Genomic DNA, 71,776 nt, shown 5'->3' with positions numbered 1-71,776 from the left:
ATATATGACCTGGCACAGGAAAGGGTTCACCCTGGCATGTCTTTTTGCCCAAATAACCTCTAGAAAGACCCCTAAGCACTGCAGTGCAGGGGAGAGCATTGGGGGGCTGCAGCAATCCCACCAGCCTGACAAGGGGAGCGGAGCAGAAGCACAGAGATAAGAGAGGACCAGTTTGCACTCCCTGCCCTCAGGTACTTCTCCCTGGCTAACCTCCAGCATCACTAGCAGATGATGAGCAGATGATGAAACAATCTGTTTCGATAAATACATCTGTACATTCCTGCCTACCTACATCTGAGCTCTCCTGTGTCCCCTGCACAAAATCAAGCAGGCTCCTTGTGAGGAAGCAGGACTCGGATTGCTGCCTGCTTCAGATGGACCCTAGCAGCTCCATTTTCAGACCAGCTCCACTCCCGCTTGGTCAGCATACTTCCAGCAGTTGTGTTGAAATCCTGCATGAAGATGGGCACTGCCAGATATTTGGCATTCCTATAAACCAGTTTTCCAAATGAGGGGGAAATATTTGCAGACTGGGAAGCTGGATGCAGTCAGTGCTCTCAGCCCACCAGCCAAAACCAGGTATGATTATTCTTAGGGATTAAGCAGCAGCAGCAACGACAAGTTTACATGCTCTTCGTGAAGACACCACATCCAACTAGCCATCTGATAAAGCCTGTTGAGGTGAAGGGAGCTATGGATTATGGGCAAAGGTTGCTTCTTCCTGCACTGCCCCAGGATCCTAGCAGATTTGCGGACCTAATATTGGAGGCGGCACACCTAACCTGTCCCCAGGGATGTCCCCAAAGGACCCATGGCTTTGCACAGCCAGTTCCTTCCCTTATTTTCCTTACTGCCACCACAAGCACAGCCACATTTCAGCAAGGGAAGAGCAGACGGAGCAGGCAGGGATCTCTGCCTGTGCAGCCAGGTCTCTGGGAATGAGCCAGGCCAGGCTGAGACCTGCTCTCTTCCCAGGAGACCGGCACAGGGAGCTGTTTTCCCCTGGATGCAGCATGGAAGGCAGAAGGGTGTGTTTGCAGACAAGAAACACCTCTTTCTGCCTTTGCTGGGCTTCGTTCTGCCCGGCACTGAGCTCCCCCCTGCAAAGACAAGCGCCAGGGCCAGCTCCCATTGGAGACCCCCGGGCTCAAAGTTAAAGTGATCCAGGGAGTGAGGTCAGCCCTGCGGTGATCCCCTAATCCCCTTTACACGCTCCGTGTCCCATCCAATTACCCGCCTTGACGGCTGCCCGAGCAGTGCTCACCCTGTGCTCAGCCCTGCCTTCTCCCCGTGCTGAGCTGCACTTTGTTATTTAACACTGTTTAAGGCGAGCCGGTTGCAGACAGAAAGCCTCAGGAAGGCTGCGTTACTGTGAGGATGCTTATTTATGCTTTTTCTTTCTGCAGTGTCCCTGCTATGTTTTGCAAACACCTAATGGCTGCGGAGCTATCGCAAGCCCGGAGCCTGGGAGAAGCCGGATCCCTCCCATTCTGCTTGATTTCTGTGTTGAACAGATCCCCCCATGAAGAGGTACCACTGCAATAGGTTCTCAAAAGCAGGGGAGAACTGAGATGCAAATAACAGTGACAGCCCCGCTGTGCTGAAATTATGGCTGGAGAAAACCCACAGCAGCCAAAACAGGCTTGTTCCCACAGGAAAGTGGGGAGTGCATACGATACGGGGATAAATAGACAAAGCCAAAGGAATCAGCTGGACACAGCTCCTCACTGGAAACAAGGCACTTGGTTTTCAACCATTTTAACCCCCCTCTACTGAGGTCCCTGTTGTAGAAAAGCTCTGGAAGGCAGGGCAATACTGACTAACACAGGGAGCATCACAGGGAAATAGGGAGGGATCTCCTTGGCCCTGTGTGGGTCTCTGATATGGGAAAGGAGTCAGTGTGCACAGGCTGGGGCGGCTGCAGGATGCATGATGTGGGTGCAGCGGTGTGTATCGCACTGGGGCGTGCTGCTTGGGGCTGCACAAATGCTTGTGCTGGAAGGGTATTGTTTTAGCAAGTAGCCGCAGGCTGTCATAAAGGGCTCTGAAGAAGTTCTGGGTGGTTTGATCCCCCCCCCACCAAGCTCAGTGTTAACGTGAGCTGCAAGGGCCAGACCCGAGCAGGTGGAAACCTGCTCTGCTCAGCACACAGTGCCTGCTTCAAAATCCAAAGGTAGCTACGCCCTGTGAGGCCACCATGCTCCATCCCATTATGTCTGCACTGCACGAGCCAGCAAACCTTAACAGGGCTCTCAGGCAAGGGGCAGAGGGTGCAACAGGTGATTGTCCCGAAACCCGGCCAGGCTCTTCCCTGTTACACTTCATCCACTGCAGGAAAATCCCCGTGAAGGCGGTGGATACCCCTGCACTGCTCCTGGCTGGGAGCAAAATATGAAAGCCTCATCGTAAAGCAGGACTCTGCCCTGATTTCCAGCCAGTCCCAGTTAACGGGAGCCACCATGCTGGCCATCTCCAGGGAATTTGGCAAGGCAGGAGGTTGTGATTGCGGGGGGAGCCTGCAAGCCCCCAGCCCATCCATGCCGCAGCCAGCACTCCAGACCCCGGTGGTGAACTTCACGGTGCATGGGATCCCATCACCCCCGCCCCGTTGCTCCCCAGGGACCCGGTCCGTGCTGCTACCCCTTTCCACGGGGCTAAAAAAGCCAGGGCTCCCCTCTAGCACCGGGAATCCCCCAGACAGCTCCGGTCCTGGGCGCAGCTGGGTGTCCCCAGGGTGGCCGTGCTCCCCTCCAGCCGCAGCACAGCCAAGCTAACGCGAGCAGCAAACTTACCGGGGACGGAGTCAGAGGGAAGATGGCACGGACATCTTGGCTCCCTCCTTGAGCCGCGGGTCTCCGAGTTGGTGTTCGCAGAGCGGTGCCACCAGTGCCTCCAGGAGACTGCCTCATCCTCCCTGCCTCGCTTCAGAAATCTGTGTGTGCCTCTCTTCCCTCATTTAAGGGACTCTTATTTCCCCCCCAGCGGTTGCGTCAGGCCTGTTGCCTGGAGACAGGCGAGCTATTCCAGTTTGAGCTTTTCAGTCCAGAGCTCCTCTCTCTCTTTCATTCATACCACCAAGCCCTCAACCTACCTCCCACCAAGCAATAACCCTGCAGAGACCTGAAAGGGAGGAGCTGCGCAGCCTGGGTCCTAAACATCCTCCGACACCAGCACCCAAACAAGGGAGGAGGGGGGAGCGATGCTCTCGGCGCGGGTAACAGGGATGAAGGGGTGCTGTGGAGGCTTGCAGGAGATGCTGTTATACTCCCAAAGGAGCCTGTGGTTCTTCCCGACACAGACCGGGCTGGTGTCCCTTCTGCGGCTGTTCCCGTTGCATGCCACGGAGAGCTATGAGCCCTTCTGGGGTCCGCTGGCACTCGGGAGAGCTTTGGGATAACGTTTTCCAGATGCCACGGCTTGCCCAGGGGTCAGGGTGTGTGTGGAGGGGAGTTTTGCAAGGCTGCATCAGCATCTCCGGGAAGCCCTGGGGTGGGTATCCTGGGGCACTGTGGCTAGTACCCGCCTGCTGGCACCATCCATCCCCAGACAGAAACCAGCTCAGAAACCAGCCTTTGCCTGTCTTTTGGCCGGGGAAAGTGCCTGTTGCTCCCACGGCCCTCCTGGTGGGGCTGGAAACCATTTTCACTGCTTCCAGGAAGGGACTGATAGAGGCACATGCCCCAGCTGCTGTCTGAGCTGGGGCCAGAAGCAAAGGTAGGGGCAGGGGGGGGTTCTTTCCTTCACCAGAAGATGAAGGTTAACCCCTTTATGTCTGGGAACAGCTCTCGAAAGCATCCCCACATGCAGCTGTTGCCCATCTGGTGTCTCAGAACCACTGGCCATGTTTGTGAACCTGGGGGTGTGAAGGGTTAAGTGTTGCCAGTTGACACCTAACCATCCAGGCCCCTTCCCACATTCAGCTTTTGTTAAAGAAACCCCCTTGAAGCCTCCATTTGTGTTTTTTTACCTTTCCCTTCTCCTGCCTAAACCATCCCTCCTCTCCCCCCTGGCAACAGGGAGAGATTTACAGCCCTTTCCGGACTCTGGCATCCCAACAGGGGCCTTACAAACCACAGCACAGGGTTGGGATTTCCCTTTGAATGCCAGACAGACAGTGGGGTCCTCCTGATCCCCCCACTAATTTGGAGGCTGTGCCTGTAAAGCACTGAGCACAGTGGGAGCGGACACCTGTGAGATGCGGCAATGCAGATTCAAAGAGTGAAGAACAGCACTTTCTGATGCAGAAGTAGTTTAAATGTTTTCATTTATGTTTTTTGCTTTGCCAGCACCCTTTTTTGTCAGATTTTAGATATGCATATGCAAGCTCAAGTCTGGTGATCAGCTCTCGCTGTGCTGCAAGCAGGCACCCGACGGCTTGCACCCGCCCTTCGTGGGGATGCTGGCAATGGAAAGGGACCAGGGAGATGGAAGAGCTGTTGCCTTCATGCTAAAACCATCTGACGTCGATCTACAGCTGCATTTAAGCTCTTAGCAGCAAATGGGTGGTTCAGCATTTCCTGCAACACCTCATCAAAGCAAAATCTGCGTCTGTGCTGATGAACCAAACAGTGCCAGGGAATGGGCACGGGCACAGGACACAAAACCCTGGTCTGGTTTTGATGTGGGATGAGCAATCCCAGGACATGGCTGGGATTGTGACATGGCTGGATTCATGGCAGGAATGAGCAAGACCAGGACCCCTTCCGGAGAGGCAAGTTGAATTCAGCCACCCAGATTTGATAGCCAAGAGCATTTGACTGCATGGATGTAGCCAGACAGGGTCAGTTGGCTTCATGGCCAGGGACCAGGTCTAGCATGGGTTAGTTTACTAGCAGAGGTGTCGCTTCCGAGGCTGGACATCTATCTCTTTGCAGTAACAGACCACACACTGTCACCCACTCCCTCTTCTGTAAATGTTTATTTTTAATTTAGTTGTGTAATGGATTTCAAACGAGCTGCCATGAGACACCAGTGAAAGGCTGGAGCCAGGTCCTTCTGAGGTCTCTTCATGGGTTTTGAGTGTTTTTTGGCCTGAATTTATCTTGTTTAGTTGTCTTCACCTAAAAAAAACTGCAGTGAGGAGCTGCTGAAGAGCCACACCGCTCCCAGTGATGAGGCTTTAACCCCAGCGAGTGGGCACCTGAGATTAGGTGTGACAAGTCAAAATAAACCTATGCAACACCAACACTGTTATAGCTCAGACTTTTTTGTCTTGCTCAGATATAGTGAGGCCTTTCTGTTGCACTCAGAGCTCTAGTTCCCAGGGCTACATCCCACAGCATCTTTGAACACAGGAACTTTTCCAGCAGACTCCTGAATACTTGGGAACTCATGGATGCAAGCCTGGGTTCTTGCTAGGATGTGGTTTTGCAAAGCCCAAGCTGGGAACTGCTTGTTGTAGGGGCAATTCCCTACAGATTTTCTTCGAAACCCAAATCTCCCGTGACAATCCGAGCACCACAAATGCTATAATTGTAGATGTGCCCTATAGCCAGCTAAATCTCATCTGGACCTTCTGAGCTGTTTATGTGTCACTGAAATGGACAGAAATGGCCATTCCTCTGCCATAATGGCAGCAGTTCACACAGCTTGTGTTTGAACCATCTGATTCTTGCTCTGGCTCCTGGCTTTGGGTGATTTCTCCTTGCAGGCATCCTGTCAACAGAGTGTGGAAGACCTGGACCTCCCATCAGGGGTGTGTGGCCATTCTGTGAGACCATGAGCTGGGAGCATCTTGCATCCATGCATTCACCCCAAAGCAAGTCCCTAGGTCTCAGCCTGCCCAGGCTGGGATGGGTAGATCTCAACCATCACCATCATATCATAGCCAGTGCAGCCTTCACTCCCTACACAGGGGCTTGTACCTGGAAATTCCTCTAGTATGGCTGGAGGGCCACCTGGGAGCTCGTCATCCTGGAAATGTGGCAGAGGCACCTACAGAGGGCAGCAGCTCTCCAGCTAATACCGTCCCCTGGTCACCCCAAGAGAACTGATGCCAGCACGGAAGACCTGAAGAGGGTTGTGGTTCCCTGGCTGCCCCTGATTACGGATCACTGAGAGACCAGGGGCTGGCCTTTTTCAGTATTGCTCTGTTGTTTAGTCTGGGTCAGCTGTTTAAGGGCTTAAACTGGCTTTTCTCAGCTGGGATGGCATGAGGTTTCTGAGCAACACAGGTGAAAAAACCCACTGCAGCGGCACACCCCTGCACCCATGTGTTCGGTGCTGCTCTGCTTCTGGGTAATGCTGAGCATAAACTGCTCTTCCTGCTAACATGATGTGCATGCTGAGACTGAGGAATTGCTTTTCCTATGGAACGGGTTGTCTGACCCCACCTTCAGACTGAGCCTGGTGTGTACTAGTTGTCAATTACTGGGATGGGGCATGTGGAGGAATAGGGTTCTGGGAACCTAGAATAAAGTGTCAGGGAGTGCTGAGGCTATTTCAGCATAAGACAGGTTCAAGCAAGAGGTAAATTGGCTTTTGGGCCATATATCCTGCAGGTAGGTGGAGGAAAAGCAGTGATGTAGGGATGCAGGGGAAAGACACAGTTATGTGAAGTGCTTCAAGAACAAGGCAAGGAACTGTAAATATTTTACCCCTACTTGGAACAGTTCTTAACCTTGACCCTCCTCATGCAGATACCATCCCTGTGAGCCATTAGGCTTCTTTCTTATATATTTTCATGCATATATTATATATTTTCTTATATATATTTTATATTCTTATATATATTTTGTTTTCGTATGAATTTCCAAACCAATTGTATTGTTGGTCCACCCATCAACCCCTTCCACCAAATAACTTGTAAACTTTCATGTAAATTCTAGCTGAGTTTGGTAGAGAAGGAAACATTTCAAAGATGCAAAGAGGTTGCTGAGCAAAGGTGTGAGAAGACTAAGTCCACTAGAGGAAAAGCTTCATAGTGAGCACAACAGGGTGTTAAACACCAAAGCTCAACAGGAAATCAGATTTCATAAGTTTCACCGTCATGGAACATCGTGATGGTTTTTGAGTTGTTTGTTGTCTTGGGGTATCAGCAATATTTTCTGTATGGGTTTCTCCCAGGTGAGGCAATATCGAAGACAAAAGCAAAGGGCTATTGAGCCTGAAGTCCTATCAAAATTATGGTGGGAATTTTCAGCCCATCTGTTTTTTCATAGGTAAAAAGAAATACGTTTCCTGAATCCAGAACTCATTTTGCAAGTGTGTATTAGCGGATTATTCGTCCCCCCAACACCAAAAAAGTTCCCAAGCCCTGAAGAACTAGAAACCATTTCCAAAGAAAATCAAAACATTTTTGAAGGTTTGAAATGGCTCATTTGTAATGATTGCCCTTTGATAAACCTTCTAATCCAGTTCATTGCAGCAACCCATCAAAGTAAAGGACATTTAAAATCTCATGACTGATATGTAGCTTTTATTGCTTCTCTGCTGGAAAAAGGACTTGAGTTCCACTTTCACCAAAAATATTTGTTGTAAATTATTTTCCATAACTGCTAGTGAATGAAAAATTCCTCTTCCAGTTTTACCCGGGTACCTCGTAAAGGCATCTTCACTGAAAAACGCAAGAGTGGAGGGTACACAGCATCTCCTCAAACTTCAGTTCAAAAATTCTGTGATTACCCTCAATTTATTTCCTTGGCTTCCTGAGCCAAGGAATGGAAAGATAAGGAAAGCCCATTTCAGACACCTGCTTTAAGTTAAGATGAATGAACAATGAAATAGAAAGCTGCAGCATCCCTGTCCTTGTCATCCCCTTTGGTGCCAGAGTCAGTTTCTGCTCACTTTCATGTCAAGAGCTGGGTGAAATTTATGGGATTTGTAACTGATTGTCAGAAAACAGAGTTTCATTTCAACACTTTGTGGCCTGACAAACTTAATCTGGACAACAGCTTCAGCTCAGGGCCAAAAATGAAAGACAAATTATTGGGTTTGACCTTTTTTGTCAGCGCAGCAGTTTGTTTTTTCGTCTTCCTGGATCAAACTAACCTGTTTTGGAGACACTTAAATGAAAACAAGTGAAATGTTGTTGTTTGTTACATTCTTCTGCTTTGCTGCATTTTCAGCCTAGGGAATGACCCATTAAATCAGACTTTTGCAGAGCACTCCCAGTAACCACTGTCCCAGAGAGATCTATGCTTTGGAGGTTGTCTCCATCCCCTAGCCACCCACCAGCAGCAGGCAGCTACCTCAGTCAGTGATGCTACCTGGAACTGCAGAACCAAGACTCAAAATTCAGACTTCTCTTACATGAAGTTGCCATCACCCATCTCAAAAAAGAGTTGATAAGCAGCCTGTTGGTCAAACAGCCTTAGGCAGGATTCCTATTGTCCTCTTTGGCTGGCTTGCCTTTCTGCTTGTCTTGACGTGGTGAGGCTGTATCCAAAATCCAGCAGGATCAGTAGGTGACACACATCAGCTCCCTGGCCTTCAGGTGGGTTGATGGGTCTGAAATCCTGCTGATGAGGGTGGGAATGAGAATGATGGAGTATTGTGTGGTGCTCAAAGACCCGTGGGGATAGCAGGCACCAAAAGGCACCCACACAGTGAAATCTGAGCTGATCTCTGCCCGCAACAGGTCCAGGTGGGCACTGGGAGCTCAGCACAGGCAAAGCTTTTTGCAATACATCAAGTAGCTGATTGCACAAAACAGACAGAAGGCAGATCTTACAAGATATTACATACAAGTGATCAAGAGATATGAGGATGTGCTGTCAGCTTTCTCCCGTAACTCTCTTCCCCCCATGCCCTAAATGGCATCAGCTGTCTTGTACTCATTACCGAAAGGTAGCCAGCTCTGCAGAGTGAGATGAAGTTGCTCTTTACGTGAGATTTTAAGGAGAAATAGAACCTCAAAATGGAAAGTGAGTGAGATTACAGCACCGTAACCTAGTTGACTACAAAAGGGGAAACTGCTCAGACTAGAACCTGACTGGCATGCAATAAGTATCTCCACGCCTTCTATTGGCCCAGGCTGCTCTTAGCTGTGAATGGGCCAATCTAGAAAACTCAAAGACCCATATTTCTCCTCCCATCTGCAGAGCAGTTTTACACCCTGTGGCTCAAGGGGATGACTTTCAGCTCACACCAGCCTGAATGAGAGTGATTCAGGGCATCATTTGCAGCAGGGCAGTACTTTTTATAGCCTACCGAGCCTTTGTGGGTAACGGCTCTTCTAAGGTAGACACCATTCTAACATTAGCACTAAATGAGCAGTGTGGTTATACTACCAGCTCTTAATTGCTATAAGTGTAACAAACCAGTTTGATTTGTCATTCAGCTGTTATCGACAGGAAACCACTAACAGCAGTCAACTGATGTCACCAAGAAAAATTTGGGTTTCTCTTTCTACCTGCTCTAAGGATTAAAACTTATCAAGACACTGCTTATGTTCTTAAGTGTGCACCTTGAGAGGGATTTTTTAGCTCTTGTGGACAGCTAGGATCAAGTGGGATATGATTTAATCGGAACATAGGACTCACCAGGTAAGTGCAAACAGTTTTCCAGCAATTTTTCTTCATTCCTGCTGCGTGTTCATTGCTTGGTGCTCTGTTGGGTGCATCCCCTGAGATCACTTAAAGATTTGGCCCATCTATGAGCCAGTGGTAATGAAGCCCTTAAAAGACTGTGTGAGGGATATTCAATGGGCCACACTGCTGCCGCAGATTGGGGCAGGGTGCGCCTCTTTCTTTCCTTCTGACAGTGTTTCAGTGCTGAAATCAGGGTGCTTGTTGAGGTGGGACTGATGCTCTAAGTCATCCACTGGCCCTGCAGGTCCTCTCTTGGGCACAGATAAATCTCTTTCTCTCAAAAAGAATAAAAGTAGATGAATAAATAGCAAAGTGTGGATGAGTTTCTTCCATCTGAATTCATCGGAATGGTGAGAGAGAGGAGAGAAAGTGAAATCAGAAACCCAATTCTGATTTTAAGGAGAAGTGGAAGTTTGGATGCTCAGGCTCCAATTTGCAGCCTTTGCTGAGCTGGAGGTGTGGGTGCTGCGTATGGTGGAAAGAAGGGCTGAAACTTTAATTCTCTTTCTGGCAAGAGGCACATTTGAGGTGGAGGATCTTTGCTTTCTTTTGCCCGCTGATGGGTTGAACGGTCTCCTTGGAGGTAATATTTTGTTTCCATCAGCTCCTCCATTTCAGGCTGGTGAAACCATTGGGAGGTTAAAGCTCGGTGTGGACAAAGCTTCTGGCAAGTTGGAGATCTTCAATGGAGTCATGGGGAGGATGGACTTTATGCTTTCCCCCTTGGTCAGTTCCCATCCCCACACATGCAGAGTCTAACTAAGTTCATAACTTTCGTTCTTGATTAAAATTTAGGCCAGACTCAAAATTCCACAGTGCTCTAGCATGGAGCCAGGATATCTCAGAAGCCATCTTGCTTGCTGTGCCACTCCTGGGAAGGAAAAGCAGTTGCAGTGTTGCATGGTATTTGCATTTCAGACCTCCTCTGGTATTCATTCAGTGCTTTGTGGCCAGGGGTGCCTGGCAAGGCAATACTCTTCAAGGTGTTTCAGTTATCCCACTAGAGAAATGGGGGCATCTCTTGCCTTCCTTGCAGGAATGCTGTGATATTTAATTGATTTTGAAAGTGCAAAGTCAGGACAAGGTGCGTACACCGTCAGCAGAGAGGGCTCCTGCAGCATGCAGTGCACACACAGGATCCCTGCTCTGGTATGTGCTGGAAGAGAGAAGGCAGATGGAAATGAAGAAGAAAAAAAGGACAGGTGTAGGGCAGCAAAGGCACCCTCAGTAGTAGGCTCCATGAGTCATTCTGTCAAGGTTTGAATAATTTTTATAAGAAGACTTGAGGGCCGCAGAGCTTCTAATTTCTTGTCCACATTTTGGTTTTAATCCCAGACCTCCCTCCTGAAGCATTATTGGAGAGGAACATTTTACAAGAGTCTGTAGTGAAAGGACAAGGAGAAACGGCTTTAACCTGAAAGAGGGGAGATTGAGTTGAGCTCTTAGGCAGAAGTTGTTCCCTGTGATGTTGGTGAGGCCCTGGCACAGATTGCACTGAGAAGCTGTGGCTGCCCCATCCCTGGCAGTGTTCAAGGCCAGGTTGGACACAGGGGCTTGGAGCAACCTGGTCTAGTGGAAGGTGTCCCTGCCCGTGGCAGGGGTTGGAACTGGATGAGCTGTAAGGTCCCTTCCAACCCAAACCGGTCTGGGATTCTGTGTTTCTGTGATTACCATTATAATGATGGACAAAACTCTGTAGAAAGAAAAACTCACAAAACTTTTGGCCCGTTCTTGATTTGTTCTACCAGAGTAGGACTATCACTGTACCTTGAGGGTTACGAATTCAAAGGCTGAACTTTCTGATGGAGGAAAGACTCAAGACATATTTTAGTGAAAATTTCATAAAGGTGATACTGATTTTTCTTTATCTGCTTTTCTAATGACTTCCATGTTCTGCCAGATTCATGGCATGTTCAGGGATACTTTTATACCTTGGGCTTTCAGCTGAAATGGTGTGCTCCCTAGCCTTTGTTAAATAAGCCCAAGATATCCCAGGCTGCGCATCCCACTTCTGCACAGTTTGGGCTCTGTTTCTCTTTCAGACAAGGCTATCGCGCTTTTATTTCTGCTTTGTGACTTTCTTTCTGACTGACCTTTCAACTTTTAATTCTCTGTGGCAGTTTTATGACCACATCAGAATCCTAAAAGGTCTTGAAGCTGTATTTATGTGCAGACAAGGCTTTTTGTCGTTTTTGTCAGGTCACCATGGATTTCATGGGGGTCACAGCACTGTGTTGGGCAGAGTAGGAACACCTGTGCACATTATTACTTCATCATTATTTGTCTTCCTTCTTTCCCCTCATTCTTTCCATTCTCTCTGTGTTAAAAAAGGAGTTTCCTTGCTGCTCTTCCACGGTTGACAAGACTCTGGAGGCAACCAAGCGTTGACTCCATGTGGGTGAGCTCCTCTGTAGTCAATTATTTCCTGCAGACCCAAAGGGTTTAATCATGGGCAAGAATTTAGCAAGATACCTGGGGCTAAACCCCACTGGAGCCTTTGGCAGCCCCAAAGTTTCCATTCACGTCTTCATTTTATGTGGTGCAAGTCAGCTTTCTCATTGGGTCGACACCACATTGCAAGATTAGAAGTAGCTGAGGGGATAAAAAAGGATGCAAGGGTACTGCTGCTCATTGCAAAAGGAATGGTTGCACCGCTGGACATCGCTGTGAAACTCAAAATAAAGTACACCATTGTATGAAACAGGATACGGAGTGTCATGGTTATTGCTTAAAAATAAATGCTAAGGGGCAACATATGCAATACAAACGTAAACCAGTCCTCCAGTATTTCATTCTGGATAAGCCATTTACTTCTAATGGGTCATCCTGTCTTCTACATCAGAGGTTAAATCTATGTGAATTCATTTCACTGGCCAGCCAAAAAAATCTACCTCTCCCCCAAACAAAACTCAAACCACAGCAGACCCTTGTGTTGAAATAAAAAATAGGTCTCTAATTATAATTGTTTCCAAGAAAAAGTTGCAGCTGAACAGGAGAACAATGTTTCTGCGGTTTTACAGAGCAATTTTGACTTTGCTAATGTTGGTTAGTTTTAATTAGGAAAACATTGTGGGCTTGCCTAGTCTAACTTCCAAACCCAGTTATAAATGCCTGAAGGAGGGGGACACAGTTGAGCAAAGGTGTGGAAATGAAAAGAGGAATTTTTGCAAGAAGTCTTGTTGCTGAAGGCACTGCAAAGGAGAGAATAAATATTGTCAGCCATGGGCAAGACAAGCAGTTGTAGGTCTTTCAGTGATGGAAATTAATGCTGATCTTTAGGAAGTCATAAAATGACTTAAAAAGGCTACAGGATTTGGAGAGCTGGGATACACTGATGGGGAACAGTGGAAATCTCCACTACTGAAAGCTTTGAAGCACGAGTTAGGTAGTCTCTCTGATGCAACGTAGATCAGCCAGATTGACCTTCAAGTGGCCAGTCATCCATTTCTGCCATCCTGCATAACTTATGTGGCTTCTGAAGTGAAATGTGCCTCTCAAAATCTCTCTCCTGCATTTCCCCCTCTTTTTTTATTTATGTATTTACGAAATTATTCTCCAGATTTGACCCAATCTCACTGATTTCTGCTCCTCTGGAAGCCGTGAAAAGAGTTACTGATCAAAAAGCAGCATGCAGGACTCCTCCGGTCCTGTGTCTCAGGCATGTAGGAGACTGAGCACAAATAGAAAACACATGCTTTGCAAATTAATCCTTTGCTACTTAATGAGGGGAGAAGTGTCAAAATTTAAAATCATAGAATCATAGAATAGTTAGGGTTGGAAAGGACCTTAAGATCATTTAGTTCCAACCCCCCTGCTATGGGCAGGGATACCTCACACTGAATCATGTCATCCAGGGCTCTGTCCAATCCAGCCTTGAACACTGCCAGGAATGGAGCATTTACAACTTCCTTGGGCAACCCATTCCAGTGCCTCACCACCCTCTCAGTAAATAACTTCTTCCTTATACCCGATCTAAATTTCCCCTGTTTAAGTTTTAACCCGTTACCCCTTGTCCTGTCACTACAGTCCCTCCTCAGCATCCTTATAAGCCCCCTTCAGATACTGGAAGGCTGCTATGAGGTCTCCACGCAGCCTTCTCTTCTCCAGGCTGAACAGCCCCAACTTTCTCAGCCTCTCTTCATACAGGAGGTGCTCCACTCCCCTGATCATCCTCGTGGCCCTCCTCTGGACTTGTTCCAACAGTTCCATGTCCTTTTTATGTTGAGGACACCAGAACTGCACACAATACTCCAAGTGAGGTCTCACGAGAGCAGAGTAGAGGGGCAGGATCACCTCCTTCGACCTGCTGGTCACGCTCCTTTTGATGCAGCCCAGGATACCGTTGGCTTTCTGGGCTGCGAGCGCACACTGAAGCCGGCTCATGTTCATTTTCTCATCGACCAACACCCTCAAGTCCTTCTCTGCAGGGCTGCTCTGAATCTCTTCTCTGCCCAACCTGTAGCTATGCCTGGGATTGCTCCGACCCAGGTGTAGGACCTTGCACTTGGCATGGTTAAACTTCATAAGGTTGGCATCAGCCCACCTCACAAGCGTGTCGAGGTCCCTCTGGATGGCATCCCTTCCCTCCAGCGTATCAGCCGAACCACACAGCTTGGTGTCATCAGCAAACTTGCTGAGGGCGCACTCAATCCCACTGTCCATGTCGCTGACAAAGTATTGAACAAGATCAGTCCCAACACAGATCCCTGAGGGACACCACCCATTACTTGTCTCCAGCTGGACACTGAACCATTGACCACAGCTCTTTGCATGCTATCATCCATACAGTTCTTTATCCACCAAGTGGTCCACTCATCAAATTGATGTCTCTCCAATTTATTCCATTGTTTGGGATGTCTGATCTGCTTGCTGATAGTTGAATATGCAACAATTTTTGTGAATGAAGGCTGGTTGAAAAAACTCTTTGTCCCTATGTCCAAGAGGTAAAAGAGGCGATTAGTCCTGAGCCTAGGTCACTGGGGTCCCAATTTACTACATTATGGTGTATCCTTGTACCCAGAAGGTCATAGCTTCCCTGTTTCTCAGATTTCTGTGCTTCCCCAGGTTATGGTGGCTAGTGGTGAAGGACTGTCAGATCACATGAGGTGTCCTCACAAGGTTACCTTCTTCTTCATGAAACCCTGGGGTGGGAAATTAAAACCTTGACAAAATGCCACAGACAGAGACGCTACAGGACTTCTTTCAGCCCAGCCATTTGCTTGTCCAAAACTCAAGCCATCACAGAATTGTAGAATGGAAAGGTTGGAAGGTACCTCAAGGATCATCTGGTCCAACCTTTCTCGGCAAAGCATGACCTAGACTAAATGTCCCAGCACCCTGCCCAGCTGAAACTTGTGTCCAGCGCTAAGGAATCCACTGCTTCCCTAGGAAGATTATTCCAATGGCTGATCATAATGATGGCATCCGCATTTACACGAATAGCTGCTTATGGTGAATGGCTTGGAACGATGAAAATTTAGGGCAGAACATTTAAAAATATTTTTATGGGAGGATGATGCTTAAGAATTGGGCTTTGAATAGAGGTTGAATTTGATCTATGGAAAAATGAAGGTGTCACCTCCAATACATGATGGAAGGAGGGAAAACGAAGGTCAAACTAAACAAATGGAGAAATTGATATAAAAATTTTAACTTGAGTTTTATCTCAAGACTTTTTCCTGGCTGTCTCTTATATATTTAGCCTTTACCATTTTGGACGCACAGGAAGAAGACCGCAGCTGCTTGAGACATTAGTACAGCAAACTTGCATGGGGAATTATTCTTTTTCCAGTGGCAGATGCCAGTATGCACGGTGGTTTTGTGACAGAACATTTTTAAGAGTGGCGATTTCCCATGGAATGCTTTTTTTCCCTGGAAACTTTGGGGAAAAAGCGTTCTGTGTAAAAATCACTGGGTGGGATGCCAATGAATAATAACTGTGCACAGAAAGGAATCATGAAGATAGGGATTTGTACAGGAGAAATCTTAGCCAGGACCAAGAAGAAACCATGGCTTAAATGTCAGTATGGGCACTGGCAAAGCAAGAAACTTGATGAAATAAGATTTATTCTGGCTCTGATGCAATAGAATTAGACCAGATTAAAGATAAGGAAACCCGAGGGTGGATCAACCCCATAACTTCTGTGCTGTAAATGGTGACTTCTGCAGTAGACCTGGCTGCAATGTTTGGCCTTGTTCTGCCACATTTCTATCTATCTCTTTCAAGCTCCATTGCTAAGTTTAGATGTTCTTTTAATTCTGAAAGTTAAGCTCACTTCATTTTGAATAAGGTTTTAAAAAGTGGTGTTGGGGTTTGTTTGTTTTTTGTTTGTTTAGGTTTTTGTCTTTACTAGCATCAAAACGAAATAATACTGGGGCAGGATCTTGGCTGCTGCAAGTAGCCATGAATAGGCATGATATGAGCAGTGTAGAAGCAGCCTGGCAGGGAGGTCTGGTCCAGGTAAGCCAGAATAATCAGTACCATTATGTCTAGCATGGTCAGGCTCTTGGGAGCAAGGGCCACACACTCTTTCAGCAAGGTGTGGTGAGGACTGATCCTGCCTCAGGGCAGAGGACTGTGTGAGGTGCTTTTCCAGCGGCTATTTTCTGCAAGCAGTTGCATTGATTCTGGGCTGTGGAAATTTGCACTTCCATGAGGTCACCAGAAAGGTGTTTGTTTTAAAATGTTTTCATTTCTCCTCATTAGTTCTCTAATTTATTTATATGTGAGAAGAAAAAGAGAAAAAGTCCCTTCATCCCTCCAAAAAGACTTTTTTTCTAACTGGGGCCAGACAAAATCTCTTTGAGGTCCCTACTAGTAGAACATCCCCCAGCTTACCATCAGCCAAAGCCACTGCTGCATTTTCATCCCAGTCCCTTAAAATACTCCATGGGATTTGACAATAAATAACAAAAGTGGAAGAAGAGGGAGCCCATCACCACCCTGCGCTTGGAATGGTTTGGTACCTGGGACTACACAACGTGTCTGTGTCTGACTTTCACCCCAAACATGGTGATGTGTTTAGGACGATCAATCAGGGGAAAAGGGACGGCCTATCTTTTGGAAAGCAGAGACCTAACTGGTGGATAGTGCAACCTGAGCAATCAGGCTGGACTTCCTAAACAGCAGGAGGCTATACAGTGGAATATCATTGTAGGTGTCTGGCTGTGGAGTCATCCTAGTGGGCTGTGGGTCATCTGGATGGAGGCTGCCACTTTTTCTGGTCCTTTTCTTCATCCTGTGGAGTGGTGGGTCCTATAAGCTTTTCTTGGGGCAAGACTAAGAGCCTATGGGCATTTACACGTGGGCTGGACCTCAGATCTTCATGAATGTCTTGTAAGGAACTGTAACAGATAGCAGAGATAAGCCAGCCTCAGGATTGCACACTTGTGTAGAGGCCTGCAAAGATGTTGGAGAACATCTGGGAACCGACATGAAAGCAAGTTGGAAACCACTACCAGACAGACCCTACTCTCTGGGTGAGATTACAGCCTGTGCTTTCAGACTGGGGAAGCAGGGGCAGATGGAACCCATCTGGAGTGACCCAGGAGATGCACATGAGAGACTTTCTTTTCAGTGCCCTTTTTCACATGCTTTCTCAGCAGCCTCCCTACAACTGTTCTCAAAGGACACCTCTGGGCTGTCGCTTCATGATTTATGAGTAAGCAAATTGCAAAAGGGCTCTCTCAGCTTAGGCTTCTTGACTCTGGGCCTCACCTTATGGCCATGAGGTGTCCAGCCTGGAGGACACAGAAGAGGCACAAGCATGAAGGGTTTTGCCCCAGATGACATGCAGAGGCACAGCCACTATAACTTAGATACCACAAACCTTCCCTGGGATGCAATAGCCAAACCACACCATATCTAATCCTTTTTATTTTTACTTCTTGTTGTGGCTCTCACTGGAAGGATCTTTCAGCAGCTCTGCTGCAGCTGCTGGGTTTCACCACTGTCAGCATTGGGAACATGTCTCAGATCAGAAGCAAGTTTCTGTCTGGAGCAGCCATGCTGTCGCCCTGTTTCTCAGCATTACTTGGCAGCCACTAGCTTACTTCTAAGCCTTTGCTGCACCTCGCAGTAGCTCCTCTTTCTACCTCAGCAGTGGATGACAAGCAGCTTTCAAAAAAAGCAACTTCCCTTTTCATAGAAATAGGAAGTGAAGCTCGGTTAGAGGTCAGGTACGTCAGATGTGCTCTTCACCAATGGACAAGCCACTGCTCTAAAGCTCAAAATGCTCAGCTAACCTCTCCTTCCCCAGCCCCAACCTGACCACCTCCATGCCTCTCCATTGCCCTTAGCTGGAGGAGTGCTGAGCAGGTAAAATGCAAGTTTGATGAATCTTCAAGGGTTTCCTCATTTCTGTATCTCTTTGGCATGCAAACAGGAGGCCAGCACATCTGGCTGAGGGGTGATGGGGTGAGTGTCTGTCCTGGTTGTCTTCACAGTCACCCTGTGCTGACTCCCTAGGGTAAGAGGCACGGTGTGACCCCCCAGCACTTGCAGACCCCTGCTTATGGCCCAGACAGCCTTTCAGCCCTCCATGGGGTTTTCTTCCTTTGTCCGGAGCATAGTTGCAGAGCCAAGGCTGATTTCCATGCCATGTATGTGGTAGCAGTTTACCATAGAAGGCACTTCATGGCCCCATGAGCAGTACTGAGGCACTTAGGCACATATACCCTGGTGCTCCCATCCCCACACAGCACCATGTCCTCAGTCAGCCTCATCTCGTCCTTGGTAAAGGTCCTCTGCCTTGACCTCAGCTTAGATGTGCTCTGCAAAGCCTTTCTTCCTGTAAACAACATGACCAGTGTGTGGGCAACCTTTAGGTTGTGCATCACACTCTGGATGATGGTTTGTGTTTGTCCTCCTCGGTGCAAACTATGTGAGGTCACTCCAGTCTCGAGCTGGCTGGGACTAAGTTGGCTGGGACCAGGCGTCCCTTCCCTCCTGCTGTCACATATAATGCAAATATGATGTCATGTAGTTACCCACAGAGGTTTACACAGTGTTTTTTTGGGGCCTCATCTCTGCAACAGCCAAAGGAAATGCACGGAAAACACCTGAGAGAAGTCAGCTCTTCATGCACCCTGTGGGAAGCCTCAGGATTCTATTGAATCAAATCCCACTTCTACGGCATTCATCTCCTAAGACAGAGGCATTTCAGTTTTCCTATTAAACACACTGACAAAGTCAGTGAGAAAGTCACTTCCTCAGAGTCACCCACAAGTCCCTATCCAGGTCTTCATTCGTTAGACCACACTGCTATGGTTGAATAGGTTCATAGAGGGCTGGGGCTCACTGGAACAAGATGCATTTAATCTGAAAAGAGTCTTTTTCTAATCACAAAAAGGAAGGAGCATTGCAAAGCCAGTTTGTTCAGCTGTTTCCTAAGATTTGGTGGTTTGCATAGTGGAAACACAATCCATTCGCAGTCATTGCAGCTGTTTTTAATGATGGCTGTTAATAGCTTGTGGGTTTTGCTGGGTTTTGTATTTGGGTGCTCTTTGGGTTTCTCTCCTTCCTCACTGCTATTTTCATTGGTGAAGTTGTCTGGGAAGTGCAATTCCCACCCCCACCTGAATGATCAGTTTTATATTCAAAATAGAGCAAGGAATCCTTGGGGGGGAGAAAAGAGCCAGTTCTGACACAAAGACCTGATTAAAAAAAGAAAGCCCATTAAACGCATTTGCAAAATCAGGCTGCTCTGGCAACCTGGGGTTGTAGCTTTCAAAGTGGTCGGTCCCATGGACGGTGTGGATGTGGTGGGAGCCAGAGGTCTTTAACTGGGAAATACTGCAAGGGCCCTCAGCCCCATGGAGCATCTGTCATGGGTCGGACCGGTGGCTCGTCCGTCCTCGGATCGTGTCTCCCGGAGCAGCTGCGTAGGAAGCAGGCAAGTAGGGAACATCCCACCCAGATCCACATCCCCCCGAGGGTGGGGAGAAGCCCAGCAGGTTTTTCTGTGATCTCTTCCCTTCTCCTATCCCTCCTTCACGTGATGCCCTCCTTCTGTTTCCTTTCCCTAAGATCTGTGGGGTAGAGAGATAACGGGGACACTACCCAGTGGCTGCCAAGATCCAGCCCTGAGGGATGGTTTGCTAGAATGCCATTCTCTTGGTTTACTGCAAATGGAGAGTAGGACAAGTAAGTGCCAGGCATGCACAGCCTGATACCCCCATCCTCTTCTGTCCCCCATGACCTTGGAGGAAGAGAGGGCATATGGGTGGGGAAAGCTGGCTGGACGCTGGGCACAGCTGTGATGAGTAGGGGAAGTGCTCCGGCATCCAGCAGCTATTTCTGACATGCATTTGGAGGTGTTCAGGTGGGGAATTGGAGATGTATGTCTTTCCTTACAGCCCTATGCCTCATATGAGGATGGTGGGAGGGAGCATCATTCCCTGTGAGACCTGACCCAAGGAGGGGGTCTCTGACAACACCAAATGCCTGAGCACAAGCCTGCCACCAGCTTCACTGCTCCTCTTGAGACATGGCTAAAGGGTCCAATGAAATGATGTCCTCTTGCTATGAAAAGGCAGCCTCTGGGAATCAGGGCCTTCAGGAAGGGCCTTTTCCAGGGGCAGAAATGTGTAGAGATGTGGAGGAACATCCCATCCACCTCCTCAATGTTGCCAGGGCTGTGAGGGCCAGGACCTTCTCACACAGAGAAAGAGCCATCAAGGTGCCATGAAACAGAGCATAAGGGATTCTGGCCAAGCGAACATGGCCTTTTCCCACTTCTGTAGGACTTAGATGTCATGTAGGGGTAGCCTGCAGAGGGGATTTCTCCCTACTGTGCTTCAACTCACCCATAGCCTATTCTACAAGTGTGGCCCACAGTGCCACGTTTCGCAGCGGGTGGGTTTGAGTTCAAATTTGGGTTGAAATTCCAGCCACTGCAGAAATTTCTGTTGATCAATGCAGTTCTGTGATAAAACCTCTCACACCTGAAGAACCCCAGAGATGCTCCATGTACACTAATAGATGTGCGTGCTCCTCTTGGCCCCATCCTCCTCTTTCCCTGCTTTCCAGTGCGTTCCGCCTCCCTGCGGAACCATCCCCATCAGACATCCCACCAGGCTGATGCATCACCTGAGGTGAGCTTATGAGGAAAGCATGTTAAAGGGAGGTGGGATAAGCAGTCTTCCCTCCTGCTGTTCCTCCCTCTGGGACACTGAGGCCTTCTTCTGCTTCCTGGCCAGCATCCTGTAGCTCAGCAGAGCATCTGCCAGGTTCCAGCAGGGCGCAAAGCTCAATGTAAGCAGCCATTTTTCCTCCAGACAGATGTTTTGATTAGTGAATGACCATTTTGGCAACAGGCAGCTGTATTCTGCTTCTGGAGAGAGCAAGAAGCTTTTACTATCTTTTCTTTCTTCCCTTTTTTTCCCTTGTCAAGAAACTTTTTACATCTGCTTAAACTCGGGGTCTTGGAAATCTGTGCTCTTCCACCCCCCAGCCTCACACACAGCCTTCTCCCATGGGGTGTCCCAGCTCTTTAGAAAGTCCTGAAAGAACCAGATGTTCTGCTTAGTCTGTGTGGGCCAGGTTCACCTGCAAAGCGTGGCCTAAGACAGGCAGTCGATTCACAGCAGAAAGGGCAAGCTGGCTAGGGTTGCAGGAAAAGATCCCAAAATAAGCCAATAGACTCCAATCTCATTTCTTCAATGTGTACCCTCTGCCAAGGAGGAGGAGGTAGATTTGTTCTCCATCTGCCTTTGACTGGCAGAGGACAGACCCATTTGGCCACACTGGCTGTGCTAAAGACTGCAGCAGGGCAGCACTGACATTAACACCTCACCATCATTAGCTGAGGAGCCAGGATGGTCCTGGGGGTTGCCCTTTATGCTGATTTAGACAGGCTAGAGTGTTTTAATGGGGCTGCTGCAATGCAAGCACAAATACAACTTGATGCATTTATCCAATGAGGACCAAGACTGGATGGGATCTGAACATTGCCTGTAGGATATTCCCCATTCTCCAGCAAGGATGCAACATGCAAAGCAGACATCTGCTTCACTCCTCAGCATAAACCATGACATTTCTTGCTCTGGGCTCTCCAGCTCTTCACAGGGACTTTCTGCATTGCTATAATTGCTCCTCCACAGCCTGGTCCTACTGAGCAGCATCTTTTGGCTGTGAAAGCCACCCTGACATTAGCTGCAAACCCAGTGCTGTGTGTACTGTCACAGGAGGTCTCGCTGCTCTCCTGTTTGAAGGGGGAGACCCTCAACAGGACTTTGGCCACTGTGTCCTAGAGGATGGTGGCTGTAGCCTCTGCAAAAGACCTTCTGCATGGTCAGTGCTGCTTATGGAACAGCACACTTGTTTTAGCTGTAGTCTAACCACCTCCTAGCAACAAAGCAGCTAAGCATTAAAGATTTAAAAGAACTTGACCAAAACCTAGGAAAAGTAGAAAACAGCCACAATAGAAAATGCTTCAGTAGCAAATCTTCATTCCTATGTAAGTAGTTGATCTCACCAAGATCTTCAGTAATTCTCCTGTGTCTTGCAAAGTAATCCAAAGTTGCCAGGCTGGGAAATGTATTGAAAGAGCTATTTTGTTGAGGAAAAAGAGAATTAAATGCATTTGGGATGTGCCTAGAACTGGGGGATTTTTCTTCTATTGAATTTGTTTGCTCCTCATTGATGCAGAGATGCAAATCTGGAATACTTTTATTATTGTATCCAAAGTGAGTTGATTTCAGCAATTCTTTCTGGAAGGAGGCAGATTTGCAAAGAAAAATTCAGCAATTAAAACTCTTCATAATTGGCTATATCTGCATTTTCAAAGTATTTCCTCTAGTGTTTTTAATGCCACTTCTTTCTAAAAAAGTTCTTTCTTAAAAAAATGGCATTCTGAAGTTTTATGATGAAGTGAGATCTCTAATCTTAGTGAACTATGAAAATGCTTTGTTGGACCCACCCTGAAATCTGAATGGAAAGGGGGCTCATTTTGTGATTTCAGTGGGCTTGGGGGTGGTTTTGGAGAGGCCCTCACAGTGAAACACTATTGGCTTGCTTGGGTCTTAACCTAGATTTCCATGGCACAATTTCATGAGGGTGAGGCAAATGATGAGCTGAGACTTCTGCTTTTCTGCTAGGTTCTGTCTTGTTTTTCCCCCGCATCCGCCCATGCAATCCCAAGGCTGTTCGTCCATGTTATTCACATCCTTCTTGCAGAAGATGCTGCTGCATGCACATCGGAAACACCTTTTGAGCTCTCTTGCTCTGGTAGTGGAAACCAGTCAGCCGCACTAGATGGTGCGCATATGGTGCAGGGCTGCTTACCGTAAAGATGAGATGGCAAATGCTTGCAGTGCTTGGCTTAGCCCAAGTATCTCCACCCCAACCTCTGATGTGCTGCAACAAAAAGAGTAAGTGCAACCAGCAGGTCCAATTTGACACTGCCCTGTTGTTTTAGCCCACCCTGGCACTCAAAACATGCCAAGCATAGGGGCAAGGCAGATCTCCAAACCCTGTGGCCAACAAAGACTTGTGTCCACCTCTCTTGAACCTTGGTCCCCTGGAGTTCCAAGTTAAGCTTGATGGGTTGCTCCTGTAGGGTATGTTCTCCAACCCTCTTTGAAGGCAGGTGTGTGATAGGACATTTAGTCATATCCTCTCCTATCCACCACGAAGATGCTGCCCAAATGCCAGCAGAAGTGTTGCTGGAGCAGAGCACTGTGGTGGGATCTTCAGAAAACCTCCTATTGGCCCATTCCTGCAGGAACATCTGTACCTGCATCCAGCTCTCACTAGCTGAAATGTCACCTCAAACTGCCCCTCTGGAAGTTACTGAAATTACCTGCTTTCATCCTGCATCATGGAGCACACAGCTTGTATTAGAGGTCCTATGCAAGCATCCAGTGTTGCTGTGACATGCATGCCTGTTCCGCACGCATTCAGGGCTGGATTATACACTGTGCTCACTGTCCTGGTGCCTATTGCCTTCTTCACAAAGGCTTGCTTGAGTCTCCCAGGAAGACTTCAGCATAAAATACTTTTACTCAAAACTTACTGGCCATAAACTAAAACACAAGAAGTTTTACCTCAACATATGGAAGAATATCTTTATGTTGAGGGTGACAGAGCGCTGGAACAGGAGGTTGTGGAGTCTCCCTCTCTGGAGATATTCAAAACCTGCCTGGACACTTTCCTGTGTAGCCTGCTCTAGGCAGCACTGCCTTGACAGGGGGGTTGGACTCGATGATGTCCAGAGGTCCCTTCCAACCCTAATGATTCTGTGATTCTGTAACTTATCAGCAGCTAAGCTGGACTATTTTTTGCTAAAACATGTTAAGTGTATGGAAAAACTTTGTGTTGCCTTAAATCTTTTTTGTTCTGTTTTGGTTTTTTTAACCTGAGTAAAGTTGAGGAAACAAGCTTCCCCACTGTCCGTTATTACATATAAACCAACATTTTAAGATGTGAAAAATTGCAAGTTCGCAAAAGGAAATTTTCATGCTTTTCCAAGTTACTTTTTTTCCCCCAGTGCTCTTTTCCGCTGGAAAAAAAAGAAAACAAAAAAATCTGGGAGAACTGCTATCAGCTTTCTCCTTTTATTGTGAAGCTAATTTTAAAAAGCATTAATCAGAAGCAGAAATACTGTGGAACAACTCGAGTTCAACTCAGCCACATACATTCAGCTCAGCAACATGCGTTCAACTCAGCCACATACGTTCAACTCAGACACTTTATTTTGGAAGAAAAAGATTACTTTAAAAGAAAAAAGAAAGCTCCATTGGCTGCGGGCTGGGAGGTCGGCAGCAGCTCTGCACATCTGACAACGTTTGTCTGCAGCACTATTTTGAGAGTTTGTAAACCAGCTGCCGGCATGAAGGATGGTCCCGTTGGCTGCCAAAGGCTGCACAGGCAACCTGGAGAGTGTGACCAGCAGATTTCATGGGTACTGTGAATAGCCAGAGCTGTGCTAATGACTTCTGTGTGTGGGTGGGAGCAAGTGGCCTCTGTGGGAGGTTTTTCTCTGGTTCCATTTCCCACCCATGCTGGGACTTGTCGTTCAAGTTTCTGTGCCGCTTTGCGCGGATGTGTCTTAGACACAAGTGTGTGGGGTGAAAGCACGTGTAAGCATGCAGAGAGGTGTTTCCAGCCTTAGCACAGTGCAGAAAGGGTTGCAGTATCCTCATGGACACAGGAGTGCTGTGGGGACAGTGGTGAAGCACTGGAACAGGTTGCCCAAGGAAGTTATGAATGCTCCGTTCCTGGCAGTGTTCAAGGCCAGGTTGGACGGGGCTTGGAGCAACCTGGTCCAGTGGAAGGTGTCCCTGCCCGTGGCAGGGGTATGGAACTGGATGATCTTAAGGTCCTTGCCAAACCTAACAGTTCTATGATTCTATGAGATGCCTAGGTTAGGGCATGGTCCCCACTCCTCTCAAACCCTGTTAGAGGAGTTGGGATGACCACACACCCCCGGTGGGACTTGCTGAAGTTGACTTTCCTCCATGTCCTTTCCCATTCTGCCCCACCAGGGCTGTCACTGGGAGCAACACAAAACCCCATAATGTGCATTCACCGCCATGTAGATGGTCCATCTGTCCTCTTGTGAGATCATCCTCATGACATGACTGATGGTCAAAACATATTGCTGACTCCTGCTCTACGTCATACCTTCTAAGGTATTTTTGCCAAAAAGACAGCAATTGCCAAATCTGTGTCTCCGTTGCCTTGACTTAAAATGATACCTTTCAGTTCCCTGGATGAAATGGGAACTCCAAATACTCTCACTATCCTGGCAAATAACACCATTCAGAATTAGAAATCCTGGCACAAAGATATCTTCTACCAATTCGCAAGTGGAAGAGTGGGAAAAGCTCACTTAATAAATCACGTGCCATTGCATGACAACCAGGTTTTCTAAGCAAAGCAAACCCTGGTTACAACCTGTAAGGGACGCTGCCAAATTAAAATGAACTTGCAGCAGGAAATGCTGTGGCTGATTCAGTGGGGGGAACTTCCCATCCTACTGTTAGTGCCCAGAGTGGTGCTGAGACCTGGGTATACATAGATGGGCCGTCAGTAAACTCAGGTTAAAGAAAAGCTCAGAGAAGTTTGGATGCTGAAAACTTTTTCATTGGGGATGGGCGGAATGTGCACTGGGTTATCCTGAAATATTTCACCAATTCCTTCCAGTTTGCTCACTTTGCCAGTGAAAATGAAAACAAGACAGAAGGGAGAAGATAATTTCAAGAAAATACACTTTAAAATGTATATATAGAAACCTCATTTCGGAGTCCCAGTTTTTGAAATATTAGATAATGTGCTAGAAAGGAAAAAAGTTGCTTTTACGGAAATATGTTTTCCCACAAGTCTGGTTTGCTGGAAGCTTTTCTGAACACGTCTGTTGGAGTTTGACTATCACAACACAGTACCAGGCTGACATCTGGGGGAACTTACTAACCATATTGATCCCTGGACCTCCAGTCCTGGATTCTCCATATTCATTGCGGACCTTCAAGTAATTTGTCAAGAATAGGAGCCAACGTGTCTTTATTCAGCTACAAGTACTCAGGCTTCAGACATGTAGCCCACACCTTTCAATGCCTTTGTTTCAAAGAAGGGTCTGGTGTAGACTTTGGTCCTGGATAGTGTAGATACCTCATATACTCATGGCAACAACACTTAAGTAGTGCTGGCTTCAACTGTTCCCTACTTTTTTAGGGGTCAGAGTAGGCTAGTTTGACGTGGTTTGGCTATCTATCTTGACTATCCAGACCCAGTATTATGTTAGAATTATTGACCAGAACTGAAATTACATTTCTGGGCTGCAATTTAAATGATCCCTCAAGCATGAGTGTAGAAACCTTAGTGAGGACCAGAGGATCGTCCATGGAAAGGGTTTGATTCATTTGTGCCTAGTGATCCTTGAAGTGTCCAGGAGGTCTGAGACACTCACATGGGGTTGGAAAACATAATCCACGATGTATAGGAGACCTACACCTTATGAGAACCCAGGGCACATCAAAAGGTACTAGAGCGCTGCACGTGGATGACTGAGTCTAGCCCTAGGCCCACACTTTACAGGCAGGATGGATGCAAGTTACACCACATTTGACTCCCTAAGCTTCTTGTAGTCCTCCAAAGTATTGCATAAAGTCTCATACCTTCATAGACAAGCTGAGTCTGCATCTGTGCTGCTTAAGCATGAGGAATGGTGGGATGGTACTATGCAAATAGCTACCACATCTGCATGCTGCTCTTGCTGTATGGGAAGGACGTGACCCAGGGAAAGCACTGAGCACCATGAGTATGACTTGTTCCAGGGTCTGTGTGACCTTCCTGAAGAACTGGTACACATGAACTGCATAGGGATATGCCCCAGGTTCTCCAGCACCACCTCTTCAACCCTCCAGCAGTGCCTGCATGTGGCATCACTCAGCTCTGGATCAAGTCCGCTCAATGACAGCTGGAGATCTCTGCATTGGAGAGGGGACATACCCAAAGCAGTCATTTGTTCCAATTTCTTTCTGGTGATCTGCAGTGTCTGTCTAAGCCTCACCTGCAAAGTGTGAAACACCAGAGTTGTGCAGTAACACAAACAAAAGGTCCAAGATAGCAGAGAAGGACTGTAGACAGGATGATTTTAGACTCTTCTGTTCACTTCCTGATTTCCCTGCATTTTCATCTTCTCCAACTTGTTCTTCATGAATGAGAACATAGTTTTGCCCCTTAGTGCCTGCCTCTTTCCCAAGAGCAGTCTCATTGAAAAGCAATTTCTGGTCTTCCTTCCAGGATGGGGCTGCTAGGGAGCAAAAACCAGTTGATGTCCAATGAAAAACATGCCTCTGGAAGCAACCCCAAAAGCAAGAGTAAACCTTCTGCGCCACCCAAGGTAAGCCTGCAGTTTTGTGTCCTTTTTGATCCTCCACAGGTTCACTTAGTGTCTGGAGTGATACAGGCAGTATTTGTGTGTGCCAGCAGGAACTTGAGTACTTCTATGTCCTAAAATTTGGTCACCAATTGGGAAATGTTGTCCAAAGGACAGAAAACAGATCTTCATGCCTGGCTTCCTCCTAAGAGCTTCTTAATATGGGGTGAACTATCCAGCCGAGCCTTTCTCACTCTGGGTTTTTACTCTGTCAAAAAGGATGCCATTTTCTCTTTGGGGGTATGCTGTTGCCGTGAGTTATCTGCATGGGCTAGGGATGGTGGTGGTCTGAAAGAGTATGTCATGTTGAACCTGGCACGACCATTTGTGTGGGCTGGGCTGGACTGGAGTGCAGGGCAGGAGACAGGGAGGGAGGGTGCAGTGTGTTCTGCATCCCTTGATCACAAGTCCATCAAGTCAAGCCCCATATCTTTTAGACAGGGCTGCTGCCCTCAGCACCCTGCAGCCCAAGCTGATGTTGCTGACTTGCAAATGGCACAAAGATGGGTCAGATTCAGGCTAAGATTCAAAGCTGCAAACTGCAATGGAAACTTTACCATCAGGGGAGACAGCAGGTTCTCTAAAGAGGTTCTACAGCTAATCTGTGTTGGGGTGGGCTGAGAATCAGGAATGCTGAGGATCTGCTGCTCTCTTTGAATTCATGTGGCCTCTGTTTGCATGGACACAGATCAGGAAGACACTGGGTCAGCATTTAGGAGATTTCAAATGACAAACTCTTTGTTTAAACTTTGGAAATCATTTTATCTATGTCTGTTGCTGTACAGAAGACGTTAAGTTGTTCTTAATTGCCCTTGTCAGCACTGCAGCCAGCGGCCAGCATAAAAGGTGCAAGTAGCATGTGAAAATGTTCTTAGGTCTTGAGCTCTGAGAGGCAGAGGAATTGCCTATAATTTCTTTTGATGGCAGGTGGATATGTTTTTCACTCCTTTAGCTTAGTTCCCAAGTTATCCCATGGTTATGAAGTCCAGTTTTCATGACAGCAGATGTCGGATTGAACAAGAAGGTGTTCTTTTCCTTCATTTCCTTCTCTCCAGCTCACTGGAGAGAGGAGCTGCTCTCAGTGTAAATACAGTATCATCAATCACCTTCTGACACTCATTTTTTTTTGCCACAGGCACCCAGTTCTCACATGTCAGGGGAAGTCCATGTTTCTTTCAGCTAAATTAGAAAGGTCAGTGGATGAGCAGCTCTCCCACTGCATACTGCTGTTAAGTAGGAGCCCAGTAGTGGTGTGGACAGGAAACACTTGATGCTTCTAATTCAGCATCTGTAGTTCACTCCTTTTGCACGTGTATAAAAACACTGTTAGTGGTCAAACGCCCACTCTGCTCACTAGGTCCTGTTCACAGGACTGGTGTTTGAAGTTGAGTAGAGAGGCAAATGGAGCCCACGGAGCCATTTCCACAATAAATCTCTTAGCCCACAAAACAAGGTGTTTGCATCCCAGCTGTTGATTAGGAGTGGTCTACGGTCAACTGGCCACCCTCAGGGTCTGCGTCAAGCCAGACTAAGGATCATATCAGCATTTTAAGGGTCTGCCTAGATGAGTTGCAGTACCTTGCTGCTGTTTAGCTTGCCGATATGCTCACTGCCTCCATTTTTTTAACATATCCCTGAGCAAAGGATATTCCACAATCCCTGGGACAATTATGGCAAAGAATATCCCTGGTTTTCTGCTTCAAATAATATTACAATTGTCATTTCTTAACAAGATCACTCATGTCTCATCGCCCATTGATCTGAAATCTGGCATGAGGGAATAAAAAGAGTTAGATAGACCGCAGTCCAAATGAGTGGATAGCAGATTTATTCTTTTATTTGGAGGGAAGCCAAGGATTATTCAAGCTGACAGTTAAGACATCGAAGAATATGTCAAGGTAAAATATGCTAAAGCCATCACGACACATACACAGCCAGGAGCAGGAGCTGTTGATTGACTAGAGAGGGCTCTGATTCAGATTCCTGCTCGTCTGTGAAGCTGAGAGCAGGTCTTCCTGCAAACACAGTGAAGTAATAAATGTCTTTTTTTCTTTCTATTTCTATCTAAGGGCAGACAATTTATCAGCATCCCCCATCTAAACCAAGCCTCTGTACAAGGTAAGACTTTTAGCTCTGTTACTGTTTTCTTTGCCTTCCCGTGGGGGTTTGCAAGGTGGTGGTCCCCCAGCAGCAGGTCTTGAGAACAAGCCGTCATGTCTTAGGCGTGTGGTTTCTGTATCTTCAGCATTGCCAGGCGGGGAGTTTATCAGTGTGCCTTGGAAGATTTAGTTTACATCATTGACTGTTTGTAGCTGCCAGTTTCCCCTGCTCATCAAAGAAATTAAGAGGGAAAAGCACTCTTTCACCAGTTGAGCAAAGTGAGATCTGAGACATCAACTGCATGAGATTTCTCTGTCTGCTGCCCTGTCTGCAGCGTGACAACTTCTGGATGCTGTATCCAGCCAGCTGAAAATTTCAGAGGAAATAGCAGGCATCAGAAAACCCAGAGAGACTACAAAGAGAACAAGAAGAAAGGAAAGAGTATAAAATAAGGATGTGCAAAGCCCCTGCTTAGAGTCTGTTTGTTGGCTTCATCTACCTCTGCAATTATCTGCAGGTTGCAGATGGTGGTTGGTAGATGATCGCCTTTTAGCAGGAAACCCTCTGCTACCTCTGCCCAGCCTCCGACAACAACTTGTATACGTTTCTGTTTAAAGGCATTTTGCAGATTGAGAACAGAGAGAGAGAATTAGAAGAAGGCAAAAAATAGAGGAAGCTTGGAAGAAAGGAGTTAGCAACACACAGAAGTTCCTTATGTGGCAAAAGTGTAGTTTAGGGGAGACAGGGCAGGAGTAAAGGATGATGAGGGAGTTTCTACGGTGGGGCAGACAGAGGAACTCCTGCAAAGTCAGAATGCTTTTCAGAACTGACATTTGCTATGAGACCAAATTTCTGGGAGGTGTAGCTCCTCAACCACGCGAATCAGGTGTGTTTCCATGGGAGTTCCATCTTTTTCGAGAAACCATGCTTTCTTTTGTGAAGTTGCTTTCATGACACGACGACACATTCCTAAGAGGCCATGTTTTCCTGCCTCCACAACTGAGCGAGCACTGCCAGTTTTTCAGAGGGTTTTTATCAACCTCCTTACTCTGGTGGGAAGCACAACAGAAGGCGGCTTTTACTTCTGCTTCATGCCAGAAGGCAGAAGTGGAAAGATGCTATAAAACGCATAAAGCACCATGTTAGCCATTTTCAGCTCTCAAAAATATTCTGGCTTGTAAGGTTCAGTTCCAGTTTTGGAGGAATATTCACACTGACAGGCTGGGCCACTTATTTTTCTCTACCAGTGCCTGAGCTTACGGAAATGATGCTTGCTATATCTGATTCTGTCCTCTGCGGCAAAACAGGCTGATAGGAGCCATGCAAGATATTTGAGATATCTGACATATTCTCAAGAAAGAAGGAAATCCAATTGAGTTGATAGAGAAAGCACAAAATCCAGACAATTCAATCATACAAAAAAGTCAAAAAGCTGAATTAAATTTTGTGGGAGTAGTTCAGATTCAATCAGGCAAAATTATTGACTATGGAAGTGTGGCATGGGATCTAAAATCAAAACCTTCTTTTTCCCTTGTTTTCTTTTGTTGTTAGGTGGTGGTGGGTTGCTTTTCTTTTTCTCTGAATTCTTGGCATTTTGATTTTTTTTGTCTGATCTCAGCGTCATGCAACGTGTTTCACAGTTTCAAGTTTTCACACCACTGTCTCAGAAATCATGTATTTCTTTTATATTAGCCTAACAAAAGCCTAATTCTTCCTGATGTTATTTATCTTAATAGAAATAACACAAAGGCAGGCAAGGAGCACCAAACTCTGGACTCAACAGCAGTGTTGGCAGCATTGCTAATCCACTTTCCACTTGGGGTGGGTTCTTCCATCCTGTGAGTCTCTCATTCATTTTAGCATGGTTCCCTAAGCACTTGTGATGTGTTTACAGTCAGTTCTGTATCTGTATAGAGTCAAAACTTCTGTTTAATTCTGCACCTCTAAGGCCCCCAGTACAGCAAAGTCCTGGCCCAGGATGGTGGTCCCCAAACACAAGAGCTCCAGTGCTATAGCTGCTGCTGTTCGCTTGCATTGGGTAGATAAGACACAGCAGACAGGTAGAATAACCTCTGCCCTTGCCCTGCAGGTGCTCGCAGCTGGATTTCAGTACTACTGACAGAGAGAGTTGGTTGGTTTGGGTGCTTGTCCTCAGGCATTATAATAAGCTGCAACTGCACAAAGAATTGGTCTCTTTGCAAGGTCATTTCTTCTCTTTGAGAAACTGCAACTTCTACCTCTTCCCTTGATTTTGGCTAACCATAATATGAATAGGACTGATTTTCAGGGGGTGGGAGCTTAGCATGTTCTTGAAATTGAAGGCTTTTGAGGCATCTCAAGATTATCATTGAAGCTCTTACTTGTTCCTATTGCTGTTCTTTGAATATGGATTTGAGTTTGAAAGGAATGTTGTCAGAAATGTGGCTTTGAGCTTAATTGGGAAAAGGAGGGATTGTTTCTACTGAAAAGTCTGGCTTATCAATGAGAAATTAAAAGTTCATAAAAAATGGGCACTTCCAATCAAAGCAAGAGGAGGAAGAAAATGAGAGGGAATTGCCCAGAATGTTCAGATTTTCTAATAAAAATGTTACGAGTTTAGGTCTGATACAATCAGCTATTGGCATAATTTACCCCAGGGAAGTGGTGGACTCCCTAGCAATGGAAACTGTTAAGATTCAGGTGGACAGGGTGCTGGGACATCTAGTCTAGGTCATGTTTTGCCTAGAAAGGTTGCACCAGATGATACTTGAAGTTCCCTCCAACTTGGAATTCTGGGATTCTGGGATTTAATGGTTTTATAACAAAACCAGAAATTACCTACAAAACATTCACTGAGTCAAAACACAAGGTAGAAAGAACTCTGGCAGAAAGGACTTTTGCAGTGCAAACCTGGATGTCCCGGGAGACATCTCCCATGCTGTCACTCCTGGGCTTGTGGACCAGCTGGGAGATGCAACATTTGTTGTCATTTACCCCATGACCATCATAGCATGGCTCTAAACCAACTAATGGCCCTTTGGGGTACCCCAGCACAGTCTCAGCCTGCTCCATAGTCATGAGATGCTTGAAAGACCTTCCATTCAAGACGGGGGCAGAAGACTGGTTGAATCAGTTCTATTAAGCCATCAAACTGGCACTCAGCCTATGCAAACCGAGCTAGTATCTAACTTTCCTGACAGCAGCTCTGAGCCAAGAGGTATTTGGCTCACAATCAAAGTCTCTGGGCTGCTAGCATTATCTGCAAAGCAGTCACTCCTCGCAGCCCCAACGGCTTCTCTACTGTAGAGTCACTCATGACCTAACTTGATCAAATAGGCCAAGAAAGTATTATCGATGTTGTTTCTTAGCGGGGTGACAGGCTCAGAGACAGGAAGAGTTACTTTCATCATGAGACGGCAAGTCTTGCTGGCTTGAGCAGAGAGAGCTTTTCTTCTGGCTCACTTAAGTGCACACTGTTTCTCAGCGTGTATTTTGAGCAGGGGATAAGAGGTGATCACAGTATGTTTTCAACAAATAAAACCTTTTTGTCCTTACTGTATTTGCTCTTTTTCTTTCTCTTTGTTTTGTTTATATGTACTTTTGTCAGTTGTTTCAAGATCAAAACTACACTTTTCATTTCATTCCTTGGGACACGCAGCCATTCTGTGCTTGAAGATATATATGCGTTTGCTTCTGTTTTTCAAAGCGAAAGTGTGACCACTGCATTAGTTTACTCTCAAGAGGAGCAGGACGGTGCATGTGGATGAGCATTTTTGTTGTGGACACTTTGCAGAAGGCATGTGTCCAAAACCCTTTCATGTCAGAGAAGCTGTGTGATAAGAACTTTCTCAAGGAGGCAATAGGAGTTTGGGTCCATTGCTAATGTCAAACTCTCTGAGATCCCTTAAGGGGAAGCCCCCAACCGTGCAACCTATTTTAAGACTTCAAAGCATTCTCCCTTGTGACTGATCATCCTTTTCCCCGTACACAGGGGAGAGTGAGGCTCTGCTGAAACCTCTCAAGGATCTCCAAGCTCCTCCTGAAGGGAATTGCTCAGAGCTTTGGTTTACAAAGCTACATTTTCTCTCACACTGACCCTTTCTCCTCCCTCCTCTCCAATAAATCGCCAGCGGTGCAGCAGCCAGGCCTCGCACAGACACAAAACCCAAGCTGCCCCAGAGACATGTTATCTTGCGATGACAAAGGGCCAGTCTGGTGCTCTTGCTGGTGGCATTATTTGAAAAGGTCACACAGAGACTGTGTCTTGACAGTCAGTTTTGAAAAATGCTAATAATTCATCGCTCTCACTGCATTAATCAGGCTCCGTACGAGCTAAAGCCTTTCTGCAGCAAATGGCCTCCTTTTCTTATCTTTTTACTTTTCTTTCTATTTTTTCTTTTCCTTTTGTTTTTTTCTCTTTTTGTTTTTTCTCTTTTATCTTTTTTCTTTCTCTTTTCACTTTTCTTTTTTCCCTTTTTTCTTTTTCTTTTTTACTTTTGTTTTTATTTTTACCTTTATTTTTATTTCTTTTTTCCTTCTTTTTCTTTTTCTGTTTTCTTTTCCTTTTCCTTTTTCTTTTTTTTATTTTTCTTTTAATCTTCCTTTTCTCCTTTTTCTCCTTCTCCTCCTTCTTCTTCTTCTGTTTTACCATTGCTTTTGCCTTGATTTCTCTGCTCATGTGCAAGTGCCGATCCTCTTTATAAAGCCTGATCTGTCCCAAAATAGCTGCTCATTTCTGCTTCAGTAGCTGCAAGCATGCAGAGCACATGTGAACGGTTGCACAACGTCTCCAAGAGCAGCGCTGGCACAACCCAGGCATGCAAATGTAGCGATGCAGCTCCAGCCCACAGAGATCTGCCCTTGGGTGGGTTTGCACGTACCAGGCAGCAGCTTTGCCACACACAGCACGGCTCACATGCACCAGAGAGACAAAGTCCATTTTGCTATGCAAAATTCAGGATCACCCAATATGGCTGGAATAAAAGCAACATGGTAGGGCAGGGGATAGAGATGCAGACTTGTTCACAGCCTCAGTTCAGGTGTGTTAGAAGTGAAATGGGAGACACAGTGCACTGGTTTTGTTTTCTGGAGCACCTCAGATGCATTGGGGCCAGGAGAGGGAAGGGGATCCTGGAGCATCCATCACCCTGTGGGAATTTCAGCTGAGCAGAACAGCTACATGCTGCATAGGTGCTGGGTCAAAAGCAGCAGCATGACTTCAATGTGGTGGCACATCTGCAAGGGATGTAAAGGAACGGCAGGATACAAGCAGAGTCTAGAGCAGCTGGAAGGAGAGTTAAATCCTAGCAATGGGCTCAAATAACAGAGGCTGAGAGGACTTTATACCTTTTTCAATCAAGGAAGCCTCATCTTTTTGAGTCAAATCCCAGAGCCACTCTGGCAAATGTTACTACAGGAGTTTTCATTTATAGCCATGTAAAACTCAAGCCAAACACTAACAGGTTATTTATGACCCTTCTTATTCCACAAAAACCCTTTTTTCTTGTTGACACACTGGGTTCTGTGGATAGGGGTGTCTGGAATGCTTTAAAAACACATGCACAGGAAACACTTCCGTAAATCAGTGTTAGTCCCTGAGCAGAGGTTGTGGCTGGCAGGAAAGGTGGGTTGGTGGAAAGCTTGGCTTCTGGGGGGACAGGGCAGGGGACAGCCCCTGTGTGTGTGTGGGTGAAATGCCCTGCCATACACCTAGGTGTGCATCACCCTTCTGGCAGGGAATTCAATGGTGCTAGGTTCGATGATGCTCCTGCTTCTTTCAGATAACCTGATTGTGATCGCACTGTATGATTTTCCTGCCTCAAGTGACCGTGACCTACAGCTGGTCAAGGGAGAGAAACTCCAAGTCCTCTCCAAGTAAGTGGTCTACTGCCAGAGGGAGGTTCAAACACGGGCATGGTGAGGCTAGGGAAGAGGGTACCTTGGAGTCAGACATCAGTTTGAGCTCACCACAGCTGAGCATGAGTCGTACCTTTGCTCCAGAGTGTGACTATGGGTACCCTCTTCTCTCTGCAAGGTGGGGAAGGTGACACTACCAATGGTTACAGATACTATGGGGTTGGGCAGTGTCCCTGCCTCGGACTTTGGGATCTTCTTCACTGCTGGTGTCCATGAGCACAGACGTAGTGCAAATTAACAACAGTAAGCTAGCTCCTGTTTCATATTTTGCACTGATGGTGCTTTCGCAAAGGATGTGGGTTGGGTGTAGTCAGAGGAAAGGACAGAATCGAGCCAGAGAGACATGTGGTTTCATTTCAGCTTCTCCTCAAGTGAGAAGGGGGACAGACAGTCCGTCTGGCTGGACATAACAGGGCAGAGGTGGGCTTGGGTCTCCCAGTCAACAGATCCTGTAGGGCTGCTCCATCCTTTACTGCTTTGTGAAGTGGCCTCCAGAAGGGACAATTCTCAAACAGATGCTGTATGCAGTGCAATATCCAACAGAACAAGGAAGAAGCAAAACATGAATCCACCTATGCAAGAGACAAAATAACCCCAGATTTCTCTCCTCTCACATGGGGCACGTAGCAGAGGTTTGAATCTGTGGTCACTCTTTGTTTACTTTGCAATCATGGAAAGAGTCTGTCACCTCCAGAAGTCCCTGAGAGACCAACAGCCTTCAGCCTGGTGTTGGTCATAGGAAATTGAGAGAGACCTGTACTGTGGATTAAGGAGCCCTAGTCTATTTGTAGTGCTCGAAACCCCATAAGCCATGCTGTCACCACAGCCTTAGCTTGTCGGGAAACCTCCTCTGGGCACTCAAGCTTTTTCTTCTGCTCGCTTTGCAGTGAAGGGGACTGGTGGCTGGCAAAATCCCTCAGCAGCGGCAGGAAAGGCTACATCCCCAGTAACTTCGTCGCACAAGTGGACAGCTTAGAAGAGGAAAAGTAAGTGCAAAAGCTTATGAATGGTTAACACTGATGCAGTGCCCTGTCTCAGCAAGAAACGGGAACAGCTTTACTTGACATTGAGAAGATATCACTGCTGGGCTGGATGGCAAGATGCTGCTCAGAAGTTCAGGAGAAGCTTTAAGCACCATATGGGTGCAGGGCAGGAGGGAAGTGAAGTCACTATGGGGGAAGTGAGCAAAGACTCCTGTCCTGTTAATTGCACCCACTATGGAAAACAAGGGTTTGGAGGAAGAACATAAAGGTTATGTTTGCACTGGTAAATTAGCAGTGCCAGGAAACATCCTCTGGTCCCACTGGGCCAGTATACCCATACACAGTGTTAAACTTCCTCAGCCTCTAAAAGGGTATCTGCATGTAAATTAGAAATCGTGAGAAGGTGCATTGATCCAGGTCTTGGATATGCCAGGGACCACGCCAGCTGTTTAACAGGGCAGACAACTAAGTGCCAGTGCTCAGACCCATAGCCTGGCGCTGTTTGTTTCACTAGCCCAGATGCAGCCTGCCTGTTTGGCTTCCTGCAAGGAGGATGGTAAGAAAGACTGGAGCCAGAAGGGTTTATTATACCTATAATACAAGCAGCAGAAGAAATTGTTCCCATGATTTATTCTCCTCTGTAGCATTCAGCTATAATTGATCAGTCCTACTTACAAGCTCCTCTTGGAAGGACCCAACCACCACTGAATATTTAGTGGCACACAGAAATGTGGCTGGGACATAAATGATCTTTGTACCCAAAGGGTATATTTAAATGGTTGGGGGCACCCTGTGCTCAGCCTGCAGCACATGTATCTGCTTTAAACACAGCCTACCAGGGCACAGCTCAAGGTTCACCCACTTACCAAGTGAGCTCTGGGTCCTTGCATGCCTCAGAGCTGTGCTCTGGATGAGCTTGCACTGCTCTCACGTATGGGGTACTGCATGTACAATCTACTCTCTGCTCTGGCTGAATTGCTAGGCTATGAAACAAGCCCAGAGTCACCCAAATCTGACATTAATCTACTGAAAGCAGTCTATCGCTGCCATTTTCCAGCAGATAAAAAACTATTTGCTGATAAAAATAACTCTCAGTTTCAGAGTGTAATGGTAAAAAAAAAAAAATAATAAATGAAGTAACTGGAAATAATTTTATAAAGATACTTCCTTTTCAAGCAATGATTTTGCCTTTGCTTTTCTGTTTTCCAGGTGGTATTTTAAAGCCCTGAGCAGAAAAGATGCTGAACGGCTGCTGTTGTCTTCTGGTAACAAAGTCGGCTCTTTCCTTGTCCGAGAGAGTGAAACCAGCAAAGGTGAGATCTGCAGAGCAAGGATAAATCCTCATTATTGCCATGGCTGGGAAGACCCTTCAGACCCAAGCTGTGAGTTCAGCTGTGTCAGTGGTTCTTAGATCTGGCTCAGCAGAACATTGCTTGCAAGGCTCAGGAGGGCTGTAGAACTGTGCTGAGGGTTTGGAGGGCAAAGATTTGCTCATGGTGCTACTTGTGTGTGTAGTTCAGCCTGTGGCGAGGGTGGCTCTTGCCAACCACAGGTTGTGGCGGAGATGCAGGAGCGCAGATAAGCAGGAAAGGCTGAGGAAATGGTGTTTTTTTGGCAAACAGAGATTCTTTAGTGGAAGAAGCTTTTCTCCTGTTTGCAGCAGAAGCTTGCAGGATTTTAGAAAAGCTCTTTTGATAGAACATTTTCCCAGTGGAAACATGTTTTTCCTGATAGTCTGTAGCAGGGAGAATTGATGCAAACCAGAACTTTCAGCAGGAGACTGGCTGAAGCAGAAAAGGTGGAATTCATCCACTTTCCTTCCATACGAAGACATGACTCAATGAGGATGGAGAGGACAGAGCATTGTGGTCACTTCTTTTGGGCAGTGGACATAGCTATAAACCATAATAATTATCTGTGTGATTGCAATTTCTTTGTTCTGTGCTGTTAATTTGAGGACAGTCTGGAAGACAGTTTAGGTTGTCCCTCCAGTGCATGCAGCACTGCCAAGTCCACCACTAAGCCCTGTCCCTAAATGCCACATCTACAAGTCTTTTAAATAACCCTAGGGATGGTGACTCAACCACCATGCTTAGAAACAAGTCTCTTCAGTTTCCTGACTGAATGTTCCCTGAAAATTCTGAAAGCTGCAAATCCTCATGGAGAGCATCCCTCCTACTTGGCATCAGTGTTAGGTTTACAGTTGGACTTGATGATCTTAAAGGTCTTTTGCAACTTAAATGTGACACAAAAGTTGTGCACAAGCCCAGCAGACACTCGTGCACTGTATCTGAAGGTCTGGGAAGGAGTGAGGCCCTTTGTCCACACATGATCCTAGTCTTTGTGGTGTCTCTAGAGGCCACACATCCATGGGATCAGAACTTTCCCTTTCCCCCTACACTTGCTCAGGACAATTGTCCCCTACTTCTGCTGGCCACAAGCTGCACACAGAGGATGAAATCATTCCCCGCAGTTCTCTGGAGTGTGGATAGGTCTAGGGCACACAGGGCTTGGACAGAGGTGGTGGAGTCTGGAAATTCAAGGAGAAGTAATGAGGCTAGACCCAGTCTTCAGTCCCTGGTCTCTGCTGTCCAGAAGCAGACTTCGCTGGAGGCGTGTGATACTCTGCATTAGCAGATGTGGCCTGTTCCACTCCATGAAAGTCCAGTGATAGTCCCAAATGGTCAGAGATCATCTCTGCTCTGAAATATGAGTCTCACCTGTGTCTTGCCTGATATTGAGTATTCTGTTCTAAAATATGGCTGTTATTCCTTCAAACACCTTATCCTCTGAATCATCCTATGCGATCAGCTTCTACCCGAATACCCTGTGCTTTAGACTGCCTGAATGGCCATGGTGACACCATTTGATCTGCCTTAACCACAGCTTCCTCCTTTCTAAAGAGAAAGGGGAAAAGAGAAACCCTCCTTTTCCAAAAGTGCCGTGAAGCTAAGATCACTAATGTAAAGCATCTGTGACCTACCATGAGATGTCCAGCGCAATGCCATGCCTGTCCTTCAAGTTCCAGAGGTTCTTCCTGTTTTCCTCCTCCATGACCTGTATTTTCATTCACTTTGCACCAGCAACACTTGACCTTCAGGGCTGAGCACTGAGTTGATTGAGCTAAGGGCATCATCCCCTGTAGCTGTATGCATTGCATGGTGGTTGTCTCATATTGGTTTGTCTCAGCCACAGTGGGACGCATTCTGCACCCTGCCTAAGAGCAGCACCTATTCATAACCCATCCCAAGCAATGTCTCATTTTGCTAATGATGGAAGACACACAAATTCTGCAACCTGGGGCCTTTGCTTTCAGCCATCCTTTTCAGAGACCATTAAAGGCACACTGAGCATCTAGGAAGATGGGTCCTTGTCAGGAGAGTGTGGGAAGCAGTGTAACCATGGGCAGAGAGCTAGCCTTGCTGAAGCTACTGCAAATACACAAATCTTCCCCTCAAGTAACACTCGTTCTGAAACCTGCAGGAACACAGTTACACCACTGTGCCAAGTCACAAAGTCCTGGCTTGCAGCAAGACTGCGGTGTCCATGCTCCCAGCAGGAGGGATCTCAGAGCTCAGCTGCTGTATTCAGCTGAGCTCCCGCATTTCCCATAGGGAAGGAGTTAAGACCCTGTTGAGACCTATACGAGCAGGAGACGCCCCATGTGCTGGGACCTGGCCTGAGATGCAGGCATGAAAATGCAGATACCTCATGTGGCAGTTGCCTGAACTCCCACCATAGCCAGTGGGGCTTGATTTGGTTGCCAGAACATGAACATCTTACGGTTATCTCCAGGTTCTCCACCACGAGATGTGGTTTTGCAACATATCTGCCAAGCCCATGCAGATGTCCCAGAGCACCTCAAGCAGCACCTGATTCACATGTTTAGGTGACTGAGTCAACCCTCAGTATGATGCAAAGTTGAATCTCACACTTACATCTTTCGTTGTTCTTTTCCACATGAAAACTGCCACACTTCAAAAAGACAGAACCTCAGACCCCTTGCAGGATGGTTCAGGGATTCCAGACTGGGGTCTGACACTGAGAGCTGCCCAGGGCAAGACTTGTTTGTGCTTTGAGCTGGTGTCAAGCCCAGGTCTGTGCCAGGATGCAATGCAGGACTGTGGGACAGGCGAATATCCCTTGTGGCTGAGGAGCTAGAAATCCTTTTGGCTATCACTGGGTTATATTAGGAGTCCTGCCATCTGTCTGGCTCCACTTAACATCCCTCATTTGCTGCTGTTCCTGGGAGAAGAGAGAATTGAAGCTTTTCAGCTGCAGTGCTTTGGCTTTAGACTGCAGCTCCCAAGGGAACTGTAGCAGTCCACGGTGAATGACAGGGAAAGCTCTACCACACTCACTCCAGCAAACTAAACTCTGACTTGGGGTAAAATACAGTCATTAACTCTAATGACAGAGTAAGTATTCACTTTGGGAGTAGACAGCTGATGGATTGGGCTGGAGGGTGTCTGGAGCTCTTGTCACTGCTGCATGCTGTGCATCACTGGTTTGAAAGATGCAAGGGGGTTTAAGGAGTCAGTGGGGTCTGGAAAGGAGGAGAGCAGGCGTTTTGGGTGCAACCACACTACCAAACAGACCAGGTCTCCTCTCCTCCTGACTCTCAGCCCCCATGCACTCCCTTGTACACATGTTAGTTCTTAATTCCTGCCCTCCCTTCTGCAGTGCTGTCTGTTGTAAGTGCAGCTGGGTTCACACCACATTTGGCTCTCTCCTGTACCAGGCCTTGCTTTGTAAAAAATCCCACACATACCCTAAGCCACATCCCAGGCATGCAAAGCACCCTCCTGGGCTTGTGCCATAGAAGCTCAGATCTGATGGGCTGCACATTATTTCAATCCTTTTGAAATTAAAATAAGGTCAGCATCCTCAACAACAATAATGGACGTTAATAACAATAATAATTTGGCACACATAGGTACCACAGACGAGGTCTGGGACCAAGTGCTAGGGAGTGTGAATGTGGCTGATCAACTCTAGCAGAACTTGTGCTGAGCACGGTGGGCAGAAGCCCTAGCAGCATCTCTCTGCACCCACCAGGGACCAAAGATCACTCCCTGGGAAAGACGTCCTTAGCTCAGTAGCGACCTTTGGTTACTGAGACATACCTGCAAAAATGAGCCATTCTTTTACCCTTCCCTTGAATTTTTTCTTGCCCATTGAAGATTCTTCAGGGCTGTATCTAAGACGTTCAGCTGCAGGAACGATAGAGCCAAAAGGGCTTCTCAGTTTGTCTTCTGCCTGAAACTCATGGTGAAGGAAAGAATTTCATCCTCTGCTGAGAAGGACCCCACCATGCTGAGACTGTGTGCTTCCAGTCTTCAGGTTCCCTGGATCTGCATTTAATCCAGCAGATCTTCCATGAACATTATCCCACCTTATCTCCCAGTTTGGTCTCTGTCCCCCAGATGACTCCTAGTGCTTGGAAAAAATTTAGACCATCCCAAATTCTGCTTGTAAAGATTTATAATCATAGAATCATAGAATAGTTAGGGTTGGAAAGGACCTTAAGATCATCCAGTTCCAACCCCCCTGACATGGGCAGGGACACCTCGCGCTAAACCATGTCATCCAAGGCTCTGTCCAACCTGGCCTTGAACACCGCCAGGGATGGAGCATTCACAACTTCCCTGAGCAACCCATTCCAATGCCTCACCACTGCAACAAAGCAAATATCCACAGAGGTGGTTTTCTTCTGTTACTTTTAGAACAGAGGTTTGCAGCCTCAGTGTAAGGAACTGATGGTGCTGCTATGGAGAAACAGCAGCAAGTGAGAGTTATGTCTTGGTATATTTTCTCCTCACAGTCAGGATTATGGTTTCAGAGTCCCTGTGGAAGGCCCCACTTCTGCTTATGATCCTACATGACAGATACATACTTTTTAGCATAAATAGCCTTGCCTTTTCAAGCATTAAAAAGGCAGCCTATCAACCCGGGTGACGTATTAGACTTCTAACAGCCCAGCAGGCTTGTAACAGCTTACTCCGGAAATATGATCCAGACAAAGGGAAAAAAAAAGAATCCCTGCTAAACTGCATTGAAATTGACACTGACATAGGCTCGAAGTTGCTGCTCTGTAGCAACATCTAGTGATGGTTTTGTGCGCAAAAACCCCAATCTTATGGTTCAGATTATAAACCAATTACAAGGAGAGAATAGCAGGTTGGAGTGACAGATCATTAAGCAGCTCCCTTGAGGTCAAAAGGCACTTAAATCTAGATGTGAATCTCTATATGTGGTTTACTCACAGTCACGAGTTTATAGCCGAACAAGACAATTCTCCTGAATCCCCCTTCTGTACTTCTCAGGTACTGACCTTGGCATAGGGGTTATAATGTATAACAGGGTTAGAGGGACCTTGGGTAATGCTGGGAAGGAACACATATCTCTTGGCCTTACGTCTCCTACTAACTGAAACCCTGGTTGTGCTGGTGGGGTGGTTCAGCTCCTTGTTTCTACAGGCTGGTGAGACTACAGTCACTTGTTTCATCCAGATGAGGTGATGCTATTGACAGAGCTCAAATGGGAGATACGAAGCTGTGGCAGGACTATCACAACCTAAGAAGTATCTGATTGCTCTGGCTGGAGATGTGCTGTTGGTTGATATTGATTCTTTGGGGCTGTTGGCCAAGGGTTAGGAAGGTTTTACGCAATGAAGCCTCAACAGGACCTGTTAAGCTCTGATGAACCTTTATCTTCTCCACCTGTCTTGGAGAGAGGGAAGATTGTAGCTTTGCAGCCTGGGAAGGCAACAGCAAGGGCTGAGAGAGGTATCTGCAGCTGTAGGCTGGGAGGTAGCTGGTCCCTGAGTAGGGTTCTGCTTGTCCTCACAGTTCTTTCTTCTGCTTATTCTCCAGGTGCCTATTCCTTGTCTGTGAGAGACAGCGACTCTGCTCATGGGGACATCATCAAACACTACAGGGTCCGCTCCTTAGATGGTGGGGGGTATTATATCTCCCCCAGGACGACTTTCTCCAGCCTGCCAGAGCTAATCCATCATTACAGCCGTAAGTTGGGTTTGTCCCTTAGCAGAACGTGGGCATCTGGGTAGAGGGAGGACGGGCTTACTAGCACCACCACCACTCCATTAACTCCCATGGGCCAGGTGTCTTCCCTAAAGCAGAACTTGGGCTCCCATGTCCTGTTTTTCAGCCTAGAGCATTGTGAGGGTGAGCTCTATCCCCAGCCTTATAACCAGAGAGTATCTTCCATCAGGAAAGAGATGAATGCTGAAGGGATATGCAGGAGGGATGTGCAGGAGGGATGCTTGGAAAGCAGGGTTTGGAGAACTTGCTCCTCTATGGCACCCTTTGAGCTTTCTCTTTTCGCTGGGTCCATTCTGCATCCCTTGATCGCTGTGGCTGAAACATTTGTGTGTTTGTGGAGATTTCCCATGGGTTGACTTCTTCCTGGCATGTGTAGATGGAGTTTAGCTCTGCCGTTCCATTGAAATATCCTGTGCTTTGTCCTCACGCAGAGAAAGGGGATGGCCTGTGCCAGCGCCTCACAACTCCCTGCATATCCCTGGTTCCCCAGAGACCCTGGGCACAGGATGAATGGGAGATCCCACGGGAGTCTCTGAAGCTTGTGAAGAAACTTGGCAGTGGGCAGTTTGGGGAAGTATGGATGGGTAAGTATAATTCCCCCCATTCCAGGAAAGAAATATATAAACAGAGAAGATGGAAAGTCTTCTTTCCCTAAGACAAGACTAGTCTGGACATGGGGATCCTAAAGTATGAACACATATTTATGGGTACACACACAGCAATAGATGCCGTATTCCTGGGAAGGACCAGACAGGCTGTGTTTGCATGGATCAGTGGTTGAGCAAGTGTTTTGCAGGCTAGATACATGTGATGGGTGTTGAAATAACTATATACTCATCTCCTGAGACATGATCTCATTATTCCTGGGAATCCTGGGCTTGGTTCTAGCATCCTAAGTTCCACACAGCAGGGTAGCTTGGTGACATTATCCCACTTTTTCTGCTTCCCTGTCCCACTTTATAACCTAGATCTGAATCCCTTATGCCTTCCTGCCCACTGCTAATCAGTGGCAGAGGAAGTGGGGTGAGGTCAGCTTCCTTTGCTGTCCTTTTTGTGGTTGTCGCCTTGGCAATTGAGATTGTAGACAGGACCAGGCTGAGTCTACTGGTGGACTGCAGAGTCCTGGCTTTTCTATGGCATTTGGATTATAAGAACATAGCTGGTGGGGGGCCCCAGGGGTTTCATCCAGAGTCTTGCAAGGCTGGGAGGACTGTGTGAGGATGGGCTCATTGCATGGGTGTCCACAACCCAGAGTAGGGATGGTCCCCAATGGAGCCACACAGATTGACGGTTATGCTGTGTCTGCCCCTTCTCCTTTCATGCCTGCTGTCTGAGCCCACTGGCACTGAATTTTACCATGTGTTTCTTTATGAGAGGTTGAATGCTGTTGCTGTGTTTTTCTGCTGCCTGATCCTTGTTGCGCAGCCTGATGGAGCCAGTAGAGAGGCAAAAATTCCTCAGTGCATCATTATCCCTCTGTAGGCTATTACAAGAACAACATCAAGGTGGCTGTGAAGACCATGAAGGAGGGCAGCATGGATCCTGATGCCTTCTTGGCAGAGGCAAACTTGATGAAGAGGCTTCAGCATAACAAACTGGTCCGGCTATATGCAGTAGTCACGAAGCAGCCAATCTACATTGTGACAGAGTACATGGCCAATGGTAAAGAGCCTCACTGAGGTTTTTGTAGGGTTTCTGTAAAATCAGGTCAATGAGTTAGCTGGTACTCCCATGCATAATAGGGGTGGGAGGAGGGCATTGTACCCTGTCTGTAAGCAGAAGGACTAAGTGATCCAGAAGTCTGTTTCTAGTACTGGGACTTTCTGCGCAATGAAATCCTGCTTCTTGAGGTCTTATATTTCAACAGCTACTTTACAAGATGATGATGCTGCATTTGAAGAGGAAAATTCTCCTCTCCACTGTTCCTCCTGGGAGTTTGTTTCAGATTTTTACTCCCCTCATGGTGAAATCATCCTTTCTTTTGCTCCTCTTGTCTATGAGGCTTTGAGTGATGAATGCCCAGCAGCTTGCAAAAGGTCTGTGCAAAATAAAGGGGGAAAATCACCTGCGTTTGGGAACTTCCCTAATGGAAGATGCTCCAGCAACACCACTGTGATTCCTTGTATTTTCTCTAGGATGCAGGCAGATTTGCTGCATATATTCTGAGAAGCACCAGAGAAAGCAAATGTATAGACTTACTCAGAAGAGTTACAGCAGCCTCTCCTCTTTTGCAGGGTGTTTGCTGGATTACTTGAAGACAGAAGAAGGAAGCCAACTGAACCTCCCCAAACTCATTGATATGTCTGCTCAGGTCAGTGAACAGTCTCTGGGAAACAGGCTCAAGGCCATGATTTGTTATTGAAATGCTCGCAAGTCTGACAGAGTGTCTATTTCATGGAGAAAAACAGCACCTCCTTGTGTGCTTTCTTAGGGTTTCTCTCTCAGCCCTCTTGTGTTGATGTGCGTGTCAGCTCAGCGATGCTCTGCTGGTCCGTAGGACAAACTCAGGGGAACTTAATGCAGTGCTAGAGAACTGGGGCTTGGTTTTTAGGTTTTGGGTTTGGTTTTGGTTTGTTTTTCTGGTTTGCTGAGCAGGAAGTAAGTTTACTTCTCTTTTTACCAAAAAGGAAAAAAAAGCTCAACGGAGAGACTTTCAGTGTAGAGACACGATGGCTTTCAGCAGTCCTTCGCTCCTGATGATTAGGCATAAGGGATGTTCTGATACTCTGATCTGTGAATACTGCTTCTTATAAGAGCAAACTTTGACTTTGTAGGTTTATTGACTCTTAGCATCCCCAATCTACAAGTGTTAATAGCTGCACCTGCACTGTAATATTTTAGTCAAACAGGTCAAAATCAGAGAAACCACGGACTGGCAGCATCTTGGCAACAAGTTGTACTTGAAAATTGAGATTGGCAAAAACACTCCACTTTGGTCCTAGTGGACAGAGTTTGGCTCACCCAGAGCAGAGTTAGGCTAATTTTGGAAATACTGGGAAAAGGCCATGAAACATCAGCATCACGGTTAAATGCAGCTATTTTGATGTGCAGGTCTGGCAGCAAGCAATGTGTAAAGGCTGGCTGCTTGGCTCCAGCCATCATACAGACGTATTTTGTAGCATATTAAAAAATGGAGAATCTTAAGATTTGAGCAAACATTATATGGCAGCAAAAGATTTTCCTTCTTGCTTTAACCAGGATAAATATATTTAAATGCATTAAAGAAATGTCCCTATCTGCCATTTTTATTTTCCTCTGCACCCATATAAAGTGAGCAGAGGAAGATGTTTCAGTAACTTCTCTCTTCAGTACTGATAAATCTTCCTTATCTGCAGCTTTATCTTTGTGAGAGACTATGGGGCCAACTGCACCCTCACTGTTTAGTATCTTTCCCTTAATTATTTCCTTCCTTCCCTCTTTTTTCTCTACCTCCCTACTTCCCTCCTCCCTTTTTCACTCTTTCATTCCTACTCTTTGTATAAAATTCCTGATGCTAAGCAGAACGGTCCAAATCCATTTTTATTACAGAGCCCTTGGTTTTGGTGAGATCATTACCACAGAGATTGGTTTGATGCATTTTGATGCAACAGGAAAGTGCCATAGCCAGAGCAATCTCCCCTCAGCTGTGGTCACAGGGGTGACCCAGAGCAAAGCTGTTGGCCGACATTATACCAAGCTTTGAGGCAGGGGCAGCAGAAGTATGAGTACTCATGCTTTTATATAACTCAATATTGGGATTTGTATTGAGCATGTGGAGTAAGGAAGCATTTACAGGTAGGAGTGTGGAAGTATCTGGGGAGAGGTCAGTGATCTTCCCTGCACCAGGCATGAGGGTAGTAGAAGTCTGATAAGACGCTGGCTGCAGGAACCCCTGGGAGAAACCCGTCCCAGGGCAACCTTGTGCACCCAAACCTCCTCTCTGAATTCAGGGTTGAAGCCTTGAATGTAACTGCATGGCATGGCTTGAGCTGGCCAGGGACCCACTACAATGGCCAAATAGTCCCCACAGCGGGCATCATCACTAGGGTTGAGCAATTGCACATGGACATCACCTCTCCATGGTTACCTGGATACATTCACCCTGCACACCCCTTTCACATCCCTCAATGCTCTTTGCAGCATCCTGCCCTGGGGTAGCTGAACATGGACCAAACCTACCCACCCAACAATGTAATAACCCACTGAAACCACCCACAGATCATGCGATAGGAAGGATTTTGCCCATCCCTCAAGGTATGGGTGTCAATCGGAAGGACACTTTCACCGTTCCTCCTCCCACTGGCACCACCTCTTCAGGGCAGGGATTCCAACACTCACTGAGTAACTCCCAGAGGAGGAAGAGGAAAAGGGCAAGTTTTGGGCTATTTTGCAATCAGTTCATCTGCGGTGCTGGGCTGACATCACAGCCCAACAGACACGCAACCCTCTTGAGCACAATTTTGGATACAATAGCATCCGTCAGAGTTAAAATTAGACATCTCTGGGCCGATGCACTAGATCCTGTGGCCAGCCTCAAGGGTGCATGCTCAAAAGCATTCTGGGCTGGAACGGGCCCATCGAAGGGTACTATCTCATTAACATCAGGACAGGAAATTACATCAATTCTTCCATTTTCCACTGAAGCAAACAGCACTACGCTGAAGGGGTGCTGACAGAGGTTAGAAACACAGCACTGGAAAGTATGTGTTAGTATCCTGTTTAAAACCACATGTAAGTCTAGATGCTGATGTGAATCTGTATGGAGTGGAAAATAGCTCTGCCCTCACCCACAGACACATAAAATCTTTAATAAGTATTAACCATTGTTAGAAGAGGTTGCACACATCCACTCACCTTCCTGATAAATGCCTAACCCAAATCTGAGACTCGACTGATAGAGCAACCTTGCAATCTCTGTTTTCTATATGTCCCAGCACCCAGCAATAAAGGATTGCTGCCATCATTTATAGAGGCTCATCACACACCAGGCACTCCCCCCCCAGGGCTGCTCCCTGCTCCAAGGAGCTAAGAACATCCCAAAGCAAAGTTTGGAGATGGTTAAAGAAGGCAGCGTATGCCCAAGACAACAGATTTGTATTGGAATACTGTCTATCCCAGTCAGATTTTGATGGATATCTGGGTGTTCTGCTCTAATGCATCCTGTAGGTATCAGAGGGGAGAACTGTTTTGTGCTCTGGGTCCTAGTCTGGATCCAGCACAGGGAAGAAAAACATCAGTCTCAGTTTTATTGTGGAGGGATCTCCAGGGGTCTCCTCCGCATCCCAAAGCAGAACAGTGAGGAAGAACAGAGAAGGCTACTGAAAAGCATCTAGCTGTCCTTCTAGATCTGGACTTTGCTGCTGTAACTGAGGGACGGATGAATTCTTTGAGAATTTTTTTTAATTGGCATATTTAATCTGGGCTGTTTGTGATCAAAATACCAACTGGAGAGGAGAGTCTTGTGGCAGAAACCAGGAATCCAGTGATGTGGTTTCAGGTTTGCTTCAACTTTCTGTGTCTCGTTGCAGACACGACTCAGGGCTGTAACTTCTGAGCAAAAGAGAGAGAGATGCTTCTGTTCTGCTTGACTTGTCTGCTTAAAGCTTTTGGTTGCCCGGTGTATACTGGTAGAGCTGAACATGTTCACATATACATGGATATGCCTATTTATGTATGTATCTGTCTACCTGTTTATCTATCTGTCCGCTGATCTATCTGTCCATCCATCCATCCATCCATCCGTCCATCCATCCATGAAGCATGCATGCCTATGCCCATGGAGGCATATGAGCAAACCTATACACATGCTGTGCTTTTGTAAAGGTGGGTACCTTGTCATGGGGAGGTGACTGATGAAGGCAGCCTCTTCCTCCTCTCCTAGGTGGCAGAGGGAATGGCGTACATCGAACGCATGAATTCCATCCACCGTGACTTGAGAGCTGCCAACATCCTTGTCTCAGAGACACTTTGCTGCAAAATTGCTGATTTTGGCCTCGCCAGGATCATTGAGAATGAATACTTGGCACAAGAAGGTGGGTGTCGTTCCCAGCATTGCTTCACCAGCACATTGCCCTTATCTCTAATCCTCCTGCCATGAAAATGTGCCAAGATACAGGATGTCCAAGGGCTGGAACTAGGCACAGCGCACTCACCACTGCCAATGGCATATGATCCAAGCTCCCATTGCTGCCATCGTCAGCACCCAAGCAGCAGGAAAAGCAAGACAGAGAGCCGAATAATTGAGCCCTAGGAGAGGCAGCAGTACTTAGGGACAATAAAGAACAAGTGAGGTTTGCAGAAGGAAATGGGGAAAAAGCCTTTTGGCAATGTTTGGGAGAGTCCTGTTGAATCTCAGGTTGTGTCACTGCAGAAATTTGACCTCCACTAATGAAACCTGCTGCCTGTGCCTACATGTTCTCAGTGAGTCAGTCCAAAGGGAAGGAAATAGTAGTGTAACTCAGTCACTGCACTGCAGAGGGAAGTTGGAGCCACAAATCAGGACCTAATTGCAGCTTCCAGATGTTCTAGGCAAACCCAGCCCAGACCAGGTCCCTTCCATAACAGAGGGACAACTTACAAGAGAAGGTTGGCAGCTGGGCAGGTATTTCTCATGAGAACAAAGTACCTTGAGCATTTAAACCAAACCAACCAAACAAAAGGCACACAAAACCAGGTGTTTCCCATGTTAATGCAAAATCTCCTTATAACTCCACCTGCAAGGCCAAGCCACTTGCTGGGCCTGAGTATCTGACTGGGAGGTGAACAGGAGAGCATGGCCATGAGAAGTGGCAGCTGGTCTGACTGGTGCAGAGGTCCATCTACAGCCATTTGACAACAAGGTTAAGTCAAATTCCTCTGCAGCATCTTTCTCTCTGTGCTTACTTCTGACTCTAAGGTCAGTTAGGAGATCACGTAATTCAGACTTCAAAGAGATGTTATAGATCGTCAGGAAAACAAGCAGAAATGATTGAAATAAAACGATTAAGTCTGGCATAAGTGGCACCTACTAGAAGATTTTCAGCTTTTGGAAATCTGTCCTCCTCTAGAGTTCAGATGAAGATAAATCTTCCTATAAAAAATACTCTAGCTAAGGAAATTGGACAGATTATTTTTTCTTATAAGATAGCAAACTTTTCTTTCCATTTGCATCCCAAAATACTTTATGATACATGCATTTCAATGTGTAAAACTATTTCAAAGTAGTAAAAGCTTGAAAATGTGTAATGGCATGAAGGAGTACTGGGAGATTACTGTGATTTTTTTAAGGCAGTTTTTATCCTTGAGAGGAGTTTTGGTGAAATCAGTATAGTTCTGTTAACATACCCAAAGGAACTACATTTCCAGTGGAAAACAATTCCTATCAGCATTTTTCCAGCTAGCTTTAATCTGAAAAAACAACTGCCCCTCTATCTACTTTGAACAATTTTCACTTCATAGATTGCATTTCCGAGCCTCGTCAGTCTGCTTGTCAGAGAATGATGTGCAAGAACAAAGGCACTTATTTCACACACTGCATTTAGGCATGCAGTCCTGGAAGGATATATACAAATAAAAATGTGATTTCCTCTGCAGCCTTTAACACGTTCAGTTCCTACTTATCAAAGGCATTTGGGTTTGGGGTTTTTTTGGCCTTAGCTGAACTGAAATTGCCATTGCAAAATGGTCATTGCTGTCCACAGCGTGCATAACAAGAGCTTAGTGGACAAAATAAAATGGCGCTTCTTCTGGTTTTGATAGATGCATGCAGCTTTAAGAACTGGAGAATTTATATTTGCTGTATTGTTTATGCACTTTTCCTAAAAACAGACTCCTTCCTTTATACAGAATAAAGTCGTCCTCTAATAAAGCTGCTTGAGGCACTGGCTTTGAATAGCACAGACACATAGTTTAAGCTACAGAAACCCACTGATTCCTCATGGCATCATTCTACATACAGAGTGATGGGTCTGTCATAAATGCTGATGGATGCTCAAGGGCTGCTGCAAGCACAGCTCACTCCAGCATCGTACCCTCAGTGAGCACGGGTCAGCTATCCTTCCACGCTACCATTCCTGGCTCTATTCCTGAGATCTCCCATCACTAAACACACAAGAGATGTAAAGATGTTATAAAAATGCAGAGTCCTCTAACTTCATTAGCAAAATAGTCTACCTAGAGTTTTTTAGTATTCATATTATCAATTACCTAAGGCATTAAGTTTTTTCATTATTTGGCCCCTGTGTATTGGTATTGAGGAATGTTTATAAGCATATACATGTGAAAAAGTATTATAAGATGAAATAGCCTTGATTACAATGGCAAAAGAACCAAGAAAGGCAAAGAGATGCTAAGTAGAAATGACATTTTAGTAAAAACAAGATACAGGCAACAATTACCTCCTTCTGGCCCTATCATAGAATCACAGAATGTTTTGGTTTGGAAGGGACCATAAAGCTCACCCAGTTCAAACCCCCTGCCACAGGCAGGGACACCTTCCACTAGACCAGGTTGCTCCAAGCCCCGTCCAACCTGGCCTTGAACACTGGCAGGGATGAGGCAGCCACAGCTTCTCTGGACAGCCTGTGCCAGTGCCTCAGCACCCTCACAGGGAAGAACTTGTGCCTAAGATCTCATCTAAATACTAAAAGGAAAATAAATAGAAGGAACTGTGGTGTTATCTCCATAATGCCACAATTCCTTCAGTAAGCCCCACCACAGCCCCCCGATGCAGTCAACAACCTGCAGGACGCAGGGCTCAGTTTTGGGGAACAGCTTGCCCGCGCCTGTGGGAGCGGACGGAGATGCTGTACCTCCACTTGCTATTTCCCTTTGCTTCCTCTGGACAGGTGCAAAATTCCCAATCAAATGGACGGCTCCGGAAGCCATTAACTTTGGAGTTTTCACCATCAAATCTGACGTGTGGTCCTTCGGGATCCTCCTGACAGAAATCATAACCTACGGCAGGATCCCTTATCCAGGTATAGCACGTGGCAAATATGGGAGGAATGTGCATTGTCTTCAAAGTATCTAGTGCTGCTTTATGCTTGAAGGCACATACCCAAGTGTAGACACGTGTGCCCAGATGTGCACGCCTGTCTCTTCATGATGGGATTCCTTTTCTAAGCTCCACAAACCTATGGTAGGTACGACTTATAGAGGGGAGTCAGGGAGGAGACAGGGGGATGGAGGGGGAATTGGAACCGTGAAGAAGGGATGGTTCCCAACTATGGCCCAGCATCACAGTCCCTCATAACCTTCCATCTTTGCCTGGATGTGAGCCTCCGGGAGCACTGAGCTCAGGGTGATGAATAACTCCTATTCGGCTGTGTTCCCCTCCAGGGATGACCAACCCCGAGGTGATTCGCAACCTGGAACGGGGCTACCGCATGCCCTGCCCGGACATGTGCCCAGGGGAGCTCTACAACATCATCCTGAAATGCTGGCGAAACAAGCCTGAGGAGCGCCCGACCTTCGAGTACCTGCAGTCGGTCCTTGAGGACTTTTATACCTCCACAGAGCAGCAATATGAAGCAGAGCCTCAGCAGTAACTCACCGTCCTGCCAGCACCTGGAGGAAAGCCAGCACCCTGCGACAGCTCAGTTCAGGCCTTTCCCTTTCTCCTGTGTGCCACCGCAATGCATTTGGTGATAGGGAATGAGGAGGGACATGAGGGAGGTGGATGCTGCCAGCTCTGTGGTTATCACGGGGACAAAAGAGGTGGCTGAGAGATGGCGCAGCTCCTTCTTCATCCGCCTTGGAGGCTTGTACCCACTTCACAGACACTGCTTCTGTCACAGAGGGCAGCAAACTCCTTTGTGACACACCTGGATACAGAAAAGACCCTCAGCCCTGCAACTGCAGCCATGGGAAGAGGGGAACATGGCCAGGGGGGTGTTACAGGGGGTACACAATCTCCCCCCTCCTTCTGATGCCACTGGTGGCACTGCCCATTTCATACCATGGGCAGGGGTGGGATCGTGTCCTGTCTGCACTTCCTTGGGCCACACCAGGTCCTCGAGCTCTGGAGCAATCTCTCCAGGTGCTGCCACCCCTCTGCCCTAAGTCAATAATAAACAACCGGATACGACCATTTCCCATTTCTTTATTCAGGCTGCAGGGTACTTCCCCTGGCTATCCCAGCCCATGGATGGGAAGAGGAGAGGCCATGGGGATCCACGGGCAGCGCGGGAGGATGCTGGAGTGATACCCTGAGGCGGGAACGGGGGATGTCCGGGCGAATGGCCCTGGAGCCCGGAGGCAGGAGAAATGTTCGTGGTGTGGCCACGAGATGTCCCTCCTTCCCCGCAAATCCGGATGGCTCCTGCGCCCAACTGCTGCGAGGGAATGCAAAATACACACATTAAAATACTTCAAAACAGAAAAACACCCTCCTTGGTTCGCCGAGCTCTTCACTCCACAGGCTTCTGATGCATCATGCCAGCCCCATGCCAGGTCCTGCTCCGCACTCAGCACCAGAAGTGTTCAAATGCCGCTTTCCCGGTTTCTAGTGCATCTCTGACCCACAGTCAGTGGGAATGCCTACATCAGGCTGCAAGGCGATCTCCAGTCAGCAGCTGCACTGGTCTGTGGGGGGGAGGATGAATAAGGAAGGTACAGATGGCACACTTGAAGGGATGTTAGGACCACAGGAGTGAGCATCAGGCTGGGATTCAGGTTCTGGCCCTGAGCAGCATCTTCTCAGGATGCTTGGTGTGCTGATTTTTACCCCATAAACCAGGTTTTGAGTCCTTCTGTAAAAGGTGCTTTCCACAGTGTGACAAGGATGCTATGAGAAAGAAACAGTAGAGATGACCTGTGTGCCAGAAAAAACACCTGACCCTCACCAACACATGACACAGAGTCCCCTGTGCACACCACTGCTGCCTAGGAAGAAAAAGGAGTGGGAATCGTAGAGTCATAGAATCACAGAATGGTTTGGGTTGGAAGACACTTTAAAGCTCACCCGGTTCCAACCCTCTGCCATGGGCAGGGACACCTTCCACTAGACCAGGTTGCTCCAAGCCCCGTCCAACCTGGCCTGGGGAAGATTCATAACAAATCTGTAAAGACAACTGGGCTATTGGCAGCTATATTCAGTCCAAGGACTTAATCTTCAGTGCTGTAATGCCCCAGTTTGTCACTTTTGATAAGACAAAATGCCCCACCATGATGCCAGCATCACCTCTCAAGTGTTCCAGATGGGATAATGTACTTGTGCCAGCCTGAACAGCACTTCGCCAGGCTTCAAATGCTGTTTACCCCTCCTTCGCAGACCCACAGCTGGGAGAAAGAGCATGTAGGGAACTGGTTTAGCATTAACAGGAGGCCGAAGCCTGTGGAGATGGCTGGTTTGCACAGCTTGGAAATGTCATTCCTTGTTTCCTGAGGAGGGAAGGGGGCTTTAATAGCAGCAAACAAGTATCCCAGACACAGGAGAAATGGAACTGGGTGAGATGATCCAGCCTCAGAAATCCTAGATCCAGTGGAGACATCCTAGGCTATCCAGGATGTTTTCACAGGGCTGGTGGATGGGGGTCTATTGAAGACCTGCATCCCTCTAGGACTGCTCTGGAGCTGGATGGGAAACCTCAGGGTTCAGAAAAGAGCATTAGACTCCTGAGTTCAAGAGGTGGGATTTCAGCCCCCTGGAGCATCCAAACCTGAAGGCAAATCAACCCCAGGTGTCTCAGAGTTCTTTTCTTATCCCACCCATAACACACCTGATCTGCAATTGCCTTCCACAGCAGATCCATGGGCAGCTTTGCTCCTCGTGGAAGAAGATGAAGGTTCCACCACAGCACTTCTGTGAGCCATCAGAAATCACCCTCACATGTACCAGGAACTCCATGCAGGACTTGAAGTTTTCTATTAATGAGATGACTTGAAAGATATTTGACTCCTTGGCCTCTTTGTAAAATATGTTGTTGAACTGAAAACTGGACCATTTTTTCCGGGACAAGCCAGGAGGAAGAGTCACAGGGTGTCTGCTAAGCACTTGTGCATTGTGTTATCACCCAAGGCCAAAGAGTCAAGTATTGCAGCTCAATTTAGAAAGGAAATGGGTATTTTTATGGCCAATAGCAACAAGTTGCCAAGCCCAGGATGAACATAACAAAGAGGCTGCAATCTCTGCACATTCAGCACTGGCCACCATAGCTTTTTCTGTGCATGCTTCACAGACCCATTCACGGGACCTGAAGGAGCTGGCAAACGAAGTTGCTAAGCCACTGGCCATCATATTTGAAAAATCATGGCAGTCAGGTGAAGTTCCCGATGACTGGAAAAAGGGAAATATAACCCCCATTTTCAAGAAGGGGAAAATGGATGACCCAGGGAATTACAGACCAGTCAGTCTCACCTCTGTGCCTGGCAAACTCTTGGAGCAGATTCTCCTGGAAGGCATGCTAAGGCACATGGAAAACAAGGAGGTGGTTGGTGACAGCCAGCATAGCTTCACTAAGGGGAAATCTTGCCTGACCAATTTGGAGGCCTTCTATGATGGAGCTACGAAACTGATGGACAGGGGCAGAGCAGTTGATGCCATCTACCTGGACTTGTGCAAAGCGTTCGACACTGTCCCGCATGACATCCTTGTCTCTAAATTGGAGAGACATCAATTTGATGGGTGGACCACTCGCTGGATAAAGAACTGGTTGGATGGCCACACACAAAGCGTTGTGGTCAATGTGTGACAATGACACAATGAGTGGTGTCCCTCAGGGATCGGTGTTGGGACCGGTCTTGTTCAACATCTTTGTTGGTGACAGGGACAGTGGGATTGAGTGCGCCCTCAGCAAGTTTGCCGATGACACCAAGCTGTGTGGTTTGGTTGATACGCCGGAGGGAAGGGATGCCATCCAGAGGGACCTCGACACACTTGTGAGGTGGGCTGATGCCAACCTTATGAAGTTTAACCATGCCAAGTGCAAGGTCCTACACCTGGGTCAGAGCAATCCCAAGCACAGCTACAGGTTGGGCAGAGAAGAGATTCAGAGCAGCCCTGCAGAGAAGGACTTGGGGGTGTTGGTCGATGAGAAAATGAACATGAGCCGGCTTCAGTGTGCGCTCGCAGCCCAGAAAGCCAACGGTATCCTGGGCTGCATCAAAAGGAGCGTGACCAGCAGGTTGAAGGTGATCCTGCCCCTCTACTCTGCTCTTGTGAGACCTCACTTGGAGTATTGTGTGCAGTTCTGGTGTCCTCAATGTAAAAAGAACATGGAACTGTTGGAACAAGTCCAGAGGAGGCCACGAGGATGATCAGGGGACTGGAGCACCTCCTGTATGAAGATAGGCTGAGAAAGTTGGGGCTGTTCAGCCTGGAGAAGAGAAGGCTGCGTGGAGACCTCATAGCAGCCTTCCAGTATCTGAAGGGGGCTTATAAGGATGGTGGGGATGGACTCTTCATCAGGGACTGTAGTGACAGGACAAGGGGTAATGGGTTCAAACTTAAACAGGGGAAGTTTAGATTGGATATAAGGAAGAAATTCTTTACTGAGAGGGTGGTGAGGCACTGGAATGGGTTGCCCAGGGAGGTTGTGAATGCTCCACCCCTGGCGGTGTTCAAGGCCCGGCTGGACAGAGCCTTGGGTGACATGGTTTAGTGTGAGGTGTCCGTGTCAGGAGGGTTGGAACTAGATGATCTGAAGGTCCTTTTCAACTCTAACTGTTCTATGATTCTATTCTATAACATCTGTTGGGTGTTTTTCACTGGCATTCCAGGGGTTGGAGAGGTACAATGAGCTCCTTGAGTAGCCATGGTTTTATACAACAGCCACCAAACCCACTAGGAAACGTACCCCACGGCTCCACTACAGCAGAATTTGGACAGAAAAGGACCTGTACTCCAGTGTCTACCATTGACATGTATATCAGAGACTTCAGTCAGAAACCTGGGTGAGAAGCGAGATGCTACCTCCTGTGACCTCCAGCACAGGATGCAGCTGTAGTTGAGGATGTCTCTGGCCCCAGCAAGCTCTGCAAGAGTCCCTTCATCCCCATACCTCTGGCAGCACAAGAGATGTCCCTTCGCCACGGGTGAGCTCCAGCCAGAGGTCACAGGTGAGTCTTAGCGCAGGGGAAAGGTGGTAAAAGTGATGCAGGCTCTCAAATTCAGTTTGTGATTTGTGATCTATCTGTAGCAGGGACCCTATCACTCGTGCAAACAGCTCAGCTACAAGGACACAGTGAAGCTACCCAAAAAGAGCATGACGTTCATTTTGTGCAGGCATTGGGCAGTGCAAAGTGTTTTACACAGTAAGAGGCAATTCCTGCTATAGACAGAGTATGAACTCGCTGAATGGCCCAGACCAGGATTAAAAGTGATACCTGATGATATGAATCTTGCATAACAACCATGACAGTCCTTTCATTTCACCCCCAGGTGCCAGGTGGTCTTTCCGAAGACCACTGGAATGGTCTTTCCAACTCTCATACAGAAAGACACAGGCCTCTGTTATCAGTCTTTGCTACAGCTTTTGCATGCAGCCTTGGTCCTGTTACTTCATCGCCATCCTCTTTCAGCTGTGCAGCTAATGCCTGGTGTTCTGTTGGTGTTGAGTTCATTTGCAGTAACACCCTGTTTGCAAGTGGTTTGAGGATCTGGAGGGAAGATTTCTGTGGTATTTCTTAGTTACTCACATTGCAGATGTAGAAATATCCCCATGGCTGCAACACAAAACCTTCTCCAGGCATTAGCTGCACACTGTAACTAACACCTTAGCAAAGCAGACAGTGCATCTGGAAACCTGGAGCCAGGGCCAAGGGGTGAGACAGGCATGGAAAAATCAGCAGGTGCTCAGGGGTGAGAGGAGGGAGCGAGACGGAAAGCAAAGGAAAACCAGTGAGAGGGCAAGGGTGCGGGGAGCAACAGCACTGAGGAAATCAGGAAATTTCTCTGACCTCTCATAGGTTGTGAGCTCCAGCTGAGGCTTTGCCCATGACCCAGGCATTCATAGCAAAGTGGATTTTCTCATGTCTAATAGAATATTAAGCATAGCATACATTATAGGCTTTCCTGTATGTCTTTAGAAATCTGGGTTCAAATCAGAGCAGGACAAGATTAGCTGAGATGGAAGAGCAGAGAAGGGAGAAGGACTGTGTGGTCCTACCCATGGGATAAAGACCTAGGGCTTCTCAGGTAAGGCTCCTCTACCCTGTTCTTTCTTCCCACGCTATATTAACATCCAGTGACTGTGACTTTGGCTCATGCTGCAACCCTGTGTGTGCAGGACTCATCCAGGGCAGGGGTAAAGATGAAAAGTCCATTATACTTCCAGATCTCTGGCTAACTGGGGAGCTGGTGTCCTTTCTGGGAAGGAGGCTTCCCATCAGAGAGAGGTCTGCATATTTTAGCAGGCTGCAGCGGGACTCTGGTGATGATGTAAAGCAAAGTGGCAATGTATTGAAGCCATGGCCTAGGAAATAAGCTTTTTTCAAAGCCATCGCATGGTAGGCTATTGTTCGGTCCTGAGCAGAACAGGCACAGCCTTGCCAACAGTGCATGCTTGCACTGCCAGGAGCTCAGCACCTCTCCCAGGGTGATAAGTTAGGATCCCAGTGTCCCCAGTACTCCTTACAGAACAGGGTGCCAGGAGCTTGCCACGTTGTCACCAAAGAGTGAGGCAGGGCCCCCAGGGAAGGGAGGTGGTGAGGAGCCCTTACCTTGTTCTTTTACCTCCACCCACATACAGCAGAGCAAATATCCCCTGGCAAATACTGCAGAGCAAACAAGGGCATCAGTGTCCTGCCAGGCTGAGCTCTGGTCTCCAAGCTGCCCCACCAAAGGGAACAGTCACCACTTCTGCATCAGAAGGGCTCCATCCCTGGCCAGGCATCTAGCTTACAGCCAAGGGATACTACATCTGCCTTGCTCCTCCAAACAGAAGTCCTGGTTCAGAGCATCCCCAAGGGCTGGTGAAGCTCCAGGCTGGGTCTGGAAAGAGTGGACATCCCTGAGCACCCCCAGACTGAAGGAGAGGCCACGTATAACAGACAGGCTGAGTGGGTACCAGAGAGCAGAGCTGTGAAGCAGAGACAAACGTCCTCAGCAAATCTGCCCAAGGAGAGATCTCTCCACCCCAACCAGCCACTCAGTGAAACATTCAATCTCTTCCAGAAGGCAGGAAATCCCTCCGTGGATAAGGAGGCTCAAGGGAACCATTTCCTTTATATGCTTAGGGCCCATGGCTGCTCCAGAGAGGTTTGTGGGAAGTGTTGCTTTGGTCCTGCTGGGCTGCAGGCATCAGGACTGCAGCAATCTGGATGATTGCCCATCCCTCACTGATCTGAGTCAGGTATTACAACATCCCTGCTGAGTTCCTTGCTCTGCTCTCCCAGGGCTCTTGCTGCACGCACCCCCTGTTTCTGCCCATGACATCTGCAGTTGCCCATCACTGGAGATGGGCTGTGACCCGCCATGGGTTCTCCTTTTCTAGGCTGCTTCCAGACCTTTTTTCTCCAGAGTTTCCTTCCCCGCCGATATGTTCAAGGTCACTTCCAGTTAAAATTAGCAGCTTGTTCAGCATTAGAGAGAAGGGACAGCCAATTTCTCTGGCCTGTTCACGATCCTGGGAGATGGCGTCAGGGAATCCAGCTCTGACTCCCCTTGGAAGTGAGGGATCCTGTGCTCGATATCCTCATGGTAATAAGCAAAGGAATTGCAGCCAGCTAACCCTTTCTACCTTAAATTTGAGCTCTAGCTCTATGCCTGCAAAGTGAGAAATAGAAGCACCTCCCTGAAGCCCCAGTTCCCACCACCAGCCTCTGAATGCCTCACTTTACCCAAGCCAGATGTTTTGCTGGTCATAATTGTGATAGCAAGACAGTTCACCCAGTTCAAATCTATATTAAACTCATCCTCACCTGATCCCTGCTCTTGCCCTTCTTATCTTTCTTTTCTCTTTTTCCAGGGCTGGCTAAAGCCACAGGGTGGAGATAGCAGAAAGCCAGCCTAAGCACAGTGATGGGAGCTTTGTTGTGGTCAGTCCTTTATCGTCGATTGGGGATGCTCGGGTCTGTCCACCAGGAAAGGGAATCAGGGCCTCAATCCCAGTTTGGTGCATAGCCCAGGAAAGCATCCCCTATCCTGTGCAGCACTGATGCTCATGTTGCTTGTCTCTTTGTAACATACGCACCAAAATTTGGTCCCAAGGGAACATCCTTGTTTCCCTGATATACCAGTCGTTTTCACAGCAAATATGCTCACTTGAAGCTGTCAGGCACTCTAGTGATCAACAAACAGCCACAAAAGAGGGGTAGGACAGACTCATAACACAAAATCTATGGGTTTGATGGACTTCCTGGGGCAAACCCTGGATAACTGGAATGCTAAACACCCAGCCTAGTGGTTAGTGCCTTGGAGAATAGCCACCGGGGTGAAACTCCTGTGCTACAACTCTCCTACATAAGGGGGAAGGGCTGGAAAAGATGAGGTTGAGAGAAGCTGGCTTCCGGCCACCCCATGGGAGAAGAAAATGTCTCTTGCTGTAGCCCCGATTCTCTGCCCGAAAGGGTAAAGTTCGCAGATGTATTACGTTCCTTTGAACTTCAAGGAAATGGCCAGCGGAGAAGAAGGAACCCATGGATGTCTTTCCTCAGGGAAAGTCTGTAACATGAACACAGACCTTATTACAGGAGCTGAAAGAGATGCTACTAATGCCCCAAATGCAGAAAATGCTTCAGATTGGAGGACACATTAGACAACAAATAATCCAACCGCAAGGATCCACCACATTGAGAACATAGTGCGTTCACTCACATTTCCCAAAATGCCTGATTTGGATGGGTGATTGATGGATGATTTTCCTTTCATTCTGGCTTTTCCTTCACAAAGATGCCACTCTTGAGGAAATTCTTCAGGGTGATGTGCAAAAGAAAACTCCCTGGAAGAAAGTCAAGTGGCTGAGTCTTTTGGCAGCCAAGTCTGCCAAATGTGGACCTCAGGATGGGGTACCTTGCTTAGCTCTCATGTTGATGCTCAACTCAGGTATTAACAATACACCTCTCTTGGCCTCATGAGGTCCTGAAACATTATTGTTTCTGGATTTAGACATTGTGATGGTCGCCACTTCTCCATTAAGGGTCAGCAGGCAGTAACAGGAAAGTGGGATGCCACTACCAGCTCATAGTGAAGTCTTCGGAGGATAAAAACAATAAATGTGATAAGAGGGTCACACTCTGAAGAAGGTTCAGTGCATGTAAGTATGGGGCTGCTCATGTGGACCCACTTGACCTTCATCTTGGTGTCTGGGAATGAGTGCACCTAGTTTGGACCTATCTGCTTCTGCTGGCATTTGATGCCCACATATCTGCATCCCTCTGTGCATGATGTTAATAGGGACTGCAGTCAGGTTTCATGGAATTTGGGTTCCTGCCGGGGAGCTCTGAGCAAATAGAGGAATTCCAGAGCAGGAATTTCAGTGTATTTCCAAGTTCAGAGTGGCATATAGGAACCCAGCCCAGAGATGAGCTCACATGTTTTATCTGGGAAGAAACCCTGAAATAAGATCTGTCCTGGCCTACAGGTTCCCCTTTACTAAATACTAATGATATATGAGCAACAACAGACCTTTTTCCCAATCATCCCTACATGCATGGTGTGCTGCTCTCCTCTGCTCCACAAACTATGGGTCCCAACCAAGCCCCTAGCTCACTCATAGAAATGTATTAGGAAGGGTGAAGACCAGAGCTATGACGGCAGTGGCCATTGCTAAAAGGACATCACCCTTGCAAAGAAGAAAGGAAGAACACAGAGAACCTCCAAGCCATAGGGATAAATCTTGACTGGGTCACGTGCTCTTGCAAGCAGAGGATGTTCAGCTGATAGTTACTCAGAACAGGCAAATGTGAGAGCCTTTGCCCTGGCTTTCTTGTCCAGATCAAACCTTCAGAATGACCAGCTTGTCCCATCCAGGAGGTCAGAAATTAATATCACAACAAGCCCTCCTGCACTTCCAATTGAACTCTGCCCTATAGCAAGGGTGTGCTCTGACCATCCTTCTTTACCAGCACAGTGCTTTTGCCATCTTCATCTAACAACCTTTGCCTCTGCCATATTCAACCGAGGACCTCAAGAGCCTCCCTTCTGTAAGACTAACACCAGTAGGGCTGTTCTGGATGGTGTTGACTCTTCAGTACCTTGAACTTTTGAGCCTACTCATTACAGTGGTTCTGGTAAGCTAAAAGAAGTACCTGACCTGTTCTCTGATCCTGAGGCCAGCTGGCCTGCTCTGGCCACATCCACACTATTAAACTCTCTCAGCTTCCAGAACAGGGTGGACAGATCCAAAATATGTTTAAGGAATGGTCCCTGGTGTGTGCTGTCTCCAGTCTCATGCCCAGGGAGTGTTTAGGTCTATGATGGTTGAGCTGGGCCAAGCTGATGCTGGGAGCATGTTAACAGTTTAGCAGTGCAGATGATGAAATTCCTAGCTGTGTTGAGTTTACTAGTACAGATATATCCACTAAGCCAAATTGTGCCTGAAATCACCAGCACTGGTTTTCATCTGGCTGACAGAGCCCCCTCACTCCATGGGCCAATACCAGACAGGAGCCTCATCAGCCCAAGTGGATAGACTGGCAAAGAGCACCTCTGCCATGTGGACTGGTAATGATCATGTTTAGATACTCATATTGGTTCCCATCCCTGGATCTATATGGGCCAGGAGCCCCCAGTGTAGACTGTATCTCTAGATCTCCTCTTTCTGAGCTGTGCAGGATTGCCACACAGCTCACCTCGCACTGTAGGTGGTCCTCCAGCCCCACCGCATGGTCGCTTCCCTCTGATAACTCTGAGGTCTTAAAGGTCAACCCAAGGGCAGTGGGTGGACATGTATCAACCAGCTTCGACATGCTGCACTCCAGGAGTAGCTGTGTTTAGACCCAGAGACTCTCTGATCTTCAATAACCTGGCAGCAGCTTGTAAACAGTGGGCTTGATGTGATAGCATCCTTAGTGAGCAATTTCCACCCTTCCCCCCAATCCCCTTACTCAGAATTGGCAGCCTGAAGAAGAGGTATGCTCGGAGCCAAAATTGCTGAAAGGCTCAGCTTGTGGTTGAGTGTCAGCTATGGTGTGTTGGGGAAGGCTGAAGGGGTGGAAGCACTAATGCGTGTGCTCTATATGCACAGATCTGTGCTTATAGAGCTAGAGAAGAACTTATAGGTGCTTCTAAACCATTGCCTTGGTTTCTGTCTTATACATTTGGTCTGAGCCCTGGGAATGGGCTGTATTTTACTCAGAGGGTTTCTCACAGTCTTGCCCCTATTGGATGCAGAAGGACGGGATGTTGGGATGGTTCAGCACAGGCAGAATGTCCAACCAATGTCCCCCCTGAAGCAGCAGGATGTCGCAAAGGTGAATGGAGGGAGAGCAAACCACCACGTTTCTCTGTCTCACATTGGAACATGGAAAATCCCTTTTGAACCGCCATCTCCCAACAGTTCATCCTGCTTAGTCTGGCTCAGGTCTAGTTTGGTCTGGCTAGCACTGACTCAAATGCATCCCAGGCATCGTCTGGGAATTACCACGGACCAGGGGCCATTCCCAAGAGTATGGGAATCCTTTTCTGAAGGTGAAGAGAGCTTAATAGGATGGATCCAATCCATCATGGTCTGCTTGCCTGTGGGATCACAGAGTCCTTCCACCTGGGAAGAAACCAAAGCATAAAGGCAGGAGAATTCAAAGTACTCCCCTTTCCTTTTTCCCCTAGCAAAGCAGCAAGGTGAAGGCCATGGGACAGAGCCCAGCTGTGCTGGCTATTTCCAACACAGACTCCCATGCAATCGCTTCCAGCGGCCCCACTCCTCCTCCTCCTCCCCTTGCTTGGAGTAGGCAAAACAAGACGAGCACAAAACAACCGTATCCCTGCTCACTAAGGAACTGTTCCCGGAGCTCAAGGTAACAGGCAGCTCTCATCTGCGCCGTGGCCCCCCTGCCACCCTTTGCCTCCCATGGGAATGTTCTGTTCCTCGGGCACGGGAGCATCACAGGGGGAGCTGCCTGCGTCAGGCTCTCCTGCCACAGGGACCTTGACTTCTGCCTGGGAACAGGAAAGACAAGCAAGGGCTGCACTTGCAGACAAGTGGGCAGTAATGGGGCTTGGGTCAGGATGTTCTGGTCCAGAGTCCCCTCTCCAAGCTGATGGCTCCAAGATGGTGTTTCACCAGGGAGTGGAGCAAACCCACTGAAGGAAGGTGACAGATACCCTTAGCAGCAGGATGAGCAGCTCCCATGGCATATTTCTTCTAGACCCCATTTGTCTCCTCCCCTCAGACATAAGGGTTTGTATCCCTTACAAAGCCTTGGTGTACTTTTTAAGGTCTTGCTGTTGTACAATTTGATTTCTTTCTATCCATGTAAACATCCATTCTGTTTTCATATGGATTGTAAACCCACTGTGACCTATGACATCTTGGGGAAAGGATTTCCCCTGGTCCACAGGCCCGATCACCTGTTAATGCTAATGGCCTGGACCCAAAGGAGGCCAAGGAAACATTAAGGCCTTGCAATGCTTGCAGTTCAGATGCAGAAGTACACTTGAACCTGTACACACCATGCACAGGACAATGTCTCAGCCTTTGCTGCTGTCCAGCCAGCGTATCCTACACCAGGATCAATGGGGGTAAAACAAAAAAGACTTTTCTACCCAAAGAGAAAGCTGGTTCTTAGCTAGAGCCTCTCCTTCCATGGTCATCCACTGACCACAGCCAGCCCAGAGGAAGTCAGGTCACCTCCTCATGCCTCTTCTTCTTCTTCAGCCTTTCTTTTGGGATGCAACACCTGCAAGGTCCTGAGAGCTCAGCAAGGCAGGACCTTGGTGGTGACCAAGACACATCTGAGCCCCTACAAACACCTCGCTGCCCCGTGGCTTTCCAAACAGCACAGTTTCCACCTAAGCCCTATGCCCTGTGCTCCTCACCACTGATCTTCAGGTAGCTCCCACCTCACCACATTCCCCTCAGCCTTTCCTAAGAGGCACCATGGAGAAGGCTAGGTATTAGATTCCCCTATATCTATCCATAACAGCCCCAACACAATGAAGCTCCAAACTCGCCTACAGCCCCCAGTACACTGCAACTAAACAACCAGTCCTCTAAAGCTCTTCACACAGCACTGGGTCCACGCTCAGCAAGGAAACTACAGTGTTTCAGTGAAATGCAGTGACCAATGTGCCCAGCAATGCTTCTTTCTGTTTGCTCACACCTCCTCCCATAGTTTCAGGGACGTCTATATATCTATCATCTGGCTTGTGAGCTGCCTTTTCCCAGCACAAGTCAAGAGCAAGAGAGGTTGGCTGCCACACTGCTGAACCGATATGGGTAGGCAAGAAACGGTTTGGCAGGGAGAGCTGACATTAACTGCTCAGGCTATTTAAAAAGGGTGATTTAATCAGACGAGGTATTTCTGCACAGCTCTGTGCACGGTACATTTGGCTCTTGGCTGGAATCAGACCAGGGTCTTTTATCAAGAGGAGTGAGGAAGGGAAGGGCAAAGCAGATGTGGGCGCAGATGAAAAAAAAATAAGAGGGATTCCAAGGCTCTTCCACAAAGAAAGGCAAGGATGAGAAAACCGAGTTAAAAATACTATCATGGCATGTTCTGGGCACAGATACCAGTGTCCTAGGAAAAATATACGCATTTACTTTCTGCCAAGAGGTAAATAAAAGGGAGGATGAGGGAGGATGCTGAGGCTGTTCTTTGATTTGAAAATTAAGCAAGGCCAAAGAGCAGATCTGGTCACTGGGGTTTTTCAACAGTATCTGCATTTTACAGCTAGAGCTGGGCTTGAAACCTGTCAAGTGCAGAAATGTGCTCCCAGGGAGAAGGGTAGATCCCTTAGCATTGGGTAGCGTGCTACCAAATGCTGCCCAAATAGCACTGTAAATGAGTCTGAAAATCCTTGGGCGAGGGGGAATGGAGCTAGCGTGAACTCTTTGCTTCCAGTGGCCACTGGTTCAGTCTCTTCTGCTGTCTAAAACAGTCGTCACCATATAAGCATGACGGGCCAATGTCATCCAAGAATGAAGCACTAACTTTCCGTCATTTGAGAGGGAGTTAGGTACATGCATTCCTTTAAGAAGTTAACCATAAAGGCTTGTCTGGAAGACTTTTGCACCATTTTAACTTTATCTCTTCAAAACAGCTCTGGGTTTTGTCTCAGCCGGCGGAAATTTTTCATGACAATCATTAATTCACTGAAAAATGCAGGTTTTGGCAGATCAAGTCTCCTTGCAAGTTCAGGCCAAATTTGGCAAGCTGTTTCAGCCAAAAGAAAAAAGAAAAATGGAGAAAACTGAGAAGCATTTTGCCCTCTGTTTCAAAATGAAATTTCTTGCTTTTTCTTCCTTGTGCTATGGTTTTGCCTTGAAATGAATCAACGATTCCTTTATTCAACTTCTTGTGAGATTAAGCAATAAAACAAATGGAATATTTGGTGTCATTTCATTTGCCTGAAAAGAACAACCTGAATTCTGTGTGGAAGGAGGAAAGGATTTGTCCCAGGCCAGAAGCCCATTCTCTCCTCACCGTTATGCCATCAAGTTTACCTGGATGGGGATGTCAGGTTTCCCAACACTGGGAAACAGGCACTGCAAAACATCAAATATCAGCTAAGGCACACCTTAAACCTCTGAACAAAACAGGCTGAGCAAGAGAGAGTCAAGCTGTGCCAGTATAAATAGCAGCTACCAGCAATTACTCCTACCAGCACAGATTTTCTAGGCAGGGACCACAGCTCTTTCCCTCCAGCTTCTGTAGATATTGTACGGACACAGCCACTATTAAACCAAAGAAATCTCCACTGGGAGATATAGTTATGTCCAAGTGAAGTAGCTCATGCACCATAGCTTGTTTCTTTGTGTGCTCCTGTTGTCCTCCCCTTCAGTCTCCTGCCTGCCTGATATTCTGACACCAGGTCCCTTCTGCCTTCAAGAGTTGCATGAATAATATACAATATCCCTGGTATCTGCATTAACTACTGGTTGTCTTTCAAGAAAACTTGTGCACCCTGAGGTCCTAAATAGCCCCATATATTAGTAAAAGGGCAGTAGGAGGGCTCCCATAGGGAATTCTGGGTATTTTTTCAGCCTGTGATACCTGTACTGGAAATCCTCACATCAGTTCTTTGGTAGATAAATGCCGATTATGGTCCATCGTCATGCATCTCTTGATGCTGAGACACAAAAGCTGCCACACCAACACACGATACTATAGGCATTTTCAGAGTGCTCCTCCAAAAGATGGTCAGACAGGCTGGGTTGCATGCATGGGATTGTGGGACTGCACTTCATCAAATACCACTGCACATCTCCCCTTCCCAGATAAATGACTACACCAGGATGTGACTCTCAGCGTTACATTGAAAGGATCCCACAAAATGCCAAACACGTGTGTTTAGGCATCTGAATCCATCACGAGCAATACAGTCAGTGGAGCCTGGAGAGCAATTCAGCTGGATGAAGGTGTCAGCCTTAGCATGAGCCGAACCCCTCCAGGCTCTGCTGACTGTCTGGACAACATCTCCAGTGACTGTCGTAGGACACATTAAACAGCTATCGTGAGCAAAGGGGAGCTGAGAAACTGCTTTGTTCCAATATGTTTTAATGCAAGGCAATAAATGATTAAATCTTATCCTTAGTCTGGAGTCTAATCCGGAGGAGGTGTTGAAATGTGTAGGAGGAAGCCCAGTGTCTTAACATTTGGGAGGCTCCTCGTAGCACTGGGTTTTGCTTGGAGGAAGTGGAAAATCCCTGTGGCCGACGGAAGCTGCCGTGTCCATTACATCCCTGTCACACAGAGCAGCTGAGCAACTCGTGACAATGCAGGGACTAAAAGCTAGGCTTCCTGTGGTGGGCATTAATTTGTGAATCACAGGCCACTCTGCTCCCTTTCCTTGTGTTTGTAGCAAAGGTAGAGAACACACCACCACCTCCCAGCTTATTTCCCTAAGCACCACCATGAGCAGCACCTTGCAACATCAGACGTACTTCAGCAGTTCTTAAACCCTAAACCTGAAGTGGTTTGAGAAGGAACTACAGCTATCATCTCATCACTTGAGGACTAACAACTTTTTAAACTGAATGTGTAGGCTCATCAGCTTGTGATGCAGTAAGGTGGCTTCCACCAGCAGTGGATTTGCAACAAATCTGTGATGGGCAACATCACTTCAGGGCAGCTCCTGAGGCTGCTGGATAGGAAAAGCACAAGCAATTGGGTTTGTGACCATGTCTCTAGCAGAAATCAGGCCCTGATTCCTTTTGTGGTACTGTTATCACTTGTTCCTTCCACTCAGCAAGCTCTGTTTCTAGTTTTCACAGGTGCTTTTGGAGTATTTCTTTGTTTGAATGAGTTTGTTTCCAGGAGGGTTAAAGGGACAATCAGCTCCTGGTTCGTTCTTGAGGAATAATGTTCACTGGAATCGACCCTTGGTCACAAAACACAGGAAGAGCAGTGAACGCTGGAGTAAATGAACAAAATGATGATGTGAAAAATGCAGATGGACTGCCAGGAAACACTTGGAGGATATCTGAAACACAGCAGGGGAAATGAGATGGAAGCAAGGCCTAATTTAGGGATGAACTATGCAATTTGCATTTATTATCCTCGCACACACCCCTCGTTTCCCCTTTTGGGCATTTTTAGATCCAGAACCTTTTTTTAAGTTCTCAGATATTGATGATTTTGTTCATATTTACTCCAGCCACCCACATGAAAATGATGCTGCATCATGTACTGCATGGCCAGAAACCAGAGGGGGATGAAATCTGCACAGCAGCAATATACTCAGAAGACCATAGGGAAAGGAAGCCTGTGCCTATAAATCAGACTCCAGCTTCCATCCCTACAGTGCATTGATGCCAATGCACAGACGGCAGCAGAGTCCACCTGTGCAGGAGAGCACGCTAAAGATGAAACGCACAGCCAGCCTTCCCTCCCCTCCGTTACCTTCACGGTCTACAAGTCACTTATTTCTTGATACAAAGTTGACCAGATTCAGCAAGAAGGCTGAAGAGGAGGTCATGGCTCTTCCCTGGGAAACAGATGATTTCAGTCTCCATGAGCCTGAGAGGGGCTATGAACAGAAATATCTTCTTTCCCAAACAACCCAGCCATGGGGCTCTCCTTTACCTTTCCTACCGTGTCACACAGAGGGTATCCACTCTGGAACCTTAGTTGGGAACATGGTGAGGCTGGAGGCCTAAACCCCCCTTGCTAGAAAATCCCTCAGTAGCCTTTCAAAAGGGAATTTGTCTATTTGCAGCCAGAATATGAAGGCTTTACAGTTTTCAGTGTTCCTTCTGGTGATAACAAAACAATTTCTACCACAAAAGAAGGCAAAAGAACTCCAAAAAAACCAGTAAGAATCAAAACTGAATTCTTGGCCTTGTATCCCCTTTTCCTTTCCGAAATCATTTCAAGTGAATAATACCTGACTGCTGCAACGCCATGGGTAGAGTGAATGCAAGCAGCTGAGACCAGCCAACTCAGTGCACATAAGGCCATGACTTGCAGCTAGGAAGAACTATGAGGCACTGGGTCCCCTTTGCATTACTCTCAGATCCCCATCACTCATCAGCAGCATGAAAAAAGATGCAAGTCACTGCAAAGAGTCTCACTGATTTGGAGGCAGTGGATGGGGAGAAATCAGTGTTTTCTCATAAATCCGGACAACGTGTATATCACTTTAATTGATGTCCAACTTTCAGCCTGACATGCTTTGTAAACCCTGGGCAGCTTTGATCTCCTTGTCTTTGCCTATAAATGCAAGGATTACGAAAACATTCCAAAAAACGTCACCAAAAAATGTCTTTCACCAAGGTACTTTGCTCCAGCAGATAAGGTTAATAAGCAAAGAAACTCCAGGTATTAGGAAACAAGGCTTTTCAGGAACATACTCTGGGACAGAGAGAGGGGGCTGAAGCAGCTGAAGGATATTGATGCTTATGCTCCCCCTGTCATTATTGCATGATATTGTTTATATCCCCGGGATGTGGATAAAGGTAGCTGTCACTTCTGGCACCGCTCTCCCCACAGGGAGATTACGGCGAACTGTGGCTGACACTGCCCAACGTTGCATTGACTGACAGCCCACTGTGGCATGGTTACTGTCAGAGCCCTCACAGGGCTGGGGGTGCCCAGTTCTGCAAAGCATGGGGAAGGGGAGGAGGTTTCCAGAGAGTGGTGGGCTCTGCTCAGCCTTCAGCGCATCACCATGCAGGAGGAGGCTGCCCTTCTTCATGCAAGGCTCAACGGTGCTCGTGGAGTTGAGGGAAAGTGTTTTGCCACCCCTTTAATCTGTGCTCAAGCCCCAAATGTTGGGGTCCCTCTCAGGTGTTTCAGTGCCTGCTCCCAGGGGATGCTCAGGGATATAGATGGGATGGGGTCATGCAATGCCTCCACCGAGCAGGGCAAGAGGAGTCTCTTTGCATGTGAAGAAGAGATGGAAATTGTGAAGGCTGATGTGAAAGCAGAGCAAGGACAGATGTAAGACTTGTCATGCCAAGTCAGGACTCAGTTATAGATTAAAATAATACATTTCTCCAGGCCAGTGTCCCCCCGCAAGCTGGATGTCTAAATTCCCTTTATATTCCCTTTATTCCCCATGGTACCCTTCAACATGATTCAGTTGGCCAAACAGAGGCACTGGGAATGCCTGAAAGCACCTGAGATACCAACACAGGGTCAGAAGATCTGGCACAAGACTCACACAAGTCCAAATGGCAGCAGGATCTCTGGCCAATAAGGACCTTAGACACCCATGTGATGACCAAATACCACCCCAGTATTGACTGGAGCCACCACAGCCACTTGCTTCACTCAGCAACAGAGATCTAGGCTTGGCCAGCTGGATTTGTGGACATCGAAATATGGATGTCTTATATCCGCAGACCAAGAGCCTTCCTTAATCTCCTTTTGTAATGGGAACCGCTTTTTCCATCTCTTGGAAAGTGTCTGAGCCTTTGGGGAGAAATGTGGAGTTATGGCATTATCCTTGAAGTTAGCTATGAAGTTATCTTCTTGGTGATGGGAAGGTCTCAGCTGGAGCACTGGGCCCCCTCCTGTGACCTGGGCTTTAAGGGAAAAAGGGGTCAGACTGGGGACAGCTCCCAAAAATGCAAAGAGAATGACTAAAGGAAGAGAAACGGCAGATTAAGGAGGAAACACTAAAACTGGTTTATCTGCAGGGAGACTCAAGGGGTGACGTTCCTTCATGAAAGGTAGAAGAAGGGAAGCAAGAGACTTCCTGTCCTGGCAAGGACAGGAAAGCCTAGGAAGGAGAAACTGGCTGGGAAACTCAGCATCCTTCAAAACAGCCTCTGACTGGACAAGTAGGTAGACTCTGCCTTGAAGAAGGACAATGGGTGAGG

General features: G+C 47.3%; 1 protein-coding gene across 1 annotated transcript; it reads left to right on the top strand.

The window, feature by feature from the left end:
- Nucleotides 1-19,343: 19,343 nt before the first annotated feature.
- On the top strand, nt 19,344-52,960 carry BLK (BLK proto-oncogene, Src family tyrosine kinase; the record flags this gene model as incomplete). The annotated part of the gene is made up of 13 exons (XM_080615241.1): nt 19,344-19,423; nt 27,277-27,376; nt 29,482-29,530; nt 35,272-35,365; nt 36,295-36,393; nt 37,600-37,703; nt 43,266-43,415; nt 43,886-44,038; nt 44,937-45,116; nt 45,689-45,765; nt 49,315-49,465; nt 52,259-52,390; nt 52,752-52,960. The coding sequence occupies 13 exons, from the start codon at nt 19,344-19,346 to the stop codon at nt 52,958-52,960; spliced, it is 1,578 nt and encodes a 525-aa protein (XP_080471367.1).
- Between the last annotated feature and the right edge of the window lie 18,816 nt (nt 52,961-71,776).

Source organism: Psittacula echo, assembly GCF_963264785.1.
Source record: "Psittacula echo genome assembly, chromosome: 4".
Lineage (NCBI taxonomy): Eukaryota > Metazoa > Chordata > Aves > Psittaciformes > Psittacidae > Psittacula > Psittacula echo.
The sequence above is the reverse complement of the archived record's forward strand: the minus strand, read 5'-3'. Positions and strand labels throughout refer to the sequence as shown.